This window comes from Rhamphochromis longiceps, linkage group LG2 (genome assembly GCF_057381845.1).
Source record: "Rhamphochromis longiceps isolate RC_006_pf linkage group LG2, R_longiceps_female_GT1.1, whole genome shotgun sequence".
NCBI classification, from domain to species: domain Eukaryota; kingdom Metazoa; phylum Chordata; class Actinopteri; order Cichliformes; family Cichlidae; genus Rhamphochromis; species Rhamphochromis longiceps.
Window position 1 is genome coordinate 11,235,236 of NC_140558.1, and position 72,089 is coordinate 11,307,324.

At 41.2% G+C, this 72,089-nt stretch overlaps 3 protein-coding genes across 4 annotated transcripts; 1 reads left to right on the forward strand and 2 right to left on the reverse strand.

Annotated features, from left to right (window-relative positions):
* Positions 1–26,879: 26,879 nt before the first annotated feature.
* Positions 26,880–35,210, reverse strand: b4galt7 (xylosylprotein beta 1,4-galactosyltransferase, polypeptide 7 (galactosyltransferase I)). The gene is made up of 6 exons (XM_085417730.1): positions 34,670–35,210; positions 31,562–31,900; positions 29,906–30,131; positions 29,273–29,356; positions 28,795–28,899; positions 26,880–27,690 (listed from the first exon to the last, which is right to left on the reverse strand). The coding sequence occupies exons 1-6, from the start codon at positions 34,720–34,722 to the stop codon at positions 27,535–27,537; spliced, it is 963 nt and encodes a 320-aa protein (XP_085273856.1). The 5' UTR covers positions 34,723–35,210; the 3' UTR covers positions 26,880–27,534.
* Positions 35,211–37,639: 2,429 nt separating this feature from the next.
* On the reverse strand, positions 37,640–41,321 carry tmed9 (transmembrane p24 trafficking protein 9). The gene is made up of 5 exons (XM_085417738.1): positions 41,136–41,321; positions 40,272–40,372; positions 39,533–39,658; positions 39,278–39,424; positions 37,640–38,402 (listed from the first exon to the last, which is right to left on the reverse strand). Exons 1-5 carry the CDS (start codon positions 41,287–41,289, stop codon positions 38,253–38,255), a joined length of 678 nt encoding a protein of 225 aa, XP_085273864.1. The 5' UTR covers positions 41,290–41,321; the 3' UTR covers positions 37,640–38,252.
* A 150-nt stretch (positions 41,322–41,471) lies between these two features.
* On the forward strand, positions 41,472–44,577 carry tmem216 (transmembrane protein 216). Of its 2 annotated transcripts, XM_085417749.1 has the most exons (6): positions 41,707–41,759; positions 42,952–42,965; positions 43,052–43,145; positions 43,757–43,849; positions 44,143–44,344; positions 44,438–44,577. In XM_085417749.1, exons 1-6 carry the CDS (start codon positions 41,750–41,752, stop codon positions 44,451–44,453), a joined length of 429 nt encoding a protein of 142 aa, XP_085273875.1. In that variant the 5' UTR covers positions 41,707–41,749; the 3' UTR covers positions 44,454–44,577. The 2 variants fall into 2 exon arrangements, with proteins under 2 accessions (XP_085273870.1, XP_085273875.1); XM_085417744.1 differs by lacking the exon at positions 42,952–42,965 and having other exon boundaries at positions 41,472–41,759; positions 43,073–43,145.
* Positions 44,578–72,089: the final 27,512 nt, after the last annotated feature.

Consider the following 72,089-nt stretch of genomic DNA (forward strand, 5'->3'; position numbering starts at 1 on the left):
ATCTATTCATCTCTGGCTCTCTTCCACAGCATGTCTTTACCCTTTCCTCTGTCACCCCAACCAATCGCAGCGGATGGCCCCGCCCCTCCCTGAGCCAGGTTCTGCTGGATGTTTCTTACTGTTAAAAGGGAGACAGGAGACAGCATGAAAGACATGCTGTGGAAGAGAGACAGAGGTTAATAACAGATATGATTCAATGCAGAGAGGTCTGTTAATACATAGTGAGTGAGAAAGGTGACTGGAAAGGAAAAGCTCATCATCATGGGAATCTCCCAGCTAATAGGGTGATATGGTACTACAAGGTCATTAAGATAAGATGGGGCCTGATTATTTAAGACCTTGTATGTGAGGAGCAGGATTTTGAATTCAATTCTGGATTTAACAGGAAGCCAATGAAGGGAAGCCAAAACAGGAGAAATATGCTCTCTCTTTCTAGTCCCTGTCAGTACTCTTGCTGCAGCATTTTGGATTAGCTGAAGGCTTTTCAGTGAGTTTTTAGGACTTCCTGATAATAATGAATTGCAGTAGTCCAGCCTGGAAGTAATAACTAGTTTTTCAGCGTCACTCTGAGACAGGATATTTCTAACGTTAGAGATGTTGCGCAAATGGAAGAATGCAGTCTTACATATTTGTTTAATATGTGCGTTGAAGGACATGTCCTGGTCAAAAATCACACCAAGGTTCCTCACAGCGTTACTGGAGGCCAAGGTAATGCCATCCAGAGTAAGAATCTGGTTAGATACCATATTTCTAAGATTTTCAGGGCCGAGTACAATAACCTCAGTTTTATCTGAATTAAGAAGCAGAAAGTTAGCGGCCATCCAGGTCTTTATGTCTTTAAGACATTCCTGCAGTTTAACTAATTGGTGTGTGTTATCTGGCTTCATGGATAGATAGAGCTGGGTGTCATCTGCATAGCAGTGAAAATGTATGCTATGTCTTCTAATGATACTGCCTAAGGGAAGCATGTATAATGTAAACAGAATTGGTCCTTGCACTGAACCTGTTAGGATGCCTGGGTCGTTGACCCAGGGTTTTTGAGTTTATTATATTATTTATAATTTCTAGTCTTTGGTTTCTTTGAGTTCTGTCTTATGGTTTATGTCTCTGTCTTCTCTAGTTGCTCTGTCTCCCCTGTCAGCTGTATCCCCTTGTCTAGTTCACGTCTCTGTGTATCCTTAGTTGCTATATCCCCGTGTCCAGTCAGTGTCTGTGTCTGCCCTGGTCCCACGTCTCTGTTCCCTCTGTTGTAGTGCCTGCATGTGAGTCTGTGTCTTTTGTTCAGTCTGTGTTATGGGTTTCCTGTTTTACTTTGAAAGTCCATGTCTGATGTTAATGTGTCTGGTTTTGCTTCCCCTTGTCTTGTTAGGCCTGATTTGCCCCAGCTGTGTTTCCCTCCTGTTACCCATTCCCTGATTGCTCCTTCTGTGTATTTTAGCTCTGTGTTTCTCTGTGTCTGGGTCGTGATCTACCTTTTCTTTTGCTGTGTGTTTTGTCAGTCCACCGGTGTTAGTTTATTTTGATTTTTTCCAGTTATGTTATGTTTGAGTTCAGCATTAAAGCTGTTTTGGTTTAAGTTTGTCTCTGGAGTCTGCACCTTGGGTCCTATTCCTGTCCGCACACAGCCGTCACATAACAGAACCCTGTGGAACTCCATAATTAACCTCAGTGTGTGAAGAGGACTCTCCATTTACATGCACAAACTGGAGTCTATTAGATAGATATGATACAAACCACTGCAGCACAGTACCTGTAATACCTACAGCATGTTCTAATCGCTCTAATAGGATATTATGGTCGACAGTATCGAATGCTGCACTAAGGTCTAGCAGGACAAGCACAGAGATGAGTCCACTGTCAGAGGCCATAAGAAGATCATTTGTAACCTTCACTAAAGCTGTTTCTGTGCTGTGATGATCTCTGAAACCTGACTGAAACTCTTCAAATAAGCCATTCCTCTGCAGATGATCTGTTAGCTGTTTGACAACTACTCTTTCAAGGATTTTTGATATGAAAGGAAGGTTGGAGATTGGCCTATAATTAGCTAAGACTGCTGGGTCTAGAGATGGCTTTTTGAGTAAAGGTTTAACTACAGCCAGCTTGAAGGCCTGTGGAACATAGCCGATCATTAGAGATAGGTTGATCATATTTAAGATCGAAGAATTAATTAATGGCAGGACTTCTTTGAGCAGTTTTGTAGGAATGGGGTCTAAAAGACACGTTGATGGTTTGGAGGAAGTAATTATTGAAGTTAACTCAGAAAGATCAACTGGAGAAAAAGAGTCTAACTTAACATCAATGGTACTAAGAGTAGCTGTAGATAATATTACATCTGCGGGATGAAAATTTTAATCCATCCATCCATCTCATGGATGGATGGATTAAAATTTTATTTGTGAAGAAGTTCATGAAGTCATTACTAGTTAACGTTAAAGGGATGGTTGGCTCAAAAGAGCTCTGACTTTTTGTCAGCCTGGCTACAGTGCTGAAGAGAAACCTGGGGTTGTTCTTATTTTCTTCAATCAGTGATGAATAGTAAGATGTTCTGGCTTTGCGGAGGACTTTCTTATAAAGCAGCAAACTATTTCTCCAGGCTAAATGATGATCCTCTAAATTTGTAACACGCCATTTCCTCTCCAGCTTACGAGTCATCAGCTTTAGGCTACGTGTTTGAGAATTATACCACGGAGTCAGGTACTTCTGATTAGAGACCTTAGTTTTCACAGGAGCTACAGTATCCAGAGTCGTACGTAGTGAGGAGGTAAAATTGTTAACAACATAATCGACCTCTGTTGGGGTAGCGTTCAGATAGCTGCTCTGCTCTATGTTGGTACAGAGCATTGAAGATGATAACAGTGGGTGGATTATATTCTTAAACTTAGTTACAGCGCTTTCAGAAAGACATCTACTGTGATAAAGTCTACTCTCCACTGCTGTGTAATCAATTATTGTAAATGTAAATGTTATCAGGAAATGATCAGACAGGAGAGGGTTTTCAGGAAACACTGTTAAATGTTCAGTTTCTCTGCCATATGTTAAAACAAGATCTAGAGTGTGATTAAAGTGGTGGGTGGGTTCTTTTACATTTTGAGAGAAGCCATGAGATACAAGGTTATAAGATACCATGCCAGCCTGTCCTAAAAATCACACTCTCTGATGAACAGGTCGATTACATTCACACATAAGTGTTTGAGTCCAGCGATGAGATAGACCCACTTCAAAGAAGCTTTCACTAAAACTGGCCAACAACAACAGGAGCGCATACATAACTCTGTATGTAATCTGTAATCTGGTGATATAGATGTATGGATGTTTACGGGCAATTTACAAACTGGAGTTCCTGATGGGTAATTTTGCTCCTTTGAATGGCGCCTACTGGATGAAATCTAAGATAAAAACCAGCGTCAGAAACAGCAGCACCTAGCTGTAGCTTTTGATATAAAAGCAATAAATCAGTATTTTAAACTGGTAACGGGGCTGACTAATGGGAGCCGTTACACTGCTTGTTAATCCTGTCATCTTCATGAGATAGTCCTCAAAACTGATGAGTAAACTGGGCTAAAATAATCACGTATAATTTGTGAGTTTTCACAAATACTGTATAGAATATATGTCTATATTTAAATTAAGCTACAACTAGGTTTTCTGCTACTACATGCTGATTGGTTGGTCGTTCCTCAGTGGTGCACATTTTCTAATTTTAACTCCAAAAGGCAAGTAAGGGGTACATGTGGTTCTATGACCTCCCTAATACTCATACAAATTTACTTTAAAACGACAGACACAAGTAGAATGAAGATGGAGCTGTATCTATGGCTCACAATTTACAGTAAACTAATGAGAGTGGTGGTCGGCTAAAGTCGGAGATCACATGACTTCATTATTACTGGATGGTGTGTGTGTCTATGTTAAAGCAGCTGCTGCCCATCGGTCCCTGATGACATCACTGTGGTTTGGTTAATGATGGAAGCCAAGCTGCAGGTGCAGATGGTCCACAGGAGACAGTTACCAACAACACACACACACACACGTTTTCTGCACTTCAGAGGACATTACACTCACATTTGAAATGACCTGTGTGTCATATGCAGAAAATAGTTATTATTATTATTATTTATGCATACATAATATATATGTGTACTGTGTGTTATGTATGTTGTCCAGCAGCTGCGAGAGGAGTACAGGAAACATCAGATTACCTCACTGTAGGGGTTAGTACATGCAGCAGTTACACTGGAGCTGACGCACATACTCGTGCGCATACAGGTCCACACATGTTTAGTTTATGCACGCGCACAAAGCACACATTAGTGTGTCCCTGAAGGTGTGCATTAGCTGTGTTTAAGGTCTGCAGGGAGCTAGTTAACTAACAGCCCGAGGGTCATCATTAGTGTAACTAAACTCCTCGTTCACTGAGTCTGTGAGCAAGACCAACAAACAAACAGTAAACAGAGTAAACAAACACATCTGGGACTGGAAAATGATAATGATCTAATGAATAGTCTTCTACGCCGATATATATGTTGAACAACAGTAAAAGCAGACAGAGGGGAGGAGCTCGGGGGGAGATATTGACCAGGATGTGAAGCTCTGAAAAGCCACTGTGTCACTTTAAACGCTAAATTATAAACCAAGCTGCCAACCACAACCTCTAAACAACCCGCCTGATACTGTGTAGGTCTCCCTTAAGGCAGTAAAGCAACTCCTACCTGTCGGGGCACGCACAATGGGCTTCTGGGTATTCTGTAACTCTCAGTACGTTAGTCCTTTGTGTCTGTGGCATCAACTTTATATCAAACACAGACTCAGCTTCCAGGTCTGAAATGTGAAGTCTCAAACGTCCTCTTGTTATAAAGTCTGACTGTATTTAAATGAATGAGAGGTACCTTATTAACTAGTGGGTGGTGTCATGGTGGTACAATCCATCTTTTGCTCACTTTGCTCTTTAAAAAGTCTGCTGATGCATTGTTGAATAAATGTGGAGACCCTCAGGGGTTGATCCAGGGCCCCTCACTGTTTCTGTTACCACTGCATAAAGTTACTTAAAAGTTCAAACTTTCTTTTTGCCTCTATGCAGATGATACCCTGGTGTCTCATCACATCAGTTCCAGCCTGGCTTTCCATTAGAAACTCTTGGATGATGACTAACCTTCTTTGTGTTCAGTGGGCATTAGCTGCACTCAGTGCTGCAGTTCCTCATATTGTTTGCATCCAGGACCTCTGATGTCTATCTTCAGTACCACCAACAGCAGAGAAGAAAAGTCAGTGTTGCAGAATTTGTCCCTGTACCTTATCTTTTAGCTTTAAGGTGACTGCTGGTGGATCTGAGGGGAGAAAACCTGAGCTAAACTATTCATTGCTAATAACAATAGACCTTCACGTCTCCTGGGGTCTGTTTGGCTCAGAGTTATTTAAATGTAATTATCAGATGGTGATAATGAATCTCTGAGTGGTCAGCACATCCTTCAAAGAACTTTAACAGGAATGTGTCCATGGTGTGTCCAGCTGCCATAATCGCTGCTTCCACTTTAAATCTCCACAGCCGACTTATTTTTCCCTGACCGCCTTTAAAGCAGCTTCGACTTTATGCTCTCTTTATTTGTCACTGCTCGTCAGGAGGAGGTTCTGCTCACATCTTTAAATGCTGTCATCCTGTAAACTGTTTATTGTCCTCTGTGTGCAGCGTACATCCACACAGCTCGACAGCAGGTCTGAGCTACAGCTGGTGTGTGTGTGTGTGTGTGTGTGTGTGTGTTAATTGTGACCCGTGGGCTCCATGTGAAGGCTTGGTATAATTATCTGTGTAATTGTCGTGTATTTTGTAAAGTGCCAGATCATTTAATTCAGGATTAGATCTTCTCACCTCCAAACGGCCAGGGGCGATGCTCCCACTTTACCCCCACCCCTCCCACACACACACACACACATGCACACACTGCCTGATTACTGGAGTCTTCATAAGGAAGTGAAGGGGTTAAATGTCCACACTTTCTCACTTCGTCTCCTCTTCATTCCTCCTTTTTGTTCTCCCAGAGTCGAGGAGGGTATAAAGTCGCTCGTCCATCTGTGATGTGGACTGCGAGAAGCTTCTCACACACACACACACACACACACACACACACACACACACACACACACACACACACACACGATCATGCAAACACTGATTTACATGTCTATATATTTTGTAACATGGAAATTTACAGACAGATGCAAAAATTATTTTTATACTGTGTTTACATGTTGAATCCCTCACAGACCGTTTGTGGATTTATGGCTTAGCAAATCATACAAACACTGATTACACACAGCAGTGACAGCATAACAATGCAGTGCATTTCCAGATGTTTGTAGGAATGCTGCAGCTGAAAGACAGGAAGAACGTCCCGCCTGACCAAACCTCAAGTAATCCGTTTTCAAATTCCTATAAACAAAACCGGCAGGTACTCCACCTGTCACTCAAATAGGCCACGCCCCTTACAATGTAACCCTTAATACAATTTAAACAGGTGAGTTATAAAACAGTTATTATGAATGGGCCAGTTATTGATAGCCAAAAAATCTGAGTGGAAGCAGTTTTTGTATCAGGCTGTAAACATGATTTTTGTGCTGTTGAGTTGGACATGACAGTCTTTGGCAGGGGTGTCCAACTCCAGGCCTCAAGGGCCGGTGTCCTGCAGGTTTTAAATCAGCTGATTTAAATGGCTAAATGACCTCCTCAACATGTCTTGAAGTTCTCCAGAGGCCTGGTGATGAACTAATCATGTGATTCAGGTGTGTTGACCCAGGGGTGAGATCTAAAACCTGCAGGACACCGGCCCTTGAGGCCTGGAGTTGGACACCCTGGTCTATGGGAGCTGACTCACTGCTGGAGCCCCTTGTGGACCTTAGAGGAACTGCAGGTTTTGGCGCTTAATTTTTCAGCTCTGACGTTGTTTGTGAGGGATCGTTGTGCTTATAAATCATTCAGTTTAAATAACATCTGAAAATTAAATGTAATATTTTTTCTGACTACTTCTTGTTTTAAAATGTTTTTACCAGCGCCTGGTAGGAGGTGGCATTTTTTGTCACCTCATCTTTGGCTTCATTTTTCATCCCCAGAGTTTTGTACATAAAGCAAGAACACAGAAAAAGTGCAATCAGACGTCGCGGTCGTGTTTCCTTCCATCTGTTTTTATCTGCAAATCTTCAAACTAGCCAAAAAATCTGAGTGGAAGCAGTGAAATGTTGAGTTGGCTGCTCTTGGCATTATTTTTTAATTTTAACTTTCCTAATTTAAAACATTTAGTGGATAAACCGAGCAGATAAACTTGTCTGCAGAGAAAATGTGAATAAACTGTGTGATGTAAAGCATGAGTGACACTCATTTGTAGAAATCGGGTGAAAACCAGTGAGTTTCTTTCCTTCCTCACCTCAGAGCTCTTAATCCTCTAAACTCCCGAGATCAGACTTCTGAAGACTCCCTGAAAAGCTCAGGTGCGTCAACGTGTGTGTGATGTAACAGACTTATCAGGCTGACAGCAGCGTAACTCTATAGCCTGTTTGATCAGCCAGTTTTCAGTCACGCTCATGTTGACTTAACTAAACCAAAGCGCCTGCAGCGAGGAAAACACACTACTTAGTGTCCATCTATGAGTTTGTTTGAGCAACTAAAGAAGATGAAAAGTGAGAAACGAACATCAGTTTCCCTCCAGGCTCCGGACGTTTTAAACTCCAACATCTGTTCACGGTTTGAATTTTAAAAATAATCTAAATGAGTACAACCGGGAGGTAAACTGGGACTCTTTCTCCAGCAGCTGCTGCTGTCGGTGTTAACAATCACTAAAAAGCTCTGTGATGTTAAGGACTTTAAAATATCTCCTGTAAATCTTGGCCCTCTGTTTTTTTCACTGATTAAACCACATCGGTGGTTATTTGTCTTCATAATGTAGAACAAAGCTTCTAAACAGGTGACTCTTTGACTTCTGCAGCTTTGCAGACATGTGGCTACAGCGGTGACAGCTCTCCTGTCGTTGCATGAATCTAAATGTGAGCATTTCATCAGGAGGCAACCCGCGGACTTAAGCCAGGCCTGCAATTAAAATTCTTCATCCTGCTGACGGACAGGCCTGTAAAGAGAAGTCACACCCCGCTTCATTGTGATCCAGTTTCACACACAGCCCGCTGGGTCGAGTCCAGAACAAACGAGGCGTGGGCTGTTAGTGTTTACATACCGCACAGATTCATGATTGGCAGTTGGCACAGAGCTTCCTCTGCTCACTGAGTGACACATGCACTCTGTTGTAACCGTTAATAGCAGAAAGAATGTGTTTCACAGCACTGACAAAGAGGAAACGTGAAACCTTCAGCTGTGCTCAACGTGGATTCTGACGCACAAATGCACGCCGTTTACATGTCCTCAACCTGCTGCCACCGCTGATAGATGCTAAGCGGCAATGCTTAAAGCCAACAGCAGACTGCTCTGGATTGCTAATGAACGGTGGCTACAGATGGGTAAAAAGTCCAAACCCATCTACCACGATACCGGCAAGTCAGGAAAGTGAGGTCACAGGCTCTCCAATACACGCCACAATCTTGAAACGGTTTAGAGGGTCAGCAGCACTCCTCAGAATGGAGGATGTCTTGATTGAAGGTCCAGATGAAGCAGAACGGCCCTCAAACAGAGGACAACTGGTCAGGCACGTAAAATGTCTGGTTCGTACTAGAGATGGCACGATACCACTTTTTTATGTCCGATACCGATATCATAAATTTGGATATCTGCCGATACCGATATGAATCCGATATAGTGTTTTTTAATCAACAAAACTGTTTTGTTTTTTTTTATATCTTGCTGCATTTTGTATAAATTCATACTCAAGTTTAAAACAACAACTACACTAAAGCTATTCTGTTATTTCATAGTTCAGCAATACTGATCAATCTAATAAACTTAAACCTACACCATCCTCCCTATTCTGGTATTTTAAAGAGTACTTAGCGTAAATATTAAGCAACCTAACTAATAGGGTTCCAACTCCCAGCAACAACAAAAATAAATAAATAAAAAATAGGGAACCACCCCTCACCCTCCACCTCATGATGCTTAATCGACGTAATCAACCTTAATTTGACGCAGTGTGAAAAAAAATGCACAGAAATCAATTATTTTTCAAGAAATATTAAATAGATTCAACATCTTTCTTCAACAAAATTGCAGACTGCACAGATGGTACCTTCCCAAAGGAAAAAGTACTATAGCTTACTAGGGTATATATATTAGACTTAATAGTGACTATATACAGTAATTGACTTCTATTCATTTTACATCAAATTAAAACTTTGGGTGTCAGATAATTATTTATTAAAAGCTCGACATTTTAAATGAGAATAAGAAAGAAAAGTATGTCTTTGTGCCCCCTTTTCCCTGTTCATGCCCTATCGGCCCCCCTGGCTAAACTTTGCTAGATCCGCCCCTGCACAGTTACCAGCTGTCAGCTACGTAGAAAAAGATCCTCGAGTAGAAAGTAATATTAAATAAATTCTAACAACAGCTTATCAATCTTAAACGTGCTGCTGTTGTTTATCCACTGGTTTCCTCTTTCTGGTGCAAAGTGGGCCAAAAACAAAAAAGAGAGACGTACTCGCGACAGAAAAGCCGATCAGCTGATCATTAAGCAGTTTCATGATTGAAGTAGCTGCAAGAAGAGGCAGTCGTTTGTTAAGCTTAACGCAGGAATGCTTTACAAACATTCAGAGATGGACTTACACACTTGCTTTACTTCTCTCGGGATAACTTTGTCGGAGATGAAATGCCGGGTTGCTAGCGAAGCTCCAAATGCTATCCAGACCACCGACAGGTCCCGCATGCCACAGCTGCTCTATCACGTGATGCATACTGCTCTGACGTGCTAACGTTCTGAGGTGAGTTACGGCGTGTTGCAAGTTTTGTGAGGTGCTTTCGTGATATTTAATGGATCGGATTACATTTTTTATTTTTCTCCGATATCCGATCCAGTAATTTAGGTCAGTATCGGACCGATACCGATACGTAATATCGGATCGGTCCATCTCTAGTTCGTACACCATCATTATTAGCCATGACCTCAACCAAAAGAAAAAAAGAGGACTTCTCTGGAAAAAGTGTAGCTTGTGATCGTCAGACAAAACCCTTGAAGTTCAGGGTTAGGGTGTTAGGCAGAGCGATATTTTGAAGACTTGCAGTTTCACTAACGCCATTTTGGTTTCAAAAACTCAAAGGGACAGGTGCCAATGAGCACATCATGGAAAATCCTCCTTTTTGACTCACACTGACCAAAAACGGTCAACATTTTCTACAATGGCTTCATTTTTCTGACTTCAAAGCTGCGTCCATGTTCTTTTGAGCAGCATTCATTTCAAATCAATTTTATTTACATAGCAAAAAATCACAACAGTCAACATGGTCACCTCAAGGCGCTCTATATGCTAAGGTAAATGGACTGATTCTTATATAGCACTTTTCTGCTCTCCCAGAGCACTCTATTCAACATGCCACATTTACCCATTCACACAAGCACTGTTTCTGTGCTTTTGAAGTGCTTTTCTACCAAAAGCTGGCTGGTAATTACCTTCAACTAAATGCTGATAAAACAGAAGTCATTGTCTTTGCTCCTGAGAAATTTGTTCCCCTCGTGGTTAAAAATCTAGGCCCTCTTGCTTCTTATATTAAATCATCCATTAGGAACCTTGATGTTACATTTGATCCAGCTCTGACGCTGCACACATACGTTCAATCTTTGGTTCGCTCTTGTTTTTACCATTTAAGAAATATCGCTAAGCTGAGTCCCATTGTGTCACGTTCCAAAGTGGAAATGATTATTCATGCTTTTGTTTCATCTCGCTTAGACTATTGTAATTCCTTGTTTACTTGCTTAAGTAATGCCTCCCTGGAACGACTGCAGGGTGTTCAGAATGTTGCTGCTAGGCTTCTGATAAAGCATCACAAATACTCCCATGCCACTCCCCTGCTGATTCAGCTGCATTGGCTCCCTGTCAAGTTCAGGGTCCAATTTAAGATCATAATCATGACTTATAGGGCCCTGCACGGTGTAGCTCCAACTTACTTAAGTGATCTTCTTCTTTCCTATCACCCCAGCAGGTCCCTGAGGTCTTGTGACCAGGGGTTGCTGGTTGTCCCGCATACACGGTTAAAAACAAAAGGTGACAGAGCGTTTGTATCAGTGGCTCCCAGACTCTGGAACTCGATCCTTTTGAGTTTGAGATCTGTGGACTCAGTCATGTTTTATCTGTTTAAACTCGCTTTTGGTTGATTTTGTTTTGTTTTAGATTTTAATGTCTGTTTCTGCCTTTGTAAAGCACTTTGTGATTTCATCTTGAGAGGTGCTATATAAATAAAATTTTACTTTTTTACTTTATTCACACACACTCATACTCTGATGGGTGCATCGGAGAGCAACTTGGGGTTCTTGTCCAAAGATATTTGGTATGCAGACTAGGGGGAGCCAGGGATTGAACCACCAACAGTAATAATAATGATAATAACTTCTTCTCCATCATACTGGACATGATACAACTACCAGCGTGGGGTCATGTTAACAATCCATTAAAATCTGACTTCATGATTTTTTGTCAGAAAATTACCAAAAAAGCTAATATCTGACCTTTGACCCATGACCTTGAAACATTACATATTAAAACTGTGTGTTTTATTTTATTAATCATTTTTGATTTGAGGAGAATTGGCTGAAAAGTGTTGCACAGCTCTATGCCCTTATATATATTACTCGATATGGTGTTTTTTCAGGGTCAACTTTGACCTTGGTTGCTAAGAATGAGGGTCAAGGTCAAATGGTTAAGCAAGCTAGGTACTTATGTCCCTAGTTTGAAGACAATTCATACAAAATTGTGAGTATATATAAAGTTTCTATGGATTTTCACATTAGATGTACCCGTGAGCCAATTTTTTTTTACCAAAATTAAATCAGCTCAGCTGTTATTGGTATCAACTATCAGACAAACATTTTAACATGATATCTAGAAAACTGTGTAGACTGCTGACAGACAAACAGACAATTGGCTGACGAGACAGATGATGAGCTGCCCTCGAGGAGGTTTGTGGTCCTCGAGAGCTTTGTTTTGGAAACGCTTGTAGGGAAGTTTGCAGTTTTCCACTGAATTTCTGGAAGCAGTTTTCAGGTTTTCCCAAATAAAGCATGAAGTAAATTTTGTGATTTATGGTCATTATTAGAGTCAGAAAAGAGGATTATCCAGGGTGTTTAAACGCAGACAAGCTGCCTCACTGTAACACCGTTACACCAAATACAACAAACACGATGTAAAAATCACAAACTTTGCAGTTTTTTAATGAAATTTAAGATTTTTTTTTGTGAAACTCATTGTTTTATTGTCCTTTCTGCTGTTTGATGCAACACTTTTTCACAGCTTACCTCAAGCTTCCAGTAGCACTCAATCTATCTTATACGTCACCCATCCACCCTGACAGGTTTACCTGTGCAGGTGTGTTGAGTAGTTTAGTAATCCTTGTGTCATTTACACCATTTACTGAATCACTGACTCAGATATGTTTTGCCACATTGTGTCACGTCCAAGAAACCGCATTCGTGGCAGCAGCTGCTGAACGTCGCTGTCACTCAGGTATGTTTATAGATGGCATTTGTGTCAGATGAGTTTTAATGGATGTCTTAAAGAGTAATTTATGGCTACTTGTCACGACCAGTTTACAAATGCCAAAGCTCCCTCCCTCCTTGTGAGAAAGAAAATGCCTTTTGCTGTAATCACCGATTCATCTCGCTGCTAAAATACCTGTTATTATCCCCGACAGGTATGAAGGCCTACAACCCTCCGCTCACACACGTCAGGTAATTTCCACACGTCCATCTCTCACAAGAGAAAAAAGCAAACATACCACCGTGCTGTGCTAGCTCGAAGACTGCCGTCTCAAAATTTACTACCAGTCTTCTTCTGTCTGCTTTAAATATATCATTATTTTCACATTTCCTTCCTGCGGGGGTCTGAGCCGCTCCACTCTGAGGAAAGCGGTGCAGCCAGGAGGATCCACATGCTTATCATATGCTTCATGCATGCAGCAACAATAAAAAACAAAACACAAATAAAGCACAGACTGTACTTACTTCCCATAATAACAATGACGAATAATGACATCTGATAATTACCCTGCCTTCATGTGTTTCGGATGGTTTCCAGAGCTGGAATTCGTTCCTCTTTGTTTTTAGGTTCAGAAGCCAGAAAGTGAAAAGAATATGATGTTATCAAAACAAAATGTTTTACTGAATACAGCATAAAACTTTTATCCACAGCAAAGAAAATATTTAAAACCAGTTCATCCTTTTGCTGTGTTGCAGCTGTGTTTTTTTGGAGCGGTTTAAAGGGGACGAACTAATGTTCTCATAAACTTATAATTGATGTATTAAAATTACATTAAAATTACATGGAAGCCAGTTTGCAATGTTTGCTAATGTTGGGCTTTGATAAACGGTTTGATTACATCCTCACATCATATAAGAGTTTATTCAACTTTATCCAACATCCACTTCAAAGAACGCTCATGAACAGCAGCTAACAGAGGCTAACAGGAGCATAAGCAACAGATCAACATGTCCTCTACATGTCCTCTCTATTTTCACGGACCGGCCTTTAAGGTGTGGCGGATGAATACAACAAAATAAAACGATATGACCAAGACAAAAACGGGTATTTTGTAAATATAATAACAAACGCGAAATTCACTGTGTAATTGTGTAACTTGCGTCCTCCTGAAGTGCGCCAACAACATTAAGAGTAACATCCTCCTCTCTGCCCCTTTTAAGGCTCTCTGGTCGCTATGGTAACGCGTAAATATTTCTTTCAAAATAAGATACACAAGTATAACATGGGACCCAGGGAAACAGAGTTAACGATAAAAACCCTGAAAACCATAAATTTCATAGCCGAGCCTCAACTCTCACGGCCCGGTACCAAACAACTCATGGACCATTGTCGGCCCGTGACCCGGGGGTTGGGGACTGCTGCTCTACAACTCACTTCAGTGTCACTGTCGCTGGTCAGATTTGAGCTTCTCAGAGTCATCAACTCCTTTCACAAGGTTTTCCAGCCTCCTGCAGAGTAAATAAAGGTTTATGCTTTCGCCCGGCATAGACAGCTGAGGTAAACAGCAGATGCTGGTTGGATGTGGCGATTATGGGGTACAGCACAAGTTTAGTGTTTTGATGTCTCTTGGCTGACTAAAACTTATCTGTCCTATAACTGAAACCGTAGCTAGGATTATGCACTTGAATTGGGAGGAACAAAAAAACTAAACTCAGTTGACTGCATTCTGCAATCTACTGATATCTAGTGGTGAGAATTTACAAAGTGTAACTTTATAAGCTCGAGGATTAACTTACAAATCTTCACTTTATCTCATAATATGTCTGAGAGTGACAGCAGTAAGTCTGAGTTGGACCATGAATGTTTTTCTTTCACTTAAACGGAGTACGGGACAAAACCGAAGAGGTATTTGGCTCGGTTGAGACTAGTACGAACACCTTCAATGAGGCATCTTTAATTTATCTAAGCTGTAATCGCGGCCTTTGTTATCATTTCTGTTTGGTTTAGTGAGGTCAGTCAGCACAAAGCGCTCACCTGAAGTTTGTGGTGTGCTCCGATTTTCTGAGTGGCTGATGATGGAGAGAAGTTTAAAGTGTGGGAGGTGGGAAAGGGGAGGAGGGGTCAGTCCTTATCTGATCCAGACCACTTTAGGAAGACACCTGTGGCATCCTGGACGATATATTACCACCTAAGTAGCTTCAACCTCCCCACCCTCCCCCTCAGGTTCAGCGCTGGAGGTGGGCAGAGTCGTCAGACAGCTGCAGGCAGGAAGTGAAGACGACGGGTGGGAACGTCTTTTATTTATGGAGCGCTGAGTTTAACGAGGAGGAGTGCCAGACGGCGAAGGTGATCCGGTTCAAAGCGAGGAATGATGGGATGACAGGAAGTAAAAACAACCACTCAAATTTAATTAAGACAGCGACTAATCTCGTCCATCAGCTCGCTCGGTCTCATGGCTGAATCCATCCATCATTTATTCACAATACGGGACAGACAGTTAAATGAAAGCAACAAAATCAAGAGTACTTCAAAGACATTCACATTAGAGAAGTGTTACAATTCAATCAGGTGCAATAACATAAGAGTCACTGAGTGTTTATGACACTGATTTAGTCTGTAACTTAAGACACAAACGTGAGGTGTTGTTTCAGAGGATAAAGAAACCTGTTACGGGAATTAAAGTGAGTGTCACAGTGAAAAGCAAGTAACCCTCCTTTAAACGCTCAGGTTTAGAAGATGTCTGGAGGAGATGGCCGAGGAGAGCTGGGCCAGTTTCTGATGTGATGTTTCACAGCTTGATGTGAGGGGAGAGTGTGCAAATGAATATAACCCACAAGCTCATTGTCTCGTGCACCTCGTATACATGTGTAAACGTCTTTGATCGCCCTGTTCTGTCTGGATGTTTTTAAATGTTATACAAAAAAATTAGAATTATTATTAATTACTTTGAAAATACTAAGGTTTTATGTATCAGTATACTGTTATTTATTGAACAAAAACCAAAGAGACGGGCAGAAACTGCACACCTTTATGGCTTCCACAGGAGTTACCGGGTGTCAAAGTTCGGACCTCAGCCGGACTCTGTGACGCTGTGACGGGATTTATCATGTTGTTCAAGTCATTTTATATTGAATCCAGTTGGTTCAGACATTAACTAACACACAAAAAGCATAACAAAAATTTTAACATCTTTAAAAAGTGTCTGAATGTGAAAACCGCAGAGATATAAAAAACAAAATAAACGTATTTATACGCTGCATATTTTCTCACTAGTGTGATGAACTGAACTGATTTTCTCACATTTGGGCTGAAACTGGGATCCTTTTGGTGTTTACGGCTCAGTTAAAGGGTTGGTCAATGTGAGCTGTGGGTCAAAGGTCATAAATTGAAATAAAAGTAAAAAAAATAACCAGTGAGAGCAGGCAGGGTTAGCTAAAAACCTTACTGTTTTTGTCCAGACGTCCACGGACAAAAAGAAACACGGCGGGCTGGCAAACAAACCACGGCGAGGAGGGAGGCCTTTAGCAGCTAATTGTGTTCACTGGGGAGCTGTTATGACCTCAGTTAAAAGCTGTAAACTCCCACAACCCTAAGGGGCTGGAAACATACGCTGTTACAGGAAGAGCCCAGGGGCAATGAGGAGGACTCACCTGGATGCACACACCTGAGCGAGAACACACACAAATGTAGAAATGAGAAGAAACAGATGAATGTCCCTTAGAAACACACACACACACCTGGAGACAAAGGGAGTGTTTCTCACTTACACACACACACACACACACACACACACACACACACACACACACACACACACACACACCTGAGCAGGCCTCCTCATCACGACCTGTCATCACTTGAGGTGTGGATGGAATAAACATCCTGGGCTCGTCCAGCAGGTAATGTCAGCACATCAAAGAGAAACTGTGACAGCTCTCAGATCAGCTCCAGTACACAACCGAGGCTCGAATCATCCAGATTAACTGCAGATTATCAGGATAAACTAATCCTGTTAACTCACATCCAGCTCACCTTTCTCCTCTGCCTCTGATTGGCTATCTTGAATTAAGTTATCTTGCTGTTAAAGTCATTTGCTTCATGTTTGATTGACAGACTGTTAATGAAACAGACTAATATGAGGTAGGTATGTTGGAAACCCTCCCAGCTGGGGCAGATTTATTTTTTTGTCTGTTGGCTTGGAAGCAGTTTCCCGGTTCCCGGAACAAAACGTTGGTGCGGTTTGTCTGGTCTGCTCGCTCAATAAAACAAGTATGTGAAATTTCAAAAATCTACAAGAACACACCAACCTTCTGAAGTGTAGCTTCAATCATTAGCACCAGCAGCACCGCTGCAAGTGCATGAATAAACATCTGTAATCCAGCAGCATGGATGAAGAGATTAAAGGTTTATTAATATTTCAGTGACGGCTGTGAGCGGCGGTTGGCGACACGGAGAAAGAGATGATCCGGATTCGGCCTGCAGGAGACAACAAAGGAAAATCTCTCAGATCTTTGATTCCACCGAACACTCAGACGTCTGCCGACATGTCCGCTCTGATGCCAGCTACATATCGAAGCGTCCTTTTGTAACACCGAGGCGTGCAGGCCATTTGCACGGCGGGCAGGGTGAGGGCCGAGGTCGTGCTGAGACACATCGTCCGGCAGCGTCCCCGTAAACACCCCGCTGAGCCCTCTGATCCGCCCGCTGCATTTTTCACATGAATATATGAGGTGCTACTTTATAATCGAGTCACATCTATGATTTGAAACCAGACGGTTTTTGCAGGAGAGAAGAAGAACTTCAGTGACAACAGCGGACAAATAAATTCGGTTAAAAATGACGAAGGCACTAAAACGGGGGCAGAGCGACCAGGTGGAATAAATGTTTGGGCCTGTTACCTGTGACTCCTGCTGACGTGGTTGGACGACATTCCTGTTTAAGTACATTAAGACGTTACGTTGGGCCTTGTCAGGCACTTTCATCTCGGATGGGTCAAGTCGTCTGTCGGCAGCTTAAAACAAAGCGCACGGCAGTTCCTGTCGCTCTGCGCTTCCTCACAGGTGACGAGCGACGGGGAGCGCCACATCTTCTGACACTAATGAGCAGTTTGTGATTCTTCACAGTTAAACAGATGAGAGCATGACAGAGCAAAAGTGCTTCATTAAAACTGTTGTATAGTTAAAAAAAAACATCTCCTCGGTGTGAAAAGTTATGACCTGAACCTTTATCCAAGGATTAAAACAGCTTTCTAATGTTCTCTGTAAACTGAAGAGGAGCCGGGCCAATCAGAGGTTTGTGTGAGGGGTCAGGAGAACAAAAACAGGACTCGGTGGTTCCTTTGTGCCACTTCGTGGAGGCTTGGGTCCTCTGAAGTGTCGCTGGTTGAATATGAGAGATCGTGAGATGATTAATCGAGACCGTTTGTTGAAGTTGTGCAAATTTTCAGAGATATTCTAGACGACAGGCTGGTCGGCATACAGCACACCAGCGTTACCGCAGACGTGATGAGACAGCCGTCTGAAAGCTTTATGATTTAAACATAAAGACCCTTTTCAGTCTGTAATTGTGAAAATTCCTGTAAATCAAAGCTGAGATGTAAACGGGGACTCCCTGGAACCCCCTCGAGGGACCCCGGAGGGGGTCACCAGCCTCAGATAGAGAACCGGTGTTATCCTCGCCCAGGCCGTCACTCATTGCCTGGAACCTCCTGCAGTCGTCTCCTAAACGGTAATTTACGCGCTGTTGTGGAGGACAAATTGCTGCAGGAGCTGCACCATTAGCTAAACTGCATTCACACGACGTGTTTTCACCTGCAGCGCAGCTATGCCAAAAATGTCTTAACTCAGCGCCGTGCCGCCGCCAGCCACAGACACGGGCGTTATCGGAAGGAGGCGAGCGTGGATTATAAGTTGCGCGAGCTCTCACACTGATAAACAGCTTTGTATTTAGGTTTTCACACAGGAAGTACCTTTCAGTACTTATTCGTAACGGGAACGGAGGGAAAAACCTGCAGAAAACAATTAAACGAAACTCTGATTAATCAGAAGCAAGAGAAGAAGAAACCCAGACGTGACGCACGGCGTACTCTGGGTCAGTTATGCTGAAACACGTTTATTACGTTTTTGTGGATGAAGGCAGTGAGCTTTGGCCTCGACACGAGTGTCAGAAAAAACCATGCCAACAGGGGCGTCCGCACAGGACGCTAGCAGACATTGAGGCTCCGACTGCACAAGGTACCCTGTGATGTATTTAACGCCCTCTCATATGTCAACAGTATCGTTCGCGTTCATTGGTCGTCGCTTCAATTGCTTCCAAGTTGAGAGAAGCTGAACTCGGGGCGCGCCCTGCGGTTATTTTGCCCGTCACTCGCCATCTCTTCCTTTGTGGACTCCTTATGAAGTTATTTCTTTCTCCGTGGCGTCAGCTGACGACCCAAACGTATATGAACGACTTCACGTTTTACTCAGTGTGACCCGAAAAGAGCAACTGAGACCATAAACAGCCGTCGCCCCCTGCTGGCCATTAGAAAGAATGCAGGTTTAAGGCGCTTCGTCATTGGCTTCACGTTTCAGACCCAAAAGTGATGTCCATGATTTCAAACTCAATGTTGTAAAGTAAAAAAAAAAATGCAGAAATTAAGATGAAACCATAATGACAAATTCTTAGTGATGATTAAACGTAATTTTAACAAATAACATTTTATTTTTTTAAGACATGAAGAGCTTCTCTAAACTGACAGAAAAATGTAAAAACGGAGCAACAGTTTGAAAAATTAATTCCAAGCAAACAAAAAGTCTAAGTCTATCGTCTGTTTGTGAACTCACCGATACATACATACTTTGGATTCAGCTGATCCTAATTGTTAGTATAGAGTGAAATAAATCAGCTTGTTATTGCCTGATTTATTATTCCCTGGAGGGTTATTAAGAAATCAGAGACGCTGAACAGTCTCTTCTTCTGTTTGAGTAAAGACCTGTGAGAGGAAATTGGATCTGTGGCACTCACAGGCAGTGGACTTCATAACAAACAGCACAGCACCTCCCAGTGGCCTGTATCTGCACCGGCACAACAGATCAGTGCTTAATAAAACCGTCCTGTTTGAGCAACAACTGAGCAAGATGTACGTAAAACATGAAAATCAATAAAAGCACAATTTGAAAAATGGGCCGTGCTATTGATTCATTAATAAGGATGCGATTTAAGGCTCAATATTTTATTCAAATTAAGTGTTAATTTATAAACGAGACAGATTATTTTAACTATATATTTAATATATTTCAAAATACATCTGAATGGCTGTTAAGTGTTAAATTATTATAATTTACATACACAGACACAGTGAGGTCCATTTAAGAAACCACAGATACTCTCAGATTAAACAAAGAAGAAATGTTTCAGGTCATCATCAGTGACCTTCCTCTGAAACAGATTTCACTGACTCAGCAGAAACTGAAAAGTCCACCTGTCAGAAATGTGGCTTCACACCTGACCTGTTATCCTTCCACTGAAGCAGATTTCACGTGAAAATAAATCAGCTGGTAGAAATCATTTTAATTCACTGTGATGGTAGGAAAATGGCTACAACACTACAACAATCACAGGGCGTTTACAGGTATGCACAGGTTAAAGCTAAATTAGCATCCTACTTAATAGCAGTTATTATGGAGGTGGCTTGCTAGCTTGCTGTTTAGGGTTAGCTGGTATTTTTCCATCACAGGTAGCTCATATAGTGTCACGTGACCTCTGACCTATGACAGAATACATCTTGGCTCTGGAAGCACTGGGGAGGAGTCTACAGCTACAAGGAAATACCTCCTTAACAATCCGGTCGTTAAGTGATGACGTGACGAATCCTACTTCCAGGCCTAAAGTAGTCTGCGTTTAATATGGCTTTTGTGTTGTTAACATGTTTAATGTTTTGTATTTTCTTCTATTTAATCTCAAAAAGCTCCTAAAACAGTCAGCGATCACTGTTGACCTCCCTCGGCTTTTATTACCGCTAATCATTTATTTAAGCTCAGTTTTTAAAACCTTAGGAAGTAACTACAGCCCAGCCCATGCAGCAGTATACGAATGACTAACCTCGTATTGTGGATGGATTATCTCAGTTGTTCTCCTGGCTGAAGTTTGGTCCTTTTACAGCATCCTGCCATGCGATTACATTTGTTCCTGACCACCGAGAACACTCACGTTAACTTTTATCGAGTGGAAAAAAAGTTAGCTTGTTTATATTATGCTAACATAACTGTGTCGCTAGCGGTCACGAAGCACATCATTATATACCAGCTAGCCCAACTTCAGTAACCCTACAAACGTCACTGCTGTTTAGTTTTCTGTCTTCATTTATGTTGGAAGTGATAGCAGAGCTGTACGTTTTAATTTGTTTCCAAAACCCTGCAGTCAGGACATGCTATATTGTATTTAGATAGAAGCTAGCGAGCTAACTCCCTGCTAACTTCTAACTCCGTTAAATGTCATAAATTCCATTGTCATGGATGCCTGGATGTTAAACTCAATTGTTACACCTGGTAGAGCAGAACGCTGATCATTTTATTAAAGATGAAAGACTTTAGACAGTTTTTCAACTCTCAGTAATGCCACAGTGATCGTTTGATATATGGACCTGCAGCGGAGTTTAGGTCCAGACACGGCTAGTGACGTCAGACTGAACAACCGGATAATAATAAGTAGAACTGACAATGAAATTGAACTGAAAACTAAAATAAAAAATAAAAGTACTGAAAACATGGATGAAACAGAAGCGCTGCTTACAAAGCAAGAAGTTTGACATTAGGCACATTTATTTTTTAATAAGACCTTTCATAACTCAGTCAACCGACAACGCCAACTCCACAAATGCTAATATTATCAGATGTCGGGTTATTAAAAATATAAACAGAATTTCTATTTCTATGTAGATTTTGTCTCACTGTGTAACGTTTAACGTCCTCGAGCCGTCAAAACCAGCAGAAACAAACCTGAGAGGGAGACACACGGGTTCAAGTCATCGTTTGAGTTTCTCATTCTTGTCACAGATGAGAGAATGATAAGAATAATTATTGTGTCTTAACCATTAAAAAGGTGGAAGTAAAATGATTTTTAAGCACAGACTTTCAGTCAGGTTACGTCTCTGTTATTAGCAAATCTTGCATTGTGGAGCAGTTTTCAACCACAGAAGAAGTAAGAAGTAATAACTGACTTTATTTGGATCTCCTCGTGGTATTATTGCAGGAATACAAACATCACATACGTGTGTGTGTGTGTGGTCTTGTGAAATTTCTGTCAGGTTTCCTGCAGAAGCTTCCAGCAGCAGCAGCAAAGCAGCCAATCAGAGTGTGACAGACGAGTGTGAGCGTGACCATCTGTACGTGGACTGATGCCGAAACACACACACAGAAAACACAGACTGTGTCATGTCTTTAAACCGTGGACTAAAAAATGAGATGAGTCACGTGTTGTTGTAACTTCGTCAGAGTGTAAACTACAAACAGAAACACGCATGAAATGATTCCCAGCAACGTGAGAAGCAAAGCAGCTGGAACGCTGACAGATCCCAGATCAGTCAGCAAAGTCACGTACTCGTGTTTACTGGTTAGAACTGGGGACGTTTCTGACTCCAGGATAAAAACACGTACAGCATTCCCAAACTAGTCAACTAGAGTTAAAGTCGTAAAAACTATAAATTAAATCAATCAATAAAAATATGCGGAAAATAATGATTCATATAAATATGCACCGACTGAAACTTTGTAAATCACGGTTTGCTTATTTTCCATCCGATTTCGGCATGGGTTAAAATATTAAAAACAGACATGTCCTACTTTGTCCGGTTCTGTCTAAATGTAACGGAACAAGTTCCCATGGCTTTTCAACACATCCCACAATGGCTGATGAACACGCTGGGATCCTTTCACAACTGACTCTCAAAGTAAGGTCTGCAGATTGTTGCATCCCATCGATTCATACTGCCAACAACCCTTGATGGGTGAAGATGGCTCATAAAGGTCGCTCCACTGATGCTGTTTGAATGGAACAACCAAAAAGGTTGAGGAAGTACAGGAGCTACCTATTCAGCAAAAGCTTGGGTTTCTGCGGTTGGCTGGCACTGACATGAGATGTTATGTGTGAATCACCGTTATAAACATTTAGCCAACAAAAGAGCCCAACTTTGCCCGTTCAAAGGATCCCGATGTATTATGGAAATGCAGCACACAGATTTTTCAGGAAGGACTGGATTTCTCTTGAAAGTGTCTTCCAGGAGAGCCACATCCCTCCACATCCAAACATTAAAACTCGTAGCTGGGTTTCAGGATTGGGATATTTACCAGACGGCGACACTGTAAATAAACTAAAACTTGTCGAGGTTTCGATCCTGTTAAAAACTGTGGGCAGGAAGTTTAACTGCTGGACCGGAGTTCTTAAAAAGCCAAGTTCCTGTTGCTAAAAATAATCTCCACACCAGTGTAGCTGGACTGAAGATCACTCTGCACCTCTGTCCTGTTTCCAAGCATCAACATGCACAGACAATGCAGAAAAGCAGCACTTTTACAATGTCCTCTCCCCTTTTTTGGTGACTGTTTCTTCCCCACAATAACAGGAGTGCTGTGGGTGAAAATGGCGTGACATTATGTGAGTCTGCGGCCTCACTTTCAGCTCTGTGAGACTGTAACACTGACTGTGAAGAAGACGATGCCCTGACAGGGATAATGGATGAAGTCTGTTTTTGGAGTTTACTTTCAGATGCAAAAAATAAATTAAAGTGGACCCTTATTTCCTCTCATTGGTCTCCTGCTACAGTGGACATTCATATATAATGATGTCAGCGTATGAACACTAATCCATGTGAGACAAAGCTCAGGCTGCAGATACTCTAAACACTCAGTTTAGTAGTTTTTTCTACTGTTGGATCCGTATGATGTCATAAAAAGAGGATACACCTAATATAGTCAGCTCAGAGGCAGAAACTCCACCCACCTTATGGTCAAACTTTGAGGCAGCCAATCGGAACAAAGCTGTCTTGAAGGAGGAGCTAAAAGTCGTTGTTTCATAGAAAGAACAAACTGAGATTATTTTGAGCTGGAAATGTGGAGTTTAGACAGATTTATAAAAAGAGTATACAGGAGAAAGAAAATAGATGGGGAATAAAATGAGGTTATTTTCCTTCATGAGCACTGTAAAACTTTGTGGTGTGTTTTAATGTCTGATTAAACTTTAAATTCATGGATCGGCTCCTCAGAGATCTGCAGCAGATTTACTAAAGAGGTGGACACGGCGAAGGCTGAATGGGAACAATGCGTTTTTGAGCGTCTCACAGGTGTTTTTGAGGATGAAAACTGAACACCAAACAAACATGGTTCAAACAGAGAAAGCAGTGCTGAGCAGCTCTGCACATGCGTGTAAAAGCTGCGTTTGTTCCAGGAGAAAAACCTCCAGATGAGCCGTTTGGTTGTTTTGCCTCTGTCTGGTCCCTCTGTGTTTTATTAGCCGTGGAGTAAACATGATTACAGCCTCTCATCCCTCAAGTTTATATTTTATTTTTTGCTAATTGCTTCATAATAGAAGCATAATGCCCTACATTCATTAACTAAGGCTGAAAATTAAGTGTCGGCGTCACATCTGCTCCCGAGCCCTCGGTGTCTATAAATACGTGTGAACCGCGGCGCCCAGCTCTCTCAGTTATTACTATACAATTTCCATTATCTGATATTACTGCTCCGATAAAGCACTATAATCACTGAGTGGGGAATTAAAAAAATTAGCACAGAGCTGCAGAGCAGGAGTGCTGCTCGGGTCTATTTGTAGCAGCGTGGAGGTGTTTTTTTCCCCATCGCAGTCACCTCCAACAAAAGGTGAAAATTGCACCCAGAGTGGGGAACAGCTCAGAGGGGGGTGAAGGTGTAGATTCACCCCATCCTCTTCTCTTTGTCTCCACTGCCGGATTTGGCTCATCCCCTACAATCCACAGCTGTACCATCTGAGCTGGTTTCTGTTTGCTAGAAATGATTGGGGGGGGGGGGTTTCAGGGGCCCTCAGAGGCCTCCAGGGAGCCATGAGTGGCTGATATCCAGCAGTGAAACAAAGCCGAGCTAATCAACATGTGTTAACGCTGCTGTTAGACAAGAAACGAGAAGACAAACTGTGAGTCTAAAGGCTTCTTTAGGAAGTGTTTGTGTCCATTTGCTGTTGTGTGGCTACTGTTCCAGTGCTGGAGGTCAATATGAAACATGATAAATAATAAATAATCAGTGTAAGTTATTCAAACTCTGATATACACTCAGTGTCATGTGCCTTTTTTCTGCTGCTGGCTCTTTATGATGTCATACAGAGAGATCTTTACTTTGCATTGCACACACAGGGCTCTGCAACATCACCAATCACTTCCCTCAGGTATCCGATCCATCAGATAACAATATATTTAAACTAGAGATGGCACGATACCACTTTTTTATGTCCGATACCGATACCGATATCATAAATTTGGATATCTGCCGATACCGATATGAATCCGATATAGTGTTTTTTAATCAACAAAACTGTTTTTTAAATATCTTGCTGCATTTTGTATAAGTTCATACTCAAGTTTAAAACAACAACTACACTAAAGCTATTCTGTTATACCTGTATGCAAAAAAAAATATTTCATAGTTCAGCAATACTGATCAATCTAATAAACTTAAACCTACACCATCCTCCCTATTCTGGTATTTTAAAGAGTACTTAGCATAAATATTAAGCAACCTAACTAATAGGGTTCCAACTCCCAGCAACAACAAAAATAAATAAATAAAAAATAGGGAACCACCCCTCACGCTCCACCTCATGATGCTTAATCGACGTAATCAACCTTAATTTGATGCAGTGTGAAAAAAAATGCACAGAAATCAATTATTTTTCAAGAAATATTAAATAGATTCAACATCTTTCTTCAACAGAATTGCAGACTGCACAGATGGTACCTTCCCAAAGGGAAAAAGTACTATAGCTTACTAGGGTATATATATTAGACTTAATAGTTACTATATACAGTAATGGACTTCTATTCATTTTGCATCAAATTAAAACTTTGGGTGTCAGATAATTATTTATTAAAAGCTAGACATTTTAAATGAGAATAAGAAAGAAAAGTATGTCTTTGTGCCCCCTTTTCCCTGTTCATGCCCTATCGGCCCCCCTGGCTAAACTTTGCTAGATCCGCCCCTGCACAGTTACCAGCGTCAGCTACGTAGAAAAAGATCCTGGAGTAGAAAGTAATATTAAATAAATTCTAACAATAGCTGATCAAGCTTAAACGTGCTGCTGTTGTTCAGCCGCTGGTTTACTCTTTCTGGTGCAAAGTGGGCCAAAAACAAACTAGAGAGACGGACTCGCGACAGAAAAGCCGATCAGCTGATCGTTAAGCAGTTTCATGATTGAAGTAGCAGCAGGAGAGGCAGTCGCTCCATATATCGCTTGTTAAGCTTAACGCAGGAATGCTTTACATTCAGAGATGGACTTACACACTTGCTTTACTTCTCTCGGGATAACTTTGTCGGAGATGAAATGCTGGGTTGCTAGCGAAGCTCCAAATGCTATCCAGACCACCGACAGGTCCCCATGCCACAGCCGCTCTATCACGTGATGCATACTGCTCTGACGTGCTAACGTTCTGAGGTGAGTTACGGCGTGTTGCAAGTTTTGTGAGGCGCTTTCGTGATATTTAATGGATCGGATTACATTTTTTATTTTTCTCCGATATCCGATCCAGTAATTTAGGTCAGTATCGGACCGATACCGATACGTAATATCGGATCGGTCCATCTCTAATTTAAACCATAATGTAAGTATTGGATTTTGCAGGAACTGTTTGTTAGCTGCAGGTCAGAAATCCCTCGTAGACCTTTCCACTCCAGCGGGTTGGCTCTTATTTTCAAATCAGAGAACTGCAGCAAAAGCAGTTTTAAATCCAGTGAGCTAAACTGGAAATGATCAAAATTACAGAATAGTACTTAAGTAAATTTCCTTAATTTAACACTGCGGGCACTTCTGTGCTTGTACAGGATTTTTCCGGGAGCGTTGGTTTCTTACACCACCAAAAAGGCACCAAAGTTAATGACTCAATGTATCATTAATTCATTCATTTTTCAAAATAAAACAGTCAAAAAGAATAACACACACATCCCGGTAAGATTTTTTGTTTTGTCCATTGGACACAAGTGCCGTAACCCGGAAGTGACTTTTACTGCTGAAAAAAAAAAGAAAAACAAAAGTTTACACTGTGAATATGACTGAGCGGTGGCTTAATACCAGCCAGAAGACAAATAGATGGGTTGAAACAGAAAGTTTATTTCTGAAATGTAAAATCAGCATACAGTGACCCTAACACTCCTACAAGCGTCCATTTTGACCAAAGTCTTCCCTAAAAAGAAAACAAAAAAACAAAATACATGAAGGAATGACTCAATTTCAGCAGGACAATAAAAACACTTTCACTTCACTGACTGATGAGTTTTTATTCCATCTTTACCTCCATCGTGGGTAAAAAGCTAAAAATCAGTCCTGTGACGCTCACAGGAGTAACGGACACTCATGACGCCCGGAGAAGCGTGCGGCGCTCTCTGCATGTATTTGCACGGCCCCGAGCTGAGTCTAAAAGCTAAAAAACAGGCTGCAGGTCTGCGTTCACGCCGTGCCAGCAGGTACCAGGAAGAACAGAAAAACACGAGTCCTGAACTGGATCTGTCTCCGTCCAGACTGCTGAGGTCAGAGGTCAAATGCCGACAAACCATCTTCGCATCGTTCATTATTAATTATTGTTACTAAAACAGCAGTTTTCATGTGGAGATGTACCTCAAAGAGTAAATTAAACATTTGTTTGGATGCTCCAGCTGCAGATTTATCCGTAAAAGAGTCAGAAACAGGAACCACTGTCCTCAAACCGGCTGCCCGCTATCCCAGAAGACACCAGGGCGTCTGGTTCTGGTCGCATTCCAGTTTGGTGTTGATGACAGTGCAGGGGGCGCCGCTGATGGTCAGCTCCTGTCGGGACTCCACCTCATAACGGAGGTTAGTCAGACCCCCCTCCGGATCCACCTTAAACTGCTCCTACAGGGAGAAGGAACAAGAGGAGGAGGAGGGGGAGGAGATTGTTTTGAGTTTAAAAAAGTCCAAAACCTCAGGTTTACAACAAAATCTAAAAAATTAACTTTGTCACAAATCACATAATTGCTCAGGTACACGAGACAGCAGTTGAGGGGTGCAGCAGTGACATGAAACGATCTGTGAACATGTTGGCGTTCGACAAGGGAGCACGAAGAGAACCGAGGAGGTGGCGGGATGTAAAAAGGAAGGCAAAAGGGGGCATGAAGCCTCCTGCATCACCTTCAACCACCTCCAGCTGCTTCTTCTACACACATGGAAGCTTCTCCGGCACGTTGACTACGCTCCTAACGTCTGCTGGAGCCACCTAAATCCTTAACTAGCCAATCAGCACGCATTAGTGTAATGCTAACATTTTATGGTTTTAGATTAAAATTACACTGCTGAAACATTTTTACGACAGCGTTTTCTGTCACCCTTCTCTCTTTCAGCTCCTCATTTTTTAGTCTTAGACTATTTTAAAGGAGCTTTGCATGATTCACAGTTCAGAATAATCCTAATCCTTCTTTATCTGATATTTCTTTCAAGCTTCTGAGTCTGAAAAGTAGGTGGGAGGAGTTTAGGCTCCTGAGACGACCGTATTAGGGATATCCCCTCTCTGTAACATCATACAGACCCAACTGTTGAAAAAAAAACCAACAAAAAAAAAACCGAGTAAACTGAGTGTAAGGAGCATCTGCAGTCTGAGCTTTTGGCTCTCGGGGGTTACCGTTCACACACTTAGCTCATTATTACAGACTTCATGTTTATTATAAACCTCCACCACGATGTGTGACAGGTACTAAGAAAAAGTACAACAGGTCCAGTTAAGTTATTGACTAAAATAAAGTCAAAGAGTATTTTTGTTTTCTGGAGTTCATCGCAGGGAATCAATGACCCGCAGCTGACAAGTCATGCAGACGAGTGAAGGTAAAGAGATGCGACTTTATCACTTTATAAGCTGACGTGAAATTATTTGATGAATTTTAGTTTCTGCTGCCTCGATGAAAACAAGCTGGATTTTTTAAAATCGCCCACTCGTGCTTTTCTGCAGCAGGTGGATTCTCGTACCTGCTTCTGAGCAGCGACTCGTTTCTGGTCCCTCTTCCTCCAGGCTGGGTCGTGGACGTGCAGGAAGGTTTTATATCCTGTGGTGATGCCGCTCGGTCTGAACAGCTGCAGAGAAAAAAAAAACAGCAGGAGCCCGTAACAGTACACCCTCTGGACTTTCATCACAAAGATTCACTTTGATGTATTACAAGTTGTATTCCCGAGTTCACCACAGCCATGCCCTTTAACAAGAACTTGCTTCCTCACACATCATCATCGTCAGACTACAGTAAAACCGCCTGGAAATGGCAAAATCACAACAAAAAGCACCTCTTAAATTCAAATTGGTGGAACTTCCTGTTGGATCCAACAGGAAGCCTTTTTGCAACATCTGTGAACTTCTTTTTTTAAAAACAATGATGAACGCCATGTGGCGGATATGAGGACCAGGCTGTTTGTTGTCTTTTTGTTCCGGCGGTTTTCTTTTTGGTTTTGTTACCTGTAACTCTGCTTTTCTCAACCGTCTGTAGAACTCGTCGTCCTCTCTGCCCCAACCCCAGAACCGGTTTGACATCCCGTTACACTGCAGGGAAACACAGGGGGGTAAAAGTTCATGTTCTGCATCAGAGCCAAAGAATTAGCTTCATTTAAAATTTGAAAGCTGCAGAGCAACAATAAAAACACCATCGATGATGTTATTTTAAACTACAGAACATAAATCTGCTGATATAACCATAGCCAAGATCACAGACAGTTAAATGACTCCACCTGGTGGACAATTTGAGTAACTGCACCCCCACTCTGGTCTATCCATCCACTGCCGCTTATACTTTTCAGGGTCTATATCCATCCATCCATCCATCTATGCACAAATCTTTTTAACCTCACAGGGACAAAATGTATTCCCTCCTCAGATTTCCCCCAATGCAAAGAGCAGTAAAGAGAGACGTTCAGCAGAGGTATCTCATATAGCTCAATGCTCTGACACTTATATTGGCTTTATTGTCTTAAACAATACTAAAATGCAGGTCAGTGTCTCTCCAGACACTCTTCTTAATGTGCCACAGTGACCCTCGCAGCCCTGGGAGATCCTTTGAAAATGTGTGAAAGCCGGCGTGGCGAGGCTCAGTACCATGTGGTAATGCTTCTTGGTAAGCAGCAGGATTCCTCCTACGTAGGTTTTGTAATGGTAGAGGGGGTGGAGCTCCGGCGAGGCCACGTGGAACGGCCCTTTCTCTGGGAAGCCGTAATCTAGAGCGTCGTTCAGGGGCAGCAGGTCCACATCGTGCATGGCCAGGTAGTCTGTGTCGTTACCGCTCTCCGTGTAGCCCACGTTGATCAGAGATGCCCGATTAAATCTGAAAGAACAGGTAAGAAATCCACATTATCGTAATTTCTCTGTTTGTTGCAATGACAAGTTTTAAATTATCCTTCTATTTAAAATCTCTGCCTGAGCAGGAAAATTCTCTTTGTTTTTTGTTTTTCCTAAATGTGGCGTCCCAAATGGATCCATTTTAGGTCCTTTTATTTTCACCATCGTTAACCCTCGGCTCCAGGTCTTTCACAAAAACAACTTGAATTCTAACTTTTTATGCAGTCGATACTCCATTTTATCTACCAGCTGCTAGACCTGCAAACCTCTGATATCGGTCAGATGAACTCTGACCCTTGATGATGAAACCTTTTTTTCAACAAAATGACAACAAAACTGGAGTTAATCAGCGTTTAAACCAGCACAGCTGTCGAGGTGGACTTCTTTACATCCTTTAACCACAAACACCCACCTGGTGACATCATACATGAACATCCAGCTGCACTGCAGGCCACAGAGGTAACGCAGAGCGACAGAGCACAGGTAAATACATACAGGTAAGCTAAAGGAAGGTGAGACAACCCACTCTTGTTTCAGAGTGTGAAAAAAAATGTGCTCAGCGAAATGCTGACAATATTCGACCCGATCTGGAACAAACAGGCGACCATTCGCTTTAACAACATGCTGGATTGAAGCGGATGATCATGTGACCCACCAAGCTCCAAGCTCTCGTCCTAAAGATCTGCTACCTACTGCTGAAGGGTGTCTTCAGGACATGTGTGTAAATTATCAGTAAATGACAACAGAGTACACACACACACACACACACACACACACACACACACACACACACACACACACACACACACACACACACACACACACACCATTTCCTATTAATTACTTGGCTGTTTGTTGTCATCATAGTTACTTCTGAACGTTAAAGTTTGAATGTTTTAGAAATTATTACAAATGTAAAACTAGTTTTAAGTAACTGTCTCCTCACTTCTTATTATTTAATAATCCATCTGTACATGAACAGATTAAAGTGGGATGTAAAAACTGCTTTTAGCCACTGTGCCAAGTTAGCTGAGCCAATGACGTCACTGCTGAAACCATCGTCTCCTCTGAGATTTAACTGATCACAGGAAGTGATATTTATTAAAAAGATGATAAACAGTCATTTGCATTGCAGTTTCCTGTCACTACATTCACTACATTACAAAGTACAGATTATAGCAGCGTGGCTAAAACCTTCGGGTGTTGACTTTCTCTAACTGAATGTATGTTTCATCTTTCTGACTTAAACAATCACACAGATCCAGAAATATTTCTCATTTCCCACATTTTCCCCATCTCTGTAAATGCAGCATTTTCTTGAAAAGTGGCCATCAAAGTGAGCAACAGCAAACCGGTTCTGATCCCTGGGCCACCTGTTTGACATATTTTCTTCTGTGGTTGGAGAGGATGCCTCACCTGTAGTGATCCACCTGGTTGATGATGAGGATCTTGTGGCGGATCTTATTCTTGTTGAGGAACGCATGAATGAAGGGAACGAACACCAGTAGCTCCTCAAAGCGCTCTCTGAAGGGAACTACGACGGCCAGTTTGTGAGGCCCCCAAGACGGGTCGTCCACCACGGACGCCTGACCGCTGGCCGGGCAGGGTGGCGCCGGCTGTTGGGGCATGCATCGTTCTCCGTGCGTCGCAGACATGTCGCCTGAACAGCTGAGCTGCAGCCAGAGCAGAGAGACGAGGACCAGCACCATGCACAGCCCGAACAGCTTGTAGACGGTGCATTTACCGGACAGGTACCTGATGCACAGAAGAAGTGGAGTGGTCAGAGATTGGCTGGGTTCAGATTAAGGCTCATTTACAGGTGCAAAGAAATGATTTCACTTTATTTAACAACATAAAATTGCAACTCTGGAAACCACTGACTCAGGCCTCGACATGAGCTGTTAAACACGTCTGAAAAGGTTTTAAAACCTGAGAATCCTACTGCCTGTGGTCAGTGAACACAACAAACCAGTACACTGATATTAGAGGGCGAACACATGAAATGACCAGCAGCATCCCAGCAGGGGCGTGGCTACCAGCGACTGTAGAAAGTCAATGATTTTAGGTGATGAAATAAAGCGACCACTGGTGGCACAAAGTAGGAGGCCAAGTGACAACCAGGCAGAGCGAAGGACACCGCTGACTGAGATGACTGTGCAGTGTCAGAGGGTTACCTAGGCAACTGTAGTCAGAAAAGTCCACAAGCAACAAACCATCACCAGGTGATGAACATTGAGCTAATCTATTATTGTTTATTTTGTCATGCACTCTTCACATTTCCTCGCGGACAATTTCTGAAGCCTCAGCGTTGGCGTTTTTCATCGCCACCATCTTGTTTTCTTGAAGTGACCATATTTGGAGGAATGGGTGGAGTCATGAAGTAATGCTAGAATTCAGCCTTGTTCACTAATCTGTGTGTAGAAATGTTTTTTGACCCTGCAGCACACGCTACATTCCTGCGGGACTCGTTTAAGTAAACCGGTTTACCTCCAGGGACCTCGAGGAGGAAGCTAAGAAATTAAATCACTGAGGCAACAAAAACAAGAAGAAAAGAAAAAGAAGAAACTGAAGTGAAAGTAAATTTAAAATGTTTTCTTTGGGTTTATTTGATCCTGTTCTGTTTTTGGCCCTGATGGTTTGAATCCCACCCTCTATTACTTCCCGTCTGTGGTGATATCAGCATTTTCTTGCTGTTACATCATGTCTGTGTGCTCACATCGATATCAGCGCTCCAACAAAACACTTTATACTTCCCCTTTCATCTAAAGTTTATATCTTCTGTTGGTGAAAACGTTCCTGTCTTTGTGCTTCTTTCTTAAATATAAAAATAAAGTTACTGTTACTACTGTCACCACTTTTCACAGCTCTCTGGGCTCAGTAAAGACTACCATGCCACACCCAAATATCTCTGAATCTGTTAGTCTGAAAGAAATTGGCTTTATTTAAGGTACTGAAAATGTGTTAACACTGCAGAAAAGCACCCGATTTTCTGTTTCAGACCTGAATGCACACATGCTGCACTTTTTGTTTCGAAGAACATTTCTTTAAATCACGATTAGTCGACAAGCTGCTGAACATAAAAGCTGTGACTCAAATATTCAAAGCATGCAGAGAAATCAGTAAAACGAAGAAACAAGGAGGCAACAGCAGGAGTTCCCAAACTGTGTCTCAAGCAGAAAACTCACCATGCTGCTGTGCATGTTGACACTCTAGGGTGGCAACTTTGGACATTTTTACAGTGAATCGGACAAAAACAGTTAACATGCTTCACCAATGCATGGGGAATTTCCTTAAAGATAACCTGGTGTGATGCAAAAGTCATTAATGGAGAAGAAAAGTGCAAAGACTTAAAGCTGCTGTGACAAATCTGTCGCCATAAAGGAGATGATGATGATGATGATGATGATGATTTGGGTTGAGTCCTGAGGGGCAGCCTCTTAAATGATTTTGTGAATACTAAAATGAACACAGAGGAAATCTCCTTATTCCTTAGTCTTAATTTTAATTCTGACCAATCTCTGATGGATGTGTTTACCCTCTAAAAGACAAAGAGTCAAAAAGTCCACCACCTCTGTCCTACGCTCTCCATACAATAATAATGAAAACTAATCCGAAAATTTGAAAACTAGAGTAACTCTGGGCTACAAATTAAGTTTAAGATGTGAGGATGACAAACTGGGGAAAGATAAAGGAAGAAAGACTCCCTGACAGAATCACTTTAAGCACCTCTGGATGTCCCTGAACCACAGTTTGGGAACCGCTGGTGGAAACAACAAGGCTGAAGTTTTACTCACTTCTCCTGCTGCCCGGGAGCTTTAGATGGATCACTTCTTCAAAGCCGAGAAAGAATATTAATGAGGTTTCTGGTGATTTCCCATCACTTCTTTTACATTTAATTTTAATACCACACAAACAAGCTAAAGACATTTTTCAAAGAAGAAATTTAAAATCAATGAATTCACATGAGTTCCTCCCTTCAGTGTAACAGTAACACCCAGAAATAAAACCCATAAAGCAGGCTGTTAAACTGAAAGAGCCACGTTTGTTTGTTTTTTTTATAAAAAACAAAACCAACAACATTTTTTTAAACAGCATGACTTTTATTGAGGCATTTCCCCCTGCATATGTCCCCATTTTTACTGGAAAGTTGGCGGTCTTTTCTCTTGTCAATTTGCCAGTTTTCCCCCGTAAATGTGCTGTATTTTCTGCTGTATATTTTTTTACGAGTAAATCTGACATTTGTTGAAAAAAATTATTTATCTTTTCTTGAATATATGCAATTTGTTTCCGTATGGGCAAGGTTTCCTTGTAAATTTGACAGTTTCTCTAGTTTTCCCTCTGAAATCTGTTCTTCTGTATAGTTACTTTTTACGGCTTAGATTATTTCAGTGATTTTAACCTCTCTGTGATATATTTGAACCTTCAGTGAGTCTGATATTCGGCTGTAGCAAACTTACTGAAACTAAATCAAAGCATGAAAATAAGAAAGAGAAAGGAAAAACAAACTTCATGCTCTCCTCTCACCTCCTGTCCTCTTTGAAGTAGAGCACGGGTTTCCTCCTGGATGAATACATCATGTTGCCGGACTCGCTGTAAAGTCGGACCAGCTTCTCTCCTCTCCTTCTTGTTGTTATAAATTATAGCTTGGTTATTTCAGGCTTTTCTCCTCCATCTTTCCTCATTTGTAAGTGTTGACGGAAACCAGACTGTGCTCCATGCCGGCCCTCGGCTCTGTGCCCCGGTCTGCTGCCGCCGTACAGCTGCTTAACATCTGCTCAGATTTAAATCCTCCTCCGGTCTGTTAGCTTCCGCAGCTAACTGTACACGTAGCATCAGCGGTTCGCTCACATCGCCGCTCCGGGTCCAAACTCAGCTCCTCCCGGCTATAACCTGGGCTTTATCGACGGTCACCGAGCCTATGCGAGTGTTTGCTAAATTTTTATTTCTGTTAAAACAAAAATGTAACACGACAGGCTCCGATTGGAAGCATATTTCAGCGTTTTTACCCGCTGAAAGAACACCAAGCTGACTGTACTGTGGTCCAACCTCTATACGAGTCCGATGGGGAACAGCGGCGAGTATAAGCAAAGGTTCCTATGGTTTTTGTCTCATTAAAGGAGCAGCACATCCGCAGGGAGACCTGCTGTGAGTTTAGTGACTGAACAAAAACATATCCCTGTTTTACTGCCACCTGTGCTACAGATTATTAATATTGCTGTTGTTAACACAGAATATGACACGCTGTTTTGCTGTAAAGTAACAACAGATGTTCTTCAGATGTTTCAATCCTGTTGGACAAACCTGCACAGATGTTAACCTGTTATTTTTATGAGAGCAGTTCTCATTCAGTACCAAAGATTTCAGTTTAACCGCACATCTATAACATAAATGATCCTTTACCCTACTTAGTGCTCTGTTAGTTTTAAGAACACCTGAATCCTGAAAAAGTAAGTAACAGGTCACCTGCAGTCCCACCAGGAGATGATCCGTGGATGAGGCCGACATCCGTTGCATATGCAAACATCTGGATGCACCACCTCTTTGTGTGGGGCAATGTTGGAGGTGGACCAGCATGTCGATCTGACATTGATGACATCAGAGCAGCTCACCTGCTCCTTCCTCTTGGTGTCACTGTAGCACCTGGACACTGAGGACACGCCTCCACCTTCACCTCTGTTGACAAAACAGCAGCTAACTTGTTTTTGTTCCTCTTGAGAATGAGATGCATCATCACTGGTGACGAAGTGCCACGTACAGTGAGGAGCCGCTTTCTTCTCCATCTCTTCGGTGGACTTCAGAGGAGCCTTGTTTACTCGCCTGTCTGTGTCCGTGTACCTGTAGCTCTTATATGTGCTGATGGGGGGGACACTGCAGTTGAGTGTCACTCTGGTACAGCAGCAAGTCAAGAATGAAGCCATCCTCAGAAACCCCAATTTGTCAGGTCTGTTCTGGATGTGCTGCCTCAGCTGTTTGCAGACAACCAAAACCTCATCAGCCCAAACCTCTGATGAAGAGGCTCATCTTCAACTTCTTGATTTATTAAATCAATTTTAACAGTAATACAGCAAAGAATGCAAATAAATATAGATTAAAATTCACAAAAATCACATATTCTGGTTATAGCTTAAAATGTCTTTAACAGTTTCCCCCTGCATAAGTCTAATCTCTGGACCGGACTGTATAACATCAGCAAGATCCTGTGTACGGTTTAATTCTACTGTTGGGTTAGGTGTTAAAAAAAAAAAAAGGAAGAAAAAGAAACTCAGTGTAAAGCATCAGATGTCTAAAAACAGACATTATTCTTGTTGTTTTCATTTCAACAACTTTTCAGTAACATAACGAAGAAAGAAAAACTTATAAAGACCTTCAGGAAGCCCGGAGATGTGCTGAAAAACAAAGCTTGGCTCTTTGGATGGAAAACAAAGAAATGCGGGGCGGCTCAAAACTTGTGCACAGTACTGAAACACACTGATCCTTTTTCTGTTTTCATTTAAGCTGTTTGAGATGTTTAATACCGTATTTTGTTAATAGCAGCAGCTTTGATCTTATTTTATTTCCACCATCGTTTTTAATTCCAATCAGAATCTCAAATTTATTCTCAAGTACAAACACATCAAATCAGAATTTAAGCAGAAAATTTGCTTCAACACAAAAGTTTTTATTCTCCACCAACAAAGAAATCCCTGATCACTTTAATTAAAGCAGTAGATTTTATATTAAATACTTGAAAATGTTTGGATTAAACGTCCCAAATATACAATAACACTTCCGAGTTTTACACCTTAGACGGTGATTCTTGAAGGTTTATAACAGCAGTTTAAATTTGACTTCATCAACCACACAAACACTTTGATTTGTTTTAATTTTATTATATTTTGCAGTCACAATACTCAGGTTTCTTTTAAAATATCTTTGCCCTTAAAAGAAAACAATTACTGTGTATAAAAACTCTTTTGTGACTTTATGAGCTGTGTTTTGGCGGGAATATTACAAGAATGTCATTTAACCACGCCATCCTTCAAACCAACTGAACTTTATTCTGAGTGCAATCACAGAGTTTCATATGGACGCTAAATAATAAAAAGCCCCTCTCCCGACCCCAAAATATTTCACCATCTGATTTAAAGCCCGCCTACAGGAACATTTCTAAAAAATGAAAACACGACCATCCATCCTTTATTGTTAAAAAGAAACTAAATCTCATCTGAAAACAGAAAAAATTTGAACTGAGATCAGCGACCATCACCCTGAACGGTCGACCAAAGATATCACATTTCCTTGAAAATCGTCTTAAGCCTCGAACGAGCCCCTGAACTGAAGTAGCTCCAGGAGTCTTTCAGTAAATCAGTTCTGCGACTGATTACAGTGAGCAAAGCCTTCTTCAGATGTTCTCAAAAGCAGCAGACTCGAAACACAGAGGACAGCTGCAGCGACGCCGACCGGCACAAAAAACGCGTACAAACATCCAGAACCTGAAAGTAATGTGATGAAGTGAAACATCGAAACAACTCTGTGTTTCAGTAAAATAAAATAAGACCGTTTCAGATCTTTAATAACGTGAGCGGCAGCGTTAAAATCACGCCCCACTTTTAGTCAGCGTTGCAAAAAAGAGAAACCTTTCCCGTCCCTGGTAACGAGTATGCAAACGCCGAGATCACACGTCGTCTCAGTAACCATCAGATCTGTGGATTAATGAATGAATCTGGATGATCATTTCTGAGCTCAGATCACACGTATACGTGACTATCATGTCCCGCAGACTTGCATCGCTATAGGCCAGTAACACATGCTGCGAGCGAGGGGGAGAAAATCTAAAACTGCTCCGCCGCCGGGCGCTGTAATAAATATGGAGGAGAGGGTGGGTCACACATTCCCTGATTGGTCAGGTTAAACGCTCGTCACGATCACGGCTGGTGACGAAAACAGTAACAACAAAAATCTTAAACATGTTTTTCAAGCCAAATCCTGCAGCTGGGTCTTTTCTGCCGCCCGCCACTAAGTACTGCATCCATCAGTAGACACCACACACACACTCACACTCACACACACACACACGCACGCACGCACATACACACACACGCATGCACGCACACCCTCTGACTCCAGATTACACCAGCTTCTTGGCCTCGAAGAAGCTCTTCAGGTGTCTCATCTGCCAGATACCGATGGCCACCAGGATCAGGGTCTGGACGATGGACCACCAGAGGACCCGCTGGTTGGTGCTCTCGCTGGTCTGACGGAAACGCTCCTCACGATACTGAGGGAAAAACAGACGGCAGGGGGCGCCCGTTAAACCTTAACCTTTGTTAAACCTTTGTTTTTGTTTCTAATGTCTCTGTAAAGCACTTTGAATCACCTTGTTGTTGAATTGTGCTATACAAATAAATTTGCCTTGCCTTGCCTTAACGCTGTCATTTTTGACAGCTATGACAATACACAGTGTCTGAACATTTACAGTTGCAAAAAAAAAAAACAAAAAACTAAACGTTTAAACATAAACCTTATATTTGAACTAGGGCTGCCAAAAACGATTATTTTGATAGTCGACTAGTCACCGATTATTTTTGCGATTAGTCGACTAATCAGATCATGCATCCACTGGACGTAAAACGTACAACTTATTGCACCAGCACGCATCTGCTCTTATATAACTATCATTAACTTCCAGCTTTAAGTGTTTAAGGTATGTGCTAACTAAAAATAAAGACAAGATGATTTAATCTCAGCCAAACCGATTTACTCAGGAACAAATAAAATACTGAAAGCCCTAATTTGAATTAAATAAATGTAGACTCCACTGACAGAAACAGAAAATGGGTTCCTGCTTTTCTACTTTGGTGACTTTTTGTGCTTTAAGTCATAATAAATTTAATGACCAGCTGAGGCAGGAATACATCAGGAGGTAAAACATCTGTTTTAATGAATGGAGTCTGGTGGAGAGTACAGGCTTCATGTTGTCAGGAAACTGGTGCTGACAGCCGGTAAAGTGGTAAAAATGTTCTGTTAAACTGATTTTTTTGGGGCGTGTACATAAAATCAAAGAGCCTGAGAGATGAGCAGCTCTGATTCATGTTCAGGGTCTTCATGCGTTTCTGACAAAAACAAAAAAGCGCCAAGGCGTTTCTGACTGACCCGCTGGTAGTTCTGCTCCTTCTGGATCTGGTCCACCTGCTCCACCAGCTGTCGGACTCTCAGCTGCAGCTCCGTCAGTTTGTCCTTGGCAGCGATCTCAGCGTAGTTGTTGGCGTGTTCGCCCACCTGGATGTCCAGGTGAACGCGCTGCAACACATCACAAAAATCACAAACCGCGGTTATGAACATCACGGATCAGAACAGAAAGGAATAAACTGCTGAAGCTCTCGTTTGTATGTCTGAGCGTCTCCTCACCAGCATGCCGCCGGCAAACAGCGAGAACTTGGAGGAGTTGGAGTGAAGGCAGATCTGATGTTCTCCAGGTGTGTGCGACGTGAAGGTGAAGCGTCCTTCTGAGCCGTACTGTCGAGACAGAATCACCTGCAGGGAAAAAACAAAACATCTTCCACATCAAGCAGAAGTCTCAGCATTTGTACTGTAACTCCTGAGAGCTGAAAGCTGCAGACTGCTCTGAAAACTCAGTTTATTACACTTTTTTCCTTCTCCTGCATCGCTGTAATCTCGCAAAGCAAGGAAGCCCCACCCACCTGTTGCTCAAAGCTTTGGCAGCCAATCAGAACAAGTTGGCTTAAAGGCAGAGGAGCTAATACATGTTGATTCAGAGTATGAGCTGAAGGAGGAACATTTTAAACTGAACTACTGTGAATCCTGCCGAGCTCCTCGAGCACAGTCCAGGCGTAAAAATACTGCACATATCAAAATATATAAGCTACTCTGAGCTGATCCCCACAGAGGATGGATCCACACGTTTGATTTATTTTGTTCCAGGTACCCTTGCTGACGAAATCCCCCCATTTATCCGGGCTTGGGACTGACACGGAGCTTGTGACTTCCTGAGTCTGTGTTTTTGTCTCCTCCTGGTCTTCATCTGAGGACCTTTCACATATGAGGCATATGTGGCTGTACAGTTGAGCGTTAACCACGACAGCATGACGCCACATAGACTCTTTAAGTACATGAACTTTATGCTCACCTTGTCATCAGGATCTTTGACTTCCACAAACATGCCAAGACCCTGAGTGGCCGGCAAGTACTCCTCCCTTTGCTTATCATACAGCTGAGTCCGATAGTTACCTGCAAAGACACACGGCTTGATTAGTGAGCAGTTTGAATGAATATGGTTTGGACCTGAAACCAACATCAGTTTATCAACTTCCAGTTGAATATGTCGACTTTTTTCTTTATGTTTTAAACTTTATGTTTCAGTAAATGCAACAGCAACAGAATTTTCTTTGTTTTCTTTAGAAAACTCCTTCACTATCACAATCTGAAGTTAACTCTCAGTTCACTGCTTTACTTTATCTGCAGATGCATTAGTAAAGGAGGTGCACCTGAAATGATTCCGAATTAACCTTTAACCTGATGAAAATTGTGCAGATTAAGATGCTGAAAGAAAAGCTTTTTTTGAACGGACAGATTTCCTGCCGGCTGATGGTGTGTACCATGTGGTAGTTTCTCTCATTCAAACAGAGGAGGGCTGATTAACTTTGAGATAAACTTGCCTTTAATATAACCTGGATTAAATTATAGAGGAGGATTCAACGGACCAAAGGATCCACTTTAAACTTAGTGTTGATGGATTATTATTTCAACAGCTTTCTTTAATGGAAAAATACCTTTATGAAAACTTTAATCACACTTTAAAGTTTCGATTTTTTCCCCTTCCTATAAAAATAAATCATGCTATCGTGAACTATTATTTAGAATATTTATTTTAATTAAGTTTAATTTCTTTCGAAAAAGTACACACACATTTGAAGACACGACACACTAAACTTTAGCTGCTCGGCTAACTAGCTGCTAGCATTATCCTACAGATCCCCCACCCCCGTCTCACCGATAATCATGGTCTCGTCCGGAATCTCCTCGATGAAGCATTTCTTCTCGGTCTCTCCGATGTGAAAGTACAGCGCGGAGACGAAGCTGCACAAAACGTTCAGGAGTAAAACTGAAAACAGACACGGCTGCATCCTGATCCGGAGCGACGCCATCTTCCTGCCGGGACACACGGAACTCAAACTGAGCATGCGCCTGTCACAGCAGTGCCACGTAAACCCTTGCGGCACTCTGGCCAATCGGCTAACCGCAGGAGGGTACTGGGTGTCGTAGTTCTAAACGCTCTGGGCTTCTAAAATGAATGATAAATAATGTTATCATGATTAATCTTTTATTTTTAGGTTTTGTACTTAAAAAATAATCAAAACGTGCCTTTACGAAACATTGTTTAAATATATAATATATATTTATTGATTTAATTTAGCAAAGGAAAACAAATATTTCATTTCATGAGTAAAACTGGGTTGTTATACCTGTTATTATTATTTTGCATTACTGTTAGACCAAAATAATCTTGTGGTCTTTTACTGTGAAAGACCAAAGCGGGAAAAAGCCTTTTTCACACATGCGTAGAACAAATCAAACGGTATCCACGGCAACAGGGCCGAAGCGGACATGGCGCCCGGTGAGTGTGAGGTTTTTGTTGTTGATAAATCGGTGATGGTGCAGGGTTAAAGTGTGAAATATTTCATAGGTTAAAGTCAGTGGAGAATTTACAGGAGAGTGTACTGGTCGAATAAAACGGCATATGGTTATTTATTTTTGAGCAGGCTGAGCGTGGTCAGCGCAGCAAACACGTCAGGTTTCTGTCAGTTCATCAAACCTCAGCAGAGTCAGAGACGCTAACGTTACTAATAAAGAACCGCAGCACATGTTTTTACACAGAAATAGCAGCTGTGGTTCCTTATTTAGTCTCTTCAGTTCAGTTAGCCACATGGAAAACACTGAAAAAAGGATACTAAAGCCTAAAAGTGAGTGAATGGGTCAAATGCAGAGAAAAACAAGTAATTTCCCCATGGGGATCAATAAAGTATCCATTATTATTATTATTATTATTATAAAAAAACAACACAAAATAACACATTAAACGGGAAGTTTAAAAATGTCAGTTTTAGTCTGACTTTTGAAAGACTCCACAGATCTCAGACACTCAGAGCCTGACAACATGACCACCTGAAGCTACTGGCAGTGCATGGATGTTAAAATTCACAGATGTACGTAGGTTCCGGTCCCTGCAAAGCTCTAAAAGTCAAAACCATACTCTTAAAGTGATATGATATGATATGATATGATATGATATACCTTTATTAGTCCCACAAGGGGAAGTGCACTCTGAAGCAGCTGAATCAGCAGTGACTCAGTCTGAATCCTCACAGTGGCACTGTGAATGACCTGCAGACGTTCTCGCGGAGCTTTGTTAAGACAAGAGAACAAAGAAATTTGAAAATTGCAATAATTCAGAAGTGATGACATAGATGCATGAACGACAATCCTCAGTTCAGACATCCTGGACCTCAAAGCTGCTTTATAAAGAATAGAATAATACAAGAATATAAATAAATTACTAAATGCAGTAAAAGTAATCACAGACATTAGAAATGTCAAAGATATGACAAAAGAGACAGAAGAAAGAAAGCACACCTGCAAATCTGTGTGTACAACAAAATCACTTAAATAAATATTTAAATATTTTATATCATTAATAATATTATCAAGATCACCAATACAATCAGCAGGTTAATCAATAATCTGATCTGTCCTGTTTGTGGTCTGTAACTCACTCCTCTGCTTCTTGTTTCCACTTTTTTTTCCTGCAGAGAGCCAACCAATCGTATCCTTCACCTGACTCTAACGCAGAGCTGCAGGTCATGTGACTTTGTGTCTGCTGTTGTTTCTCCTTGACCTCCTCTTCATTAGCTCTCGTCCGCTCCTCTGCAGGTGCTGTTCTACCTGAACAGCTGGTACTTTGCTGCCTTCTACCTGGCCGAGGTCCTCATGTTCATCTATAAAGGTGTGTGAGAGCATCCTCCTCTACCTCCTCTTTCTCCTGCAGCGCAGAACTCAGAGACAGAGTTTGAGAAATGGTGCCGTTCACACAGACGATTACATAAGACAGAGAATTAGGTTTTTTGACCGACCGCTGTGAGCTCGAGCTGAACTGGGACTGAGTTTGAGGTGCACTTGATTTACCATCGAAGCTTCCAAGCTCAGAAAGTGCACAGTTGTAGCCCGGCGTGTAATAAACCACGAAATCTGGGTCCTTCAGGAGGTCTGCTGATGTACGCCTAACCCACAAAAGTCTGAACTCAGTCCAAAGTGCTTTTATTTTTTAAGATCGAGACACATTTAACTTAAGATTTTATTTTTACATTAAAAAAAGCTTAATATCCTGCTTTTGTTCAGCTGCAGCCTGAAACTCACTTTGTTAAGAAGTCATACGTGGGTCCACTGTAGCTGTGGAACTTTATCTAAACAGGTTAATTCCAATTAACAGCCTCCACAGTTTAAACCGGAGGAGAGGATTATGATGGTGATGAAGATGATGGTGTTTGTTAGATGGAGAGGCTGATGATGATGGGGTCATATTGATGTTGATGGCGTTCTGATGTCTGCTCTCTGCAGGAGTTTTGTTGCCGTACCCGTCAGATAACCTGGTTCTGGACGTCGTGTTGCTGCTGCTTTTCCTCGCTCTTGAGATTCTGCGGATCTTTTATGGTGAGCAAAGTCACGTCTCATTTTGAATAAATCTTTATTCATAACAGGAACGGTCTTTCATGTCCTTTAAGAAGTCAGATAAGATGATTTTTATCTGTCTTGAGTTCATGCTCTGCTGCTCCTACCATCTCCTACTTAATTCAATTCAATTTTATTTATATAGCGCCAAATCACAACAACAGTCGCCTCAGACATTTATGTGTCTGACAACAAAGTGCTTCACAAGAACATGTCGTACACACACACACAACATGCACGTCACAAACTGAGTGTCAAACTGCGTCTCCATCCAGGCTGGAAGGGAAACCTGTGCGAGCGCTCTCTGGCTTCCTGTGTGTCGCTCTTTGTCCTGCTTCCCTGCACCGCGCTCGCCGTGTACTACCTTCTGCTGCAGACCTTCATCCTGCGCCTCGAGTTCCTGCTCAACGCCGTGCTGCTCTGCTTCTACGGCCTCGAGTTCCTGCTCGGGCTCATCTCCATATCTGCCTTCTCCAGGTGACGGCGTCCTCGTGTGAGCTTTTTGGGTCGGTACAAATCTTAGTCGTTTCTTTAAATACTAAAGTTCATACTTTACGTCTTCTTCCGCAGGGCCAAAGTGTACTGAGGAGCAAACGCCACAGGATGAGTCAGCAGAGGTTTCTGTAAATATCTGCCATGTTTGATCAAGTTTTTTACCTTCATGAAACTGTTTCTGTAAATAAACTTTCTGATTTCTACGTCACAATTAATTCATCTCCAGTGTTTCCTTTTAAAAGTTTTTCAATCAGAATGAAGTTTAAACTGAAGGTCGGCTCCTTATATCTTTTATATACAGACTATAAACTATTAGCCTTTACAACAAAGGTGTAGTTAGCCAGCTGGTGTCTTCATCACGCTCCACCGACACACCGATCCTCTGGTCCTTGTGATCCCTCTGGATCTCCCGCACCACCTCCGCAGCTCCCGGTGGCCGCGTGGATGTCCGCATGAACTGTCTGCAACAGGAAGTCGAAGCATTGCTCAGCTTCTTACTGAGATGCTCATGAATGTGTTAAGTAAAACACGCCATCTGGGCGGTCTTTAAAGTAGGGCTGGGTATTGTCACTGATTTCTAGAATTGATTTGATCCACGACTCGATTCGATTTGAATCGGGGAAATTTTGCCTCAGACAGTCCGAAATATTATAATTCAGATCATGCATCAGTACATTTCCATATTTTTGTATCTATAAAAAGAAAGCTGACACTTGTGAGACTTTATCAAAGGTGTGAACGTCACAGCAGATTCCTTTGTGTCAAAGTAGCTGAAGATAAAACACAGAAAAACATGAAGGAGATTTTCCTGGCCTGGGTTTTTATAACTCAACATATGAACATTACCTGATGCTGCTGAGAGCAAAGTTACAGAGGTTTTATTAGAGACACAGCTAAGCGTTTTGCAATTGCGCATAATTTTAAAAAGTTAAAATTTGTTCAGTAGTTTATTGAACGGCATCGCCGAAACATCAGTATCAGCGAGCTGTCGGCTTTCAGCCCCGACCGTGTCCGTGCCATCGGGTAAGAAAGGCGACATCTCACTGATTCTGATGCGTCGGCGGGTCCGCGCTTTGTGTTTACATCTTTGTGAAGAATCTGTGTTACTGCTCTCATTTACTGTTTTAGTTGTTTGGTGGTTTAAATTTTGTGAGGTTTAACCTGAGATTCTGGCATTTCGGGCAAAATAAATTTATATTAAAAAATCGATTCATGATTTTAATGAATCAATATCACGTTATCTAAGTTAGAATCGATTTTAATCGATAAATCGATAATCAAAACCCACCCCACCTTTAAAGCTTTTTAGCATTTTTTACTCTTCAAGTCTTTTGATATATTTTACACAGTTAAAACAGAAGCTGACCAATGATGCTTTAAAGATGGGAACATTTCATTCCAGTTTCAGAAGACAAGAAAAGCTGACAGGTGTGTTTTGTTGTGTTAACTTATTGTTGTGGAGGAACCACAGTAAATTTGTGGTCATTAAAATGATAAACACCAGAATGATACATGACACACCGCTCTCACCTACATAAGCTCCATTTACAGGTTAAAAGTCCTGGTGCGCTCTTTAGAGCAGTGCAATAATAAAAGGTGGGAAAAAACAAAGGCATCTTATCAGTATGTTCAAGTTGTTAATATATTGTTTGTCTATGAATTAAAACACATCTCTAATCCAAGTTTAAGAAGTTTAAATGCAGTAAAAATATTAAAATGAGCAAAGAAGAATTCAAAAAGTTGAAAACAGATGAACTGAACTCTCGCACAGGTCTGCTGAGGTCAGCCACGCATCAGCTACCTCACAGAAGTCGAGGTGTCAGTGAATGAAGTGATCAACTAAGGAAGAGCCGTCACAGATCGATCGAATAGAGATCAGACCGAGGAGGAGCAGGTGATGCAGCACGGAGGCGATGTGTTACTGGGATTAAAGCCTGAGATTAGCTGCACTGACATATCAGCGCTTGTTATCATGATGAGTTCAAAGAAAGAAAAACGGCTCCAAAGGCGGGAATTCAAAGCGAGGCAGCTGGAAAATAAATGACCTCTACTTCATTTCTACTTTGCAGGAATTTTGTTAATGTTTTTTACACATTTTATGTATTTTCATACATTTTTTATGCACATGCACTCCGCACGTAATTATTAAAAATAACTTTTCATACAACATTAATCATCAGTTAATCAGTTTGGGGTTTTTTTTGTTTTTGCCTCAAAACTATGAAATTATGTTTTTTAAATTATTCAGATATTTATTTATTTATTTTGGTAAATTGTATTAATTTAAAAATGTTTTGGGATTATTTAACAGTATTTTACAGACCTTTGATTATTATTTGCAGACATTCTATTTATTTTCATTCTTTTTACACATTATTAATATGTGAAATTTTTCATTCTAATTTATATTACCATTATGACATATGGTATTCAGAGTTCAAGCATTTATTATTAATAATTTAGAGGTATCTCTTTTTTAAATGGACATTTATTTCCCTTTCTGACATTATTTTTGTCTTTATTCATTTTTTCCTATAAAATTCTTTCTGTTTATCATTTTTAATTAATTCTATATAATGTATTAATATTTTTTTTCTCTGTGTGATGCGGTGCAGTAATAAAGCCTTCAGAGGGCGGCAGGGCTCTCCTCTATGAAACACCTCCACCCTCTCTCTACCAGGACAGCATGCAGAAGACGTCAAAGCAGGGCAAACCCACACCGGAGCATCCTGCCTGCTGCCTTCTTCAAAGATGCTACTGAGGCTGCGCAGAGCTGGAGCATTCTAGTTGTAGTTTTTTCAGCCATAACGCGATAAACAGCATCTTTTTAAACGAATTACATACTTTGTTTTATTTTATTTTTTTAAACTTTACTGTTATTTCAGTGAAGAAGAAACTTAAAGAAAGAACATTATAGACTGTATATAAAAGATGGGAGTATCCCTCATGACATCACCCATGTTGGTTTTTATTAAGTCCAGCTTGTCCTTAAAGGAAAGAAAGAGAGTTGTTTGGACATTTATGTCCATACTTGATTATGGCAATGTGATTTATATGCAGGGCTGCACATAAGTGGTCCGCAGGTGCGTATTTGCTGTCAAAAATAATAATTTTGTCTGCTAGAGTGGGATTTTGACGGCATATTTTGCATCACATCTCTGTGCGTTCATCATTTGTTTGAAGCCAGCTCACCTCCTGCAACCATTTTCCCAAGAATATGCGCTTCTTTTGCGGTTCAGACTCCTTCTGACATTTCTTTGGAGGTGGAGGAACAGCAAAGCAATTGCTTAAAGGAGCTTGCTTCTTCAACATCTTTAAGAGTTCTAAACAAATGTCTGTCCTCCTCCAGAAAATCTTATGTATGCAAACACGCGTTGCAACTTCATATCTGGCGCGCGTCTTTTATTTTGACAGTGAATGCACACCTGTGGACCACTTATGTGCACCCCTGTTTATATGCATGCATCATGTGAATGATTACATGTGCAGGATCCTGTCTGTCATGGAGCACTGAGATCCATTATAAATTCTAAAGCTCTTACTCACCACTGTACGTTGTCTGCTCTGTCATGTCGTAGACTCCACCACTGGTATTTTCTTTATCTTTAAGGCTATTCTAGGTTTGCTCCCATCTTATTTACAGACATACAATAATCAAAAAAGTCTGGGGAGTCATTGTCATTGGTCCCAAGAGTTATTCCTTAAATCTGTCTCAAAGGTTCACACTGAATTTGGAAAAAGATCATTCGAATCTGCTGCTCCATCCTCCTGGAATCAGCTGCAGAATAAACTAAAACTGAAGGAACTGATGCCAATGAATTGAAGGCAATTTTAAACCACTTGAATGGAGTCGATTCAGGCACCAAAATGTTTTGCCTTCCTTTTGTTTCTGACATTAGACAAATACCTTTGATATATATTCTTTATTAATGCTGACATTTAAGTCTTGGTTCATTTTTTACTCTTTCACTGCACTTACGGTTTATGGATTTGTATGTTTGTGCGCCATTAATGTATAAAACCTATGATCGTACTGCTGTCCTTCTTGACCAGGACACTCTTGTGAGATTTTTTATCTTGAGAGTTTATTTTTTCCTGGTTAAATACAGTGGGGCAAAAAAGTATTTAGTCAGCCACCGATTGTGCAAGTTCCCCCACTTAAAATGATGACAGAGGTCAGTAATTTGCACCAGAGGTACACTTCAACTGTGAGAGACAGATTGTGAAAAAAAAATCCATGAATTCACATGGTAGGATTTGTAACGAATTTATTCGTAAATTAGGGTGGAAAATAAGTATTTGGTCACCTCAAACAAGGAAAATCTCTGGCTCTCACAGACCTGTAACGTCTTCTGTAAGAAGCTTTTCTGTCCCCCACTTGTTACCTGTATGAATGGCACCTGTTTGAACTCATCATCTGTATAAAAGACACCTGTCCACAGCCTCAAACAGTCAGACTCCAAACTCCGCCATGGCCAAGACCAAAGAGCTTTCGAAGGACACCAGGAAAAGTATTGTAGACCTGCACCAGACTGGGAAGAGTGAATCTACAATAAGCAAGCAGCTTGGTGTGAAAAAATCAACTGTGGGAGCAATCATCAGAAAATGGAAGACATACAAGACCACTGATAATCTCCCTCGATCTGGGGCTCCACGCAAGATCTCATCCCGTGGGGTCAAAATGATCATGAGAACGGTGAGCAAAGATCCCAGAACCACACGGGGGGACCTGGTGAATGACCTGCAGAGAGCTGAGACCAAAGTAACAAAGGTCACCATCAGTAACACACTACAATGGCAGGGAATCAAATCCCGCAGTGCCAGACGTGTTCCGCTGCTGAAGCCAGTGCATGTCCAGGCCCGTCTGAAGTTTGCCAGAGAGCACATGGATGATACAGCAGAGGATTGGGAGAATGTCATGTGGTCAGATGAAACCAAAGTAGAACTTTTTGGTATAAACTCAACTGGTCGTGTTTGGAGGAAGAAGAATACTGAGTTGCATCCCAAGAACACCATACCTACTGTGAAGCATGGGGGTGGAAACATCATGCTATGGGGCTGTTTTTCTGCCAAGGGGACAGGACGACTGATCCGTGTTAAGGACAGAATGAATGGGGCCATGTATCGTGAGATTTTGAGCCAAAACCTCCTTCCATCAGTGAGAACTTTGAAGATGAAACGAGGCTGGGTCTTCCAACATGACAATGATCCAAAACACACCGCCCGGGCAACAAAGGAGTGGCTCCGTAAGAAGCATTTGAAAGTCCTGGAGTGGCCTAGCCAGTCTCCAGACCTCAACCCCATAGAAAATCTGTGGCGGGAGTTGAAAGTCCGTGTTGCTCGGCGACAGCCCCAAAACATCACTGCTCTCGAGAAGATCTGCATGGAGGAATGGGCCAAAATACCAGCTACTGTGTGTGCAAACCTGGTAAAGACCTATAGTAAACGTTTGACCTCTGTTATTGCCAACAAAGGTATTGAGTTGTATTTTTGTTATTGACCAAATACTTATTTTCCACCCTAATTTACGAATAAATTCTTTACAAATCCTACCATGTGGATTCATGGATTTTTTTTTCACATTCTGTCTCTCACAGTTGAAGTGTACCTCTGGTGCAAATTACTGACCTCTGTCATCATTTTAAGTGGGGGAACTTGCACAATCGGTGGCTGACTAAATACTTTTTTGCCCCACTGTAAATGTTAATAAAAATAATAACTGGTCAGATGATGTCATTAAAAATGCTCCAAAAGACTCCAACAGCACAAAAACGGCCCCAGGACTCCAGTTAGCTGAGGTTGCCTCATATGTACGCTGATATCCTTCGCTCTCATCACGTCACCTGTAAGCTGTCAGTTTATCTCCTGACTCACCCACGTTTCACTTTCCATCCTGTATGTACAACACTGCAGGAGAATATTTCAGGTTTTGCGTCCCATTTAAACCTCCTTGCTGTGTTATGCTTTTATTTCATTTTTCCCAATTAGCAACATTTCTCACAATAACTGAAAATCTCTGTCGTTAAGCTGTGTCTTATTAAGATTTTGTCACGTTTTGCTTCCTGAGTGAGACCTGAAACCTTTTAATGAAAGCTAACAGACGCTTTTAGGTTTGCTTGGGCTGCAGGTTAACAGTAAATGTAAAAAGGTGAATCTCACAACGTCCGTTTGGTGGAAAGTTTCCCTGCAGGCTGACGGCTGCTTAGATGAAGCTGCAGTTATGAAGACGAGGTCGGTGCTCAACAAAGTGGCACAATTTAATTTGTGTGGCAAAACTGCACGGCTGCGATAGACTCGGTAATGAAACCTCTCAGCTTTAAGTTCTGTCTGCTTTATATTCACAAAGAGAAACGAGCGAGGCAGCCATCGTGGAGACATGCAAATACACTGATCTCTCTAATACGAGCGGCGCCCAATTGGATGGCGACTTTGACAAGCAGAACAAATGCCCTGCGAGCGCAAACATGTGCAGGTCAGGAGGAGCGGCGCTGATGGCCGAGGCAGAATTCAACTTTCTTTATCCTCTTTTCAACGCTGGCAGTCACATTCTGCCTGTTCGCTTACTGTTAAATTAGTCATCTGAGATTAGAGACGGCTTAAGGAAGAAAACTTTTCTCTCAAAAGTTGATAAAGCTCTGCGACTTCATGTATACGCAACATATGCAAAAACAAAATGTGGAAGTTTGTCTGTGCTGGAAAAGTCTCTGTGAACTTTTAACATATTAACAGCGATGCATTTTAACAGAGATGGGTAACAGGGAAGCTCTTATTTTGAAATTCATCTGTACAAAGACTCTTTTCTCTGGTCTTTTTTCTGGATTTGGACCAACCTGTCTATAATCTGTTATTCAGGTAGATGAATGGATAATTTCAGAATATTTTTACTGATGTGTCTGTACACATTAATAGAAACTTGTAGTTTCTAGTTAACTGTCTAAAGCCACAAATGCGTCTTACATTTATACGTTTATGATGTTAAGTGATAGTGAAAGAAGAGTTTACTAAGCTTCACGCTTAGCTTTCTTTGGTTGTTTTTCCTGTAATTACTACTAAAAATAAATGTAACCCTGAAAATATTTACCTTTTCCAGAAAAGTCACTTTTGCTTTTCTACAGATATAGGGTTAGGATTAGTGCCGTCAGTGTTCATCTTGTTAAAATGACGTTAACGCCATAGCCGCATTAATGGGGCAAAAATTTGACTGAAAATTCACATGCAAGCTTTTTTTCAAGGCTGTGGTATTTGCCCGCAAACAATACCTTTCAGCTAGCTAAAACAGAATATTATGCTATCACCGAGCAACATGGCTAATGCCTTTCACACAGCTTTGTCTCCACTCCAAAGAGCCACAGAAGTAAAAGCTAATAATAATTGAAACAATCTTTGAAAAAATGACTTACCAAGCATGGCAAGCAACTCAAATATGTAGAGCAAAATGTTCTGAAACGGCTTCACTTCAGCTTTGATTGGAGCCTATGGTGCTGGGGGCGGAGTCTGTGAATTTACTCTATCCGGTTGTTCAGTCTGACGTCACTAGCCGTGTCTGGGTCTAAACTCCGCTGCAGGTCCATATATCAAACGATCACTGTGGCATTACTGAGAGTTGAAAAACTGTCTAAAGTCTTTCATCTTTAATAAAATGATCAGCGTTCTGCTCTACCAGGTGTAACAATTGAGTTTAACATCCAGGCATCCATGAAAACGGAATTTATGACATTTAACGGAGTTAGAAGTTAGCAGGGAGTTAGCTCGCTAGCTTCTATCTAAATACAATATAGCATGTTCTGACTGCGGGGTTTTGGAAACAAATTAAAACATACAGCTTTCTTATCACTTCCAGCATAAATGAAGACAGAAAACTAAACAGCAGTGACGTTTGTAGGGTTACTGAAGTTTGGCTAGCTGGTATATAATGATGTACTACGTGACCGCTAGCGACATAGCTATGTTAGCATAATATAAACAAGCTAACTTTTTTTCCACTCGATAAAAGTTAACGTGAGTTTTCTCGGTGGTCAGAAACAAATGTAATCGCATGGCAGGATGCTGTAAAAGGACCAAACTTCAGCCAGGAGAACAACTGAGATAATTCATCCACAATACAAAGTTAGTCATTCATATACTGCTGCATGGGCTGGGCTGTAGTTACATCCTAAGGTTTTAAAAACTGAGCTTAAATAAATGATTAGCGGTAATAAAAGCCGAGGGAGGTCAACAGGGATCACTGACTGTTTTAGGAGCTTTTTGAGATCAAATAGAAGAAAATACATAGCATTAAACTGAACAACCGGATTCAGTTGTTCAGTGATGACGTGACGAATCCTACTTCCGGGCCTAAAGTAGTCTGCGTTTAATATGGCTTTTGTGTTGTTAACATGTTTAATGTTATGTATTTTCTTCTATTTGATCTCAAAAAGCTCCTAAAACAGTCAGTGATCCCTGTTGACCTCCCTCGGCTTTTATTACCGCTAATCATTTATTTAAGCTCAGTTTTTAAAACCTTAGGATGTAACTACAGCTCAGCCCATGCAGCAGTATATGAATGACTAACCTCGTATTGTGGATGGATTATCTCAGTTGTTCTCCTGGCTGAAGTTTGGTCCTTTTACAGCATCCTGCCATGCGATTACATTTGTTCCGGACCACCGAGAACACTCATGTTAACTTTTATCGAGTGGAAAAAAAGTTAGCTTGTTTATATTATGCTAACATAGCTGTGTCGCTAGCGGTCACATAGCACATCATTATATACCAGCTAGCCCAACTTCAGTAACCCTACAAACGTCACTGCTTTTTAGTTTTCTGTCTTCATTTATGCTGGAAGTGATAACAGAGCTGTACGTTTTAATTTGTTTTCAAATCCCCGCAGTCAGGACATGCTATATTGTATTTAGATAGAAGCTAGCGAGCTAACTTCCTGCTAACTTCTAACTCCGTTAAATGTCATAAATTCCGTTGTCATGGATGCCTGGATGTTAAACTCAATTGTTACATCTGGTAGAGCAGAACGCTGATCATTTTATTAAAGATGAAAGACTTTAGACAGTTTTTCAACTCTCAGTAATGCCATAGTGATCGTTTGATATGTGGACCTGCAGCAGAGTTTAGGTCCAGACACGGCTAGTGACGTCAGACTTTACGACCAGATAGGGCATAGGTGTCAAACTCTGGCCCGCGGGCCAAATTTGACCCGCAGCCTAATTACATTTGGCCCGCGAAGCCATACCAAATTACTATTAGAGCTGGCCTACTGGTATTATACAGCTAATATATATATTGTTTAGTATTAAGCTTTGCTTGTTCCATATTCAGTTTTTCAGCAAAACTTGTTTGAGTCCATAAGAAAAGATTCATTCTTATATCTGGAAGAAGATTTTTTTTTCAATAAATATTAATGTTAGCCCGCGACTTTGTTCCAGTTTTGAATTTTGGCCCACTGTGTATTTGAGTTTGACACCCCTGCTATAGGGTTTTGAAGCGTGATGCCACAGGGGTGGGCGTGGAAAGGATTTTGGCCCGATCCGCCATTTTGGGGGTCTAAAAGAGCGCAAGTGAAAAAGGAGCGAAGGCACACACAACAGCCATGGTTCGTTCTTGCTGTGTGGTCTGCTGCAATGTTCGATCGCACGACCAGCAAGAGAATAAGGTTGAAAATGGTTTATCTTTTCATTCTTTCCCAACCTGGAAGCAACATGAGGCAGCTCGTGTATCGGATGTTACCAAACGAAGGCGTCTAGCCTGGATAGCAGCTGTGAGACAAGCTGATATCCAGTTCTCTTCCATCTCCAAATATCTGTTGGTGCTCCAGACAGTTTAATTCCGGTAAGTTCTAAATATGTTCATATCACTCTTTATAGCCTATTAGTTTTATTTTCGATGCACTCTGAGCTCATAGCAAATTAGAACAAACATCCTACTGAGTGATTTTGCAGAACTATGTGTGTCATAGCCCCTGTAGGAGTTCAGAGTTAAGAGGTCAAGAGTTAATGTTTCCATTGTAACACCTCCAGATTTGACATAGAAACACTCATTTTTAACACTCGATTTTAACTACTATCATTTTACACCTCAGAGTTACATTAAAAGAATGTGACTCTACTTAGAGTAAAATTAACTCTAAGTAGAGTTTTTGATTCATGAATCAATGAATCAAAGCACCCCCAAAGATTTCTTACTTTTTTTTGGACAATATTTGCTGTTTTTGTGAAACACTACTAAAAATATAAAAAGTATACAGTACTTGGTTGAGACGTAACATTTCAACAACAAAAGTATAGATACCCCTCCCCTCCCAAAATGGTTTGTTCCAGCTCGCCTCTCCCCTACTCTGGCTCTAGCGCTCTTGCTGCCAGAGTGATGGTGGCTGAGACACAGCGGAGCGGAGGTGTTAGTGCCTGGTTTAAAACAGGACATATTAGCTGCATTTAACCTTCACTTACTCTTTATGTTAGGTAAGAGTCAGAACATGATTCTTTTTAGCTGAAAAACATTACACCAGGTAACCTGCAGTGTTGAAAACGTGTTTTCCGATTATGTTTGCTGCCCTACAATCCATCCTGCTCTGTAGTAACATCAGCGACATTTGACCGTCCTGTTGCTCCCATTGAAATGTATATAGCTTATTTAAAATCTAAAACTTAAAATTGTCCGTAGCTTACTGTTGTTACCACTGTCCTGTTTGTAATGAATACTAACTAGCTAACTGATTGAATGCTCATTAACCTTATAACTCCTGCTGTGTGTGTGTGTGTACAGAGAGACAGCCAGGTTCATAACGGATATAAGGTAGTTTTTTCAAAAAAAGGAGCCACATTCAGGTAAAAGTGTAAAATCAAAGGATCCGTCAATCAAGAATAATGTTGGATCAGTGTTTCAATGTTTATATCTTTTATTAGATGTTCATGTGGTTTGGTTATTTGCCTTTTGGTTGAAAGAGGACTTTTTGTTAGTGATCTTAATAGTACGTTTTTCATATTAATGTAATTTTTCATCTAATTGAATACAATCTATTTGTGTATGATTGTCAGTCCAAAGAGGGAGAGAGGAAATAGGGGAATGTGAGGAGAAAGTACAAGGTCAGGAAGACAGGAAGACGGGCAAAACAGAAACTATTAAACTGACAAAGAGAAAAAACCTGATTTTAATCACACAATCTGGAAGTTGTGTTCTCCCTATATTAAAGCTGCTATACAGAATCTGCAAAACAAACTGGGTTGAAACAGTTTTGACCCTCTTTAACAACATTTCAACATAACATTATAATTGATTGGGGAGATTAAAATTAATGATATATTTTTATGTGGTTCAGCCACAACTCTACTAAAACCTCAACCAGTAATAGATAGGCCAACTTTTGGACCGTCCAGTTGTCTGTATGACTGCTGCAGTACATACATCACATTTGCACACTATCAGAAAGTGCCAAACAGCCCTGGTGGAGTGAGGAGCTGTAAAGAGAAGCAGATGCTCTGTTTATATTCTAAAAATGTTTTAAGCTTGTTTCAAAGATTCTGTACTGCAGCTTTAAATGTTTTCCAAAAGCACACACACACTTATCAGTGTTTCTCAAACTTTTTACAGTGTGTACCACCTGATAAAATGTCAAGCTCTCCCAAGTACCACAATGAAAGCATGAAACTCATCAATCTTACAACACAAAATTAGTAGTATTAAATTAGTAAAATTAGTATCTGCAGTAAAGATTTTTTCATGCATTGTATACGTTCTACCACAGGCAAAGTTGCCTCCATTTTTATATTTTTTTAATTAATATTTTGTAATAATTTATTTGTAATAATTTATTCGGTTTTGGGAGTATTGTTTTATGTATCTGTATTATATTATACATACTCGTTAAAAGTGAATCTCTGTCCAAAAAATGCACTCAGTTTACTTTTTACTCGCTATGAGCATCATTCATTATTCTCCCCCAGTAATTAAGGTTAGGATATGTATTTTTTCTATTCCAATCCATTCTTCTTTTGCAGCATTTAAATAAACTTTATCAGATTTGATGGTTTTGTTACAGACTTTTCAAAAAAGTGTTTTTCTTTCACATATGTGGGGATTAAATTGTGTTAAAAAAAACAGTGATGTCATGTTTTGTGACGAGGACCAGGCACAGAGAGACTTGATGAATTTAAGAATCTTAGGATTTAATAAAGAAATTTGCAGACTTGCACAGAGATGGTAAAATTATGATGACTGATAACGGAGACGAAGACAACAGAGGACGAGGACAGGGAGGTACAGGGGTTTAAATGCACCAAGGAGACAGTCATAGAGAACTCGGGACAACTGGAGACATTTAAGGATGCAGGGACTGACAGAGAAGAAGTCTCATCTTGACGAGTAAAGTTTATTTTGCCTGGCTGGGCAGCTCTCTGGGTGCTCAGCACCCCCAAAGCTCTGATCCTAGAATCACCCCTGGTTTGAACCAAGACTTACACATTTAAGTACAATAATGGCAACATTTAACAATTTGACTCCAACATTTTCCACTACCCCTGATCACCTCCTGTGTGCTTTTAATCTGTTTTCATTCGTTCCTTATCAGGTCGTCTGTTGTTTCACACCATGTTTCCAGGTCTCATGTATTCATGTCCAGGTTTGTTCATGTTCATGTTAGGGTTCTTCATGTTGTATTTTTTCACCCAGTTTAGGTTAAAGTTTAGTTTTGCATCAGTTTGCCTTGCCCCTTTCTTTGTACCCTTCTATCAGCCTTATTGAACGGCTGGAGTGATGATGTCATCATCACTCCACAAGCCAATGAGATTATCACATGACATTTTTGAATGGGGATATTTCTTTTTAACTGTTTTCAATTTAACGTAATATTTAAGTGTTTCTTAGTTTTAGACTAGTTGGTTAGTCTATTTCAATGTTTTAAACCATATCCCAGGGTTTTTACTTCACCATTTATGGAGTTTTAACTAGGGCTGGGTATCGTCACTGATTTCTAGAATCGATTCAATTCCGATTCACAAGGTCCCGAATCAATTCGATCCACGATTCGATTTAATTCGATTCGATTTGAATCTGGGAAATTTTGACAGTCAGAAATATTATAATTCAGATCAGTACATTTACATATTTTTGTATCTATTAAAAGGAAGCTGACACACGCAAGACTTTATCAAAGGTGTGAGCATCACAGCAGAGGCCTTTGTGTCAAAGTAGCTGAAGATAAAACACAGAAAAACATGAAGGTGATTTTCCTGGCCTGGGATTTTATAAAAATATTCTGCAGTACATCAAAAACGAAAGAAAACCATTAATCAACACATGAACATTACCTCTGAAGTTACAATGGTTTTATTAGAGACACGGCTAAGCGTTTTGCATTTTGCTTAATTTTAAAAAGTTTAAATTTGTTCAATATTGAACGGCAGAAATTAGGTTTACTTTTCGGAAGTAAGTAAAAGGGAAAAAAAAACGTCGGCCGACAGCGCTGTAAACAACGGTAGACTTGTGCGTAACAAGCAAGCGAATAATGCAGAAAAGAGAGAGAGAGAGAGAGAGAGAGAGCTGTGCATGAAGTGTGATTTTTATCCTGAAAAGTCAGCAAAAGTCAGAGGGAATTCATGACGATGTTTATGTGAAGCGTAGTTTGGATCTTCTTTTGCTGCTGGTTCGGTCAATGAAGAGAGATAAAACTAACAGCCATATGATCAGTGCAAAAAGGGCGTAAACACACAGCGCGGACCCGCAGATCAGAATCAGCAAGCTGTCGGCTTTCAGCCCCGACCGTCAGCTGAGAAAGGCGACATCTCACTGATTCTGATACATGTATTTCTCTCTTGTTTTTTGTTGTGCATCTCTTCTATCAGGTCAATTTTTCTCTTGAATTCTTGATGCATACGCAGCAGGTATTCACATTTTTTCTCTCGTTGTTGCTTTTGTGCCTCCATTTCAGTTATTTGGCTCTTCAAGTCACTGACCCTCAACAACATCTCATTCATGAGCTCTGGGTGTTTTTTCCTTATTCCATCGATCGTACACTGCATCTCTGAACATTGTTTTTCCAGTATTTCCTTTTCTCTTTCCAGTTCAGGTGTTTTGTCCTTCATTTCATTACAAAATTCTTGCAGTTCTAGATTCCTTCTCTCAAAGTCCTGGAGAATACGTTTTTCTTCTGCCTGTTGCTTTTTTTTCTTCAAGAAGCTCTTTATTTTGCACTCTGTTTCATCAAACCTGACTTTCAGATCTACGTACATTTCCCTCATGGCTTTGAGTTTGTGCTGAATTTGTATTTTCTTTTCTCTTTCCAGTTCAGGTGTTTTGTCCTTCATTTTATTACAAAATTCTCACAGTTCTAGATTCCTTCTCTCAAAGTCCTGGAGAATACATTTTTCTTCTTCCTGTTGCTTTTTTTCTTCAAGAAGCTCTTTATTTTGCACTCTGTTTCATTAAACCTGACTATCAGATCTACGTAAGTTTCCTTCATGCTTTTCAGTTTGTGCTCCATTTGTATTTCCTGTTCAGTCTTCTGTTGGCGGATTTTTTCAATTGTTTTCTCAGCTTCATTGAGCTTTCCTTGAAGCACCTGATTCTTTTGCTCCATGTTTTGGAGATCCCATTGTATCTCCTCAATAGTAGCTTTCTTTCCTTGAAGCTGGGCAGATGTTTCTTTTAATTCAGCACTCTGTGTTCCCGATGAAAGAAAACAGGAAAAAAGCTTCTTTCGTCCGTGACGAAACTTCATTCCCCAGCCCTCATTGATCATTTTTATATCAGGCTGGCGTTGCTGTTTTCCTTCCAGGTCTTTATTCCATGCTTCCAATTGTCTGCACTTCTCCTCTAGTTGAAGCTTCTCTTCTTCAATTTGTTTAACTTTGTAATGTAGGTCGAAGTTTTCCTTCTGACTTTCCTGTAATGCCCTTTGGACTGATAAGACACCATCCATGGTCATTTCTCCTGGAGAGATTAGCTGGCCAGACCACGAAGGAGAGGCAGCATTATCTTTTTTTCTTTGTCGGCGTTTTCGTGGACGCATGTTGGAGCCTGTGCACAGTGACTCTGAAAAGGCTTAGAAATATTTCCAAATGTATCTCTGGTCGAACGTTTGAAGGCTGTGAACAAACTGCTTTAAAATTGCTGCTTCTGATCCCTATTTAAGGACTTAAGAACTTCAAAAGATCAAAGGTATTAAATAGGGATGGGCTATATCATACTGTTCACGGTAATACCGGTGTAATGTTGGGCAACGATAGGAAAAAGTATGACGGTGGCGACGCAGAATGAGAAGAGCGAAAGTGGATCATTGAATGAAACGGATGAATCAGAATTGGTTTGTAAAAATGCTGCAACTTCAGTGATGTGGAACTGGTTTAGCTTTCGTCCGTCAGATACACAACAAAACACTATTTTTGGTAGCGCATGCTAGCGGGCCGTCGTTATTACCGTGTTTTTTGGAAATACGACACACTTAAAATCAATCCTTTGATTTTTCTGACAATCGACAGTGCCCCTTATAATCCCGTGTGCCTTATGTATGAATTCTGGTTGTGTTTACTGACCTCGAAATGATTTTATGTGGTACACGGCGCTCGAAAATCTGTCAAATGTTTCAGTACGACTTTGCTAAGCTACGAAGCCGCACCGCTTGATGGATTGTAGTAGCATTACGGCTATATTAGGCAGGCGCCTCGCGGAGTGATACGTACTGTGCTTCAACATAATATTACCGTATTGTGTGTGTATAACCTCTTTTTAAGTTTTGTGGATATTATACATGGTTATGCTGAGGATATGTCGGCTAATTTCCACTGGAAATGCCTTTTGGTTAAACTGTCAGCAAGGAATTTGCATTTGCACTGTTAATTTTTTATATAACTTTAATGCACATAAAAAAGCTGCTTGTTTAAGTGAAAATACATTGATGGGGTTTTTTTTTGCACTAATAAAGTTGAGGAGTTGTAAAGTATTTTGTCTAGTGTCAATTATATCGTCAGTTATATCATTATCGCAAATTTTCAAATGTATATCGTGATAAATATTTTTGGTCATATCGCCCTGCTCTAGTATTAAAGATATCCTTGTGACATCATCACTCAGTAAGCCAATAAGATCAATTAGATTGTCACATGACAGAATGGGGATGGGTTTTTTTTTGGTTTTTTTTTAGTTTTAAGTAGAGAGTCATCAGTACTCAGCTGACAGGGCTGGTTGCTATCCGATTGTTCAGTCTGACGTCACTGGCCGTGTCTGGGTCTAAACTCCGCTGCAGGTTCATATATCAAACGATCACTATGGCATTACTGAGAGTTGAAAAACAGTCTAAAGTCTTTCATCTTTATGATGTGCTACGTGACCGCTAGCGACACAGCTATGTTAGCATAATATAAACAAGCTAACTTTTTTTCCACTCCATAAAAGTTAACGTGAGTGTTCTCGGTGGTCAGGAACAAATGTAATCGCATGGCAGGATGCTGTAAAAGGACCAAACTTCAGCCAGGAGAACAACTGAGATAATCCATCCACAATACGAGGTTAGTCATTCATATACTGCTGCATGGGCTGGGCTGTAGTTACATCCTAAGGTTTTAAAAACTGAGCTTAAATAAATGACTAGTGGTAATAAAAGCCGAGGGAGGTCAGCAGTGATGACTGACTGTTTTAGGAGCTTTTTGAGATCAAATAGAAGAAAATACATAACATTAAACATGTTAACAACACAAAAGCCATATTAAACGCAGACTACTTTAGACCCGGAAGTAGGATCCGTCGCATCATCACTGAACAACCGGATAGTAACTCCTGTGAGTGGCAGGAGGGGATGGGACACACACAGAGAAAGGCAAACAGGAATTAGGCTCTGAAACAAATGCTTCCCAAGAGAAAACTGTAGGTCCGATCGCAAAAATCCTTTCACCGTGAGTGGCAGAAACTTCCAGACTACAACATATTAAATTTTCATGCCTGTAGAGTGTATTATACTGATGTGGTGACAGTGTCAAAATCAAGACAGAAGAAGTGGAATCCTTCACTGTGCACATTAACTCTGTGGATAAAAACATCAAGTTCACCAGGGAAGACACAAAGGACGACTGTTTGCCTTTCCTGGACTGCGCTGTGCACATTGAAGAGAACGGCAACCTCAACATCGAAGTTTACTGGAAGCCCACACACACGGACCAGTACCTCCTGTTCGACTCCCATCACCCTCTGGAACACAAACTTGGAGTAATCAGGACCCTACACCACCGGGCAGAACATGTTCCCTCTAAGCCTGAAGGAAAAAAGAAGGAACACACACATGTAAAGGAAGCACTCAAAACGTGCGGCTATCCTAAATGGGCGTTCTTAAAGTCAGCAAAGAGGCACAGAATAGAAGATCAGACACCAGTGAGGGAGGATAAGAAAGACAGACGCAACAATATTGTCATCCCCTATGTAGCCGGTGTATCAGAAAAACTCAGGAGAGTTTTGTCCAAGCACGACATCCCAGTGTATTTCAGACCCAGCAACACGCTCAGACAAAAACTGGTTCACCCGAAAGACGAAACACCAAAACACAGACTTAACAATGTGGTGTATGCTGTACAGTGCAGCGAGGAATGCCCAGACCTCTACATTGGAGAGACCAAACAGCCACTTCACAAGCGCATGGGACAACACAGAAGAGCTACCTCCACAGGACAAGACTCAGCAGTCCATCTGCATCTTAAGGATAAAGGACACTCTTTCGAGGATGCCAATGTTCACATTTTGGACAGAGAGGACAGATGGTTTGAAAGAGGAGTGAAAGAAGCCATCTATGTCCACTGTGAGCGACCATCTTTGAACAGAGGCGGTGGTTTACGACACCAACTCTCTGCCATCTATAATCCAGTTTTGAGATCCCTTCCCAGACGCCTTAACGCCCACTCACATCCTGGGCCATCTGACCTCAGGAATTCGCATGATAAGGTGGGGCCAGGTTTCACAATGAACTCACCCGAAACTCTGGCTGATTGGGACCCACACCTAGTTTCACAACTTGGCTCAGGCGATTAGAGGATCATCAGGGGGTCCTTTTGCCCCTCTGTGGGGGGAAACTCCCACTAGGTTTATATCTGGGACTCTCCACCATTTGACCTTAGAACTGAAGAAGCTTCTCGGATGAGAGGTGAAACGTCTTCAAGCAACTTAAAGAAGTCCAGACGCTTTTCTTTGCAAGCTCCTTTGACTACGATGACCTGGATGACTGAGAACCTTCACAGACTCAGAGCTCAAGCACTTTCACTAGCTCATGAAGGACATTTAGGAATTGTTGGAACCAAACAGCATCTCAGAACAAAAGTTTGGTGGCCAGGGATGGACAAAGCTGCAGAAAATCTTTGTAAAGCTTGTCACGGATGTCAAATAGTAGCCAGACCAGATCCACCTGAACCACTGAGAAACACACTTTTACCGGATGGACCATGGCGAGATGTGGCGGTAGACTTACTGGGACCACTACCTTCGAATCACTCAATACTTGTACTGATAGATTACTACAGTCGGTACTATGAGTATGATGTAATGTCATCTACAACTGCTGAAAAAGTCATTGACTCTATTGACTGTATATTTAGCAGACATGGGCTACCAGTTACCATCAAATCTGATAACGGCCCACAGTTCAAATCTGAGCTGTTCAGAGAATATTGTGAAACTAATGGAATCAAACATATAAGAACTACACCAAAATGGGCTCAAGCAAATGGAGAAGTGGAACGTCAAAATGCATCATTGATGAAAAGAATCAGGCTTGCACAAGCCGAAGGACTTGACTGGAAGCGAGAGCTAAGAAAATATGTAACAGTGTATCGCAGCATTGAGCATCCAACCATGGGCAAAAGTCCAGCAGAACTCCTGTTCAACCGCAAAATGAGAGGAAAGTTACTGAACATCAGTGAGGCAAAAACAACGGAGTTGGATGTGCGTGACAGAGACGCTGAACAGAAAGGAAAATCAAAGATTTCTGCTGATGAACGAAGGGGAGCTAAGTATTCGAAAGTTGACACGGGAGACACAGTGCTGGTTCAACAAGACAAAGTGGACAAGTTTACAACACCATTCAACGCAACACCACACAAAGTTGCAAGCAGAACTGGAAACCAAGTCATTATTGAATCACCAACAGGAGCTCGCTATCACCGGAATACAACACGTGAAGAAATACGAGACAAATGAGACCAGAGAAGGACACTACGAACAAAATACAATACCTGAAAGGGAGGAAGGTGAAACACCCACAAAGACTGACACCTTCGCTCCAACACCACAAGAGGGCTCCTAGAGGCCAGAGAGATCAAGTAGATCACAGAGGGCTAAAAAGATACCTGAGAGGTTTCGTAATTTTGTGGTGAAATAAACTATAATATGTTAAGGTGAAGAGGTAACTGGCAAGTTTCAAGTTGTTGAAATCTCCCAATTCTTTGAATCTTTGGGCTGAAGGAAGGACAATACTCGGTGTATTTATGCTCAATCAACAATACTTTATTTCCATACAATTCAACACTTAAGAGCATAAGGACCATCATGATGGGGAGACATGCCTGAAGAGGGTCACCGCAAGTCTCAAATGGTGACGTGTTACTCAGCTTCTTATAGCCGCTAGTGGCCCCCACCTAGTCGTAAAAGCCCAAACATTCACATTCTTTCTGTTACGGCGCCTAAGTTATGACCTCGGCTCCCTGTCTTTCTCTGCTCTCTGTAAAGGTGGGGGTATGGAATGTGGTCTATCTCCCCTGTCTTAGACACAGAGTCTCCTGAACAATCTTTCTTTTTATGATTCAACAGTAAAGCATGTCAAGAAAACAGTGTAACACATTCACAGCAGATCAAGGATACAGAGTGATGCACACTTATCTAATGAACTACAAAAATGATTATGTTCTTTTAACCCAAAAGTATAATGAGGACTAAACTACATACACCGCACACCATCTAAACTAAAGGATAATATATGTCCTACAGCTGTTATCATAATTCAACTACTTTGATTACATATATAAGGTAACATATGATAACAGAATAATATCACAAAGTTCAAATGTGTATGTCGACATGTATATATTGAAAAGAAAAAAGTTTGCTAGTGAGAGACAGAGAGAGGCGTTGAAAGGCTGCTTAATGTTTTGGAGGAAAACACGAACACGATGTACAGTCGAGTCTTAACAGCTTACTTACAGCTGGGCTCGTCAGGCACTCTTTTTGGCTTTAGTGGTTATTATTATATTTACATGCTTCATCTCCCGTTTCTGCTCCGTAACAGCTCGTACTTTTCCTTTCTCTCCCTCCCTCGCTCACAGACACATAACGGGTATGGCAGTCCATTTTCCCTGCAGCACAGACTACACTGCCCATGAGGCTACATTGTTTAGGGCGATGCCTGTAACACTCTGCTATTGCCTTCATATTAAATAATTTTTGTATAATAATTTTTAGAGGCTCTTATTGCGTATTTTGTTTGGGTTTCCACCGGCGTGGAATTACCAAAAATAGAGAGACCATAGCCTAACATATGAAACAGGAAAATACTGCCATGTAATCCATTTATTTCAACAAAGTAACCGTATTCTCAATATCACCTATTGAACAGTAACTGTAACGGATACATTTACTCATATTTTGTATTTTAAATACGTAACGCCGGTGCATGTATTATGCTACTGCCCAACACTGCCTGTTGAGATCCTGAGATCCTAGAACACCGGCCTCCAACTCCTGAAGAGACATGGGTGTCCCTAAATCTAGCAAATATTAGCTTCAGGCTAGCTTGCTACGACGAATAGGCTAATACCAGCATTTTACCACAACTTCACCAGATGTAGCTAAAAAAACTAAACTAATGTCCAGTCCAGTGGGACAGCAAGAAAAGATGACAAAAAATGATTATGTTGAAGGTGTTTCTGGGGCAGATAACATTGCAGCATTATGGAGACAGCATTACAGTGCGTTGTTTAACTGTATAAAAAGTGATCCATATGAGGACAATTTTGACATGAGTAATGACACAATAAGTGTAAGGACACATGAAGTATATGAAGCCATTCATAGGTTGTCTGATAATAAATCCGCTGGTTTGGATCACATCACTGCAGAACATTTAAAACATGCTAGTTTAAGGCTAGCTCCTCTTTTAGCACTGGGTTTATGATTCATGGCATATTACCAGACTCAATGCTGTGTATTTTACTGGTACCAGTTATGAAGGACAAAGCTGCAAAAGTGAGCTGCTTGGATAATTACAGGCCAATTGCACTAGCCAGTATTTTATCTAAGGTGTTAGAAAGAATCTTGTTTGATAGAGTTAGTGTGTTCATCTCTTCTCTGGATAATCAGTTTGGCTTCAAACCAAAGCACGGCACTGACATGTGCATATATGCACTCAAGGAAATAGTCAGTTTGTACAGGGCTAAAAATTCATCTGTCATCATGTGTTTCATTGATGCCTGTAACGGCGGATATGTAAAGCTAGCGCATATGCACGTAATATGACATTTGTGCTTTTATTTTGGTAACTTCCTGTGTGACCGGAAGTGAATGATGTAACGGTAAACAACTTGATGTGCAAAAGAGACGGAAGAAAACGGAAAACTAATGCTAACGGAGAAAAGGGAGAGAAGAATATAGTTAAATTGTATAAAAACGACTGGATGCTACAGTAAGAGCTTGACCGCCGCCATTTTGCTACACCACGAGGGCTCAAGGTTTAACGGCAATTCCCACAACGTCCAGCAGATGGCAGAAGCAGGTCAGAGAACAAAACGGCGAAAGGCATAAGGAAAATAAAGTTAAAATGGAGGATTCAGAAGAAGACATTAATGAACAGTTTGCAAACAAAGAACAAATATTAAATGAGCCACAAGATAAAGCTCAAAGTAACTCCGCGATCCCAAGGCGTTCAGAAAGAGCCAAAGTGCCAACCGAAAAAATGCTAACTTATCAGAAAGAAGAGATAAGTAAAAAAGAAAAAAGACTATTAACTCTTTATGAACAATGGAAAATACGAGTGCGAGAAACAAGAGAAAGATTAAAGTTGGACATTTCAGAGAAAGAAATGGCAGATCTTGCAGATGATGTAGAGCAAAGAAAAGATGAACTGCTAAAGTTGTACACTGAAATGAGAAGTCACATTGCACCTTCATCAGACATACGAAGAAAAACCGATGCATGTGAAGCAGTTACTCATGACATCGTGAAAGTCATCCTGGAATGAATAAGCGGTGTAGATGGAGATTTTGATGGAGAATATGAAAGAAAACGTCTACGCAGACTATTAGAACATGATTATGCCCAATCCATCTATGGTTCAACTGCAGCATCGAAATGTAGCCAACTGTCTTCAGCCTCACATCTTGCTTCAAAACGAGCAGATGCAGCAGCAGAACTAGCAGCAAAGGAGGCAGAGTACAAGATTGTACAAGAGGAACAAAGACAGAAGGAAAAGATAAAGGCTCTAGAAGAGGAGCATAAGAAACAAATGGCAGTTCAAACATCAGAGTTGGAACGCCTGAAAGCCGAAAGGGAGGTGGAAGCCGCTCGTGCCAGGTTGGACGCCTACAACAGAGAGTTATCACAACTTGATGATGCATATTCAGTTAAGATGGAAAAGGTGAACCCAGAGCACACACCCAAACACACTGTACCATCATACTCCATACCGGCGCCAACAGCCCCTCCTAGTGTCAGCCAGCTTGCACAGGCGGTACAAGACAGCATAAGAATAAATAGACTCCCCACGCCAGAACCAACGATGTTTAGTGGTGAGCCAATAAAATTTATTGAATGGAAATCCACTTTCATGTCACTTATTGAACAAACTGGCATCAGCAGCAGATAAACTGTACTATCTGAAAAGGTATGTAACTGGCTCAGCTCGCAAGTGCCTTGAAGGGACTTTCTTCAGAAATGATGAAGAAGCGTATAACGATGCTTGGGCAAAGTTAAACCAAAGGTATGGCCAGCCATTCGTGCTACAAAGGGCATTTAGAGAGAAGTTATCTAGTTGGCCTAAAATACAGTCGAGAGATGCTGATGGGCTAAGGAACTTTGCTGATTTTGTGAATGCATGCACACTTGCTATGCCTCACGTGAAAGGACTGCAAATACTCAATGACTGTGAAGAAAATCAGAAACTGTTGCATAAATTGCCAGACTGGATAAACACAAGATGGAACAGGCATGTAACAAAGACACTCATGGACGGTGGTGAATTCCCCAGCTTCAGTGAATTTGCCTCCTTTCTCTCACTTGAAGCAGAAGTAGCATGCAACCCAGTCACTTCCATACATGCACTTCGCTCCACGGAAACAAATGATGACAAAAGAAACACAAGAGAAGTCAAAAGAAACAAGGCAAGTGTATTCAACATTAACACAACTGAACGAGATGCAAAGACTAAAATATACAACAGTTCTTCATGCACACTGTGCCAAGAGTCGCATCCACTTATAAAGTGCCCAAAGTTTCTGCAAATGACCCTGGAAATGAAAAAGAAACATGTAAAGGATAATAAACATTGTTATGGTTGTTTAAAGCAAGGTCATAGTGCTAAGGACTGCAAACGGCGTCTCACTTGTGAAACCTGCTCTAAGAGACACCCGACCTGTCTTCACGATGAGAACTACAGCATTAGTCTCCAAAGAGAAAAGCAAGCTCAAGTGAGTATAGACAACGCAACACAAGGGAACTCACCTGAAAGTGCAACAGCCATGGCGTTAAATGTCGCTAGAGCAGAACACACAGTCAGCACCTCCATGATAGTCCCAGTATGGGTCTCAACGGCTGCTAATCCACAAAGGGAAAAACTAGTCTATGCGCTACTAGACACGCAGAGTGACACTGTTTTTATAGATCAGGATGTAACACAGAAACTGCAAGCAAATGTGTGCCCTGTAAAACTCAGACTTACCACAATGATGGGTAAAAATGCAGTAGTAAGCAGCGGAAAGGTGTGTGATCTTCTAGTGAGAGGTTACAATTCAGCAACTGTGCTAAGGCTCCCAACTGCTTACACAAAGGACTACATACTTGCAAATAGAGAACACATACCAACATGTGACACGGCAAAACTGTGGAGTCATTTGTCGTCCATTGCAGATGAGATCCCACCGCTCCTCAGTTGTGAGGTGAGTCTCCTGATAGGTTATACTTGTCCCCAAGCTCTGGCACCCAGACAAGTACTCTTAGGTAAAGACAATGAGCCATATGCCATCCAAACTGATTTAGGATGGAGCATAGTTGGCAACTCAGTGCCATGCAGTGCATCAGAGACAACAAGGAGTCTCTGTCACAGAATAACTGTTAAAGAAATGCCTCCATGTACTCCCGCAGATGCAATACGTGCACTAGAAAGGGACTTTAAAGAAAACGAAATAAACGAAAAGATGGTGTCTCAAGACGACCTTAGGTTTCTTGAGAAACTTGAACAAGGCATAACACAAGCAGAAAAGGGACATTATGAAATGCCATTGCCATTTAAAGAAAGGCTACAATTGCCAGATAACAGACAACTCGCCGAGAGCAGACTCAATCAGCTCAAATGTAAACCAATGCGTGATGAAAAATACAAAAGAGACTATGTCACATACATGAATGACATTATACAAAGGGGTGATGCCAAAGAGATTGATGATAATGGACCTGAAGGCGAGACACAAAACAATACTACACCACAGCAATGGTTCTATGTACCAACGAGTGAAAACCCCGCTGACATAACATCAAGGAGCACATCAGTAGCAGAACTGCTATCATCAAACTGGCTCACAGGCCCTCAGTTCTTATGGGAAAGGAAGTTAAATCTTCCAACTAAAGAGTCTATTGAACTTTTGGTGGGAGATCCAGAGGTGAGAAAAGTGCAAACACTCAACAGCCAAACTACAGAACACAGAAGTCTCTGTGACCGTCTCACAAGGTTCTCATCCTGGTCACATGCTGTCAGTGCCATAGCACGTCTCAAGCGGTTCCTACTCAGAGACAAATCAAAGTCACTCAGCACTGTAACTGAAAGACAAAACGCTGAAATGGTGATTATCAAAAACTTACAAGGACTAACATTTTCAGATGAGATAAAGACATTAAGCAAAGGAAAGGCACTACATGAGAGCAACAAAATGTACAACTTGGATCCTTTCTTGGACGAAGACAATGTGCTCAAGGTGGGAGGAAGGCTACAACACTCATCGCTTCCTAACATCCAACTGTCATTCCAAGAGACCATCATATTACTAAACTCATAATCGCTCACTGTCACGAAAGAATAAATCATCAAGGAAAGAGCTTCACAATGAACGAAATACGGTCCAGCGGTTATTGGATTCCCAAGCTAAGTCAAACAGTATCAGACTACATCCGTCAGTGTGTGACGTGTCGGAGACTAAGGAGAGCTGTGGAAGGACAAAAAATGAAAGATCTCCCCACAGAAAGAGTCGAACACTCTCCGCCTTTCACATACTGTGGTATGGATGTTTTCGGCCCGTTCCTAACCAAACAAGCAAGAAAAGAAAAGAAAAGGTACGCTCTCCTTTTCACTTGTTTCTATTTACGAGCAGTACACGTAGAAATGTTAGAAGACCTGACTACGGACGCTTTCATTAATGGACTAAGGTGCTTTATAGCTCTGAGATGCTCTGTCAGACAAATAAAATGTGATCGAGGTACTAACTTTGTAGGTGTCAAAAATGAACTGTGTGCAGCACTGAATGAAATAGACACTGAAAAACTGACAACCTTTCTATCTGAAAAACAATGTGAATTTGTGTTTAACACACCCCATGCTAGCCACGCAGGTGGAGTATGGGAACGACAAATTCGGACTGTGAGAAACCTCCTCAACGCCACACTTGCTCTCGCAAAGAGACGACTCACCGATTCATCGCTCAGAACCTTTCTCTATGAAGCAGCTGCAATAGTAAACAGCCACCCATTGACGACAGACAATCTCAATGATCCAAACAGTTTGAAACCAATAACTCCAAATCATCTCCTAACTATGAAGACCACAACAGCTTTGCCTCCTCCAGGACAGTTTGTTAAAGAGGATCTGTATGCTCGGAAGCAATGGCGTCAGGTACAATACCTGACAGAGCAATTTTGGGGCAGATGGAAGAGAGAATATCTTCACAACATCAGGGTTCGGCAGAGATGGCATGCTGCTAAAAGGAATATGCAAGTAGGTGACATAGTGATGGACAAGGAAGAAATACTGCCACGATCCCAATGGAGACTTGGTAGGGTTGTGGACACCATAACAGACGAAGATGGACTTGTGAGAAAGGTCAAAGTAACCTTTGCAGACAGTAACCTTAGTAAAAGGGGTGAACGTTTGCATAAGATGTCTACAGTGGAACGCCCAGTTCATAAGTTGATTCTACTGTTAGAAAGTTGTGAAAAGCAAGATGCACTAAGAAGTTAAAATGCAATGAAAATTTGTTGTTGCATATACAAAGGTATTATCATTGTTAAGTTACCTGTTTAGAAATTATTTGTGTTTTATTTGTTTGTAACAGCAAATAATTTGGTGGGAGTGTAACGGCGGATATGTAAAGCTAGCGCATATGCACGTAATATGACATTTGTGCTTTTATTTCGGTAACTTCCTGTGTGACCGGAAGTGAATGATGTAACGGTAAACAACTTGATGTGCAAAAGAGACGGAAGAAAACGGAAAACTAATGCTAACGGAGAAAAGGGAGAGAAGAATATAGTTAAATTGTACAAAAACGACTGGATGCTACAATGCCTCTAAGGCTTTTGATCGAGTGAACCACAGAAAACTTTTTGATAAACTGAAGAGATGGGGAGTTCCTCAGTACATCGTGAGGATTCTCTCTTACTGGTACGCTCATCAGAACATGCAGGTTAAATGGGGAAGCAGTATTTCTGCCCCCTTTGGTGTCAGCAATGGTGTTAGACAGGGTGGGATTTTGTCTCCAATTTTATTTAATTTGTATGTTGATGATTTGTCCATACAACTGAGAGCCTGTAACACTGGGTGCATATTAGGTAAAACATTGATAAATCATCTTATGTATGCAGATGACCTGGTTGTTTTTAGTCCAAGCAGTGCTGGGTTACAGGATCTTCTTAATGTCTGTACTGAATATGGTGTGCAATATGACATTGAGTACAATGCTGCTAAAAGTGCTGTTTTGATATGTAGAACCAAGCAGGACCAAGCAGGATAAACAGCTAAATTTCCCTTTGTTTAAACTGGCACAAAAAACTCTTGAAGTTCATAAAAAGGTGAAATACCTCGGTCACTTTATTACTGAGCAAATGAATGATGATGATGACATATACAGACAGCGGTGTAAGCTCTATGTGCAGGCAAATACTATTGCACGCAAATTCAGCTTTTGTTCACTTCCAGTTAAAGTGGCTTTGTTTAAAGCGTATTGCACACCGCTATATACTGCCCCCTTGTGGTCATCCTACAAACAATGTAGCATGCAGAAGCTGCATGTTGCATATAATGATGCGATGAGAATCCTATGCAGGATACCTAGAAGTGGTAGTGCCAGCCAGATGTTTGTAGCTGTGGGTGTTTGGACTTTTAAAGCACTTTTAAGAAAGCTAATGTTCAATTTTAGAGAACGACTGGATGGTTCGAGTAACAGTATAATTGTAGCACTTACAGATCCGACACTGAGTGGTTCCCGTTACTCATCCAGTCTCAGAAAGCACTGGTTAAAGTGTTTGTGTATTTATTGATTTATTTTAAGTAATTGTGTTTTATGTATATTATGGTTTT

Excerpts from the sequence above, each read along its gene's own strand:
- tmem216 (XM_085417744.1), top strand. The coding sequence starts at position 41,700 with ATGCGTAGAACAAATCAAACGGTATCCACGGCAACAGGGCCGAAGCGG. Across the intron at positions 43,146-43,756 it reads CCTCATGTTCATCTATAAAG|GAGTTTTGTTGCCGTACCCG; the intron begins GTGTGTGAGAGC and ends TGCTCTCTGCAG. Across the intron at positions 43,850-44,142 it reads GATTCTGCGGATCTTTTATG|GCTGGAAGGGAAACCTGTGC; the intron begins GTGAGCAAAGTC and ends GTCTCCATCCAG.
- tmed9 (XM_085417738.1), bottom strand. The coding sequence starts at position 41,289 with ATGGCGTCGCTCCGGATCAGGATGCAGCCGTGTCTGTTTTCAGTTTTA. Across the intron at positions 40,373-41,135 it reads GGACGAGACCATGATTATCG|GTAACTATCGGACTCAGCTG; the intron begins GTGAGACGGGGG and ends GTGTCTTTGCAG. Across the intron at positions 39,425-39,532 it reads TGTTTGCCGGCGGCATGCTG|CGCGTTCACCTGGACATCCA; the intron begins GTGAGGAGACGC and ends GATGTGTTGCAG.
- b4galt7 (XM_085417730.1), bottom strand. The coding sequence starts at position 34,722 with ATGATGTATTCATCCAGGAGGAAACCCGTGCTCTACTTCAAAGAGGAC. Across the intron at positions 31,901-34,669 it reads TACTTCAAAGAGGACAGGAG|GTACCTGTCCGGTAAATGCA; the intron begins GTGAGAGGAGAG and ends TCTGTGCATCAG. Across the intron at positions 29,357-29,905 it reads CCAAGAAGCATTACCACATG|TGTAACGGGATGTCAAACCG; the intron begins GTACTGAGCCTC and ends GTTTCCCTGCAG.